General features: G+C 40.2%; 1 protein-coding gene across 2 annotated transcripts; it reads left to right on the top strand.

Moving 5' to 3' along the window:
* Positions 1–15,072: 15,072 nt before the first annotated feature.
* LOC104901128 (uncharacterized) lies at positions 15,073–47,601 on the top strand. 2 transcript variants are annotated; one of them, XM_010688675.3, is made up of 28 exons: positions 15,075–15,570; positions 16,299–16,371; positions 17,229–17,304; positions 17,907–17,971; positions 18,060–18,104; positions 18,190–18,290; positions 18,402–18,543; positions 19,428–19,489; positions 19,563–19,636; positions 19,724–19,794; positions 21,692–21,779; positions 21,860–21,932; positions 22,019–22,114; positions 23,232–23,328; positions 23,737–23,830; positions 23,931–24,014; positions 24,089–24,245; positions 24,437–24,630; positions 38,787–38,831; positions 39,003–39,031; positions 39,117–39,238; positions 42,879–42,926; positions 43,880–44,004; positions 44,102–44,433; positions 45,399–46,329; positions 46,609–46,665; positions 46,934–47,053; positions 47,137–47,601. In XM_010688675.3, the coding sequence occupies exons 1-28, from the start codon at positions 15,225–15,227 to the stop codon at positions 47,173–47,175; spliced, it is 3,786 nt and encodes a 1,261-aa protein (XP_010686977.1). In that variant the 5' UTR covers positions 15,075–15,224; the 3' UTR covers positions 47,176–47,601. The 2 variants fall into 2 exon arrangements, with proteins under 2 accessions (XP_057248585.1, XP_010686977.1); XM_057392602.1 differs by lacking the exon at positions 47,137–47,601 and having other exon boundaries at positions 15,073–15,570; positions 45,399–46,324.
* Positions 47,602–72,089: the final 24,488 nt, after the last annotated feature.

Raw genomic sequence — 72,089 nt, 5'->3', positions numbered from 1 at the left:
GAGCAGGAGGTCAGAGCCGTCAGCCTCAGTAGAGCCCATAGAGTTCAACAAAGATCAATATTCTATTCTCATGGAAATTAAAGATCAGCATGAATTGAAGGCGTCGGCAGAGATGAAAACACCCTACAGAAATAGGGACAAAAGTAAGTACTGTCATTTCCACCATGATTGTGGTCATGAGACGAATGAGTGCAAGCATCTCAAGAGAGTGTTGGAGGATTTGGCCCGAAAGGGAAAAATGAACTCTTATTTACCTTCGTCAGGAAGGAAATTCCAGAAAAAAGATAATCGTCAAGGAAGAAAGAAAGATGACGAAAGTACTGATGAAGATGTTGTAATGGTAATATCTAGGGGATTCGCGGCCGGAGGACCAACAACTCGTGGCCATAAAAACTATCTGAGGGAACTCAGCCAGGTGATGCTCACCAATTAGTCAGAGGCTGATCCTTTCCCCAAGATAGTGGTCAGTGAGCAGGATATGGGAAAGATAAGAACCCCTCATGAGGACCCGCTGGTGGTGGAAATGAAGATTGCTAATCTAAGGGTGCGACGGATCCTGATTGACACAGGAAGTTCCACCGACATCATTAGCGCGGATTGTCTTTCAAGATTAAGGTTTGATGAAAAATAATTGGTTCCGGTAAATCATCCGATCATTGGTTTCGGGAGGGGGGGGGTAATTCATCCTATGGGGACGGTTACCCTACCCGTCAGAGTTGGAGACAAAGAAGCTGCAAGAACGCTTTTTGTGAAGTTCCTGGTAGTATGAGATCTGACGGCATACAATGTCATTCTCGGACGACCTACCTTAAATCAGATCAAAGTTGTCATTGTTACTCACTTGATGCTCATGAAATTTGCGTGTGATAACGGGAAAATTGGGTCCTTGTATGGAAACCAGCAAGCGGCAAGAGAATGCTACCTTACTACATTAAAACCATCGTCCTGGAAGGAGAAAGCAGAGTGGCCAAAGGCCACAAAGGAAGAGTCGGCCGAGAAAGTGAAAGGCCAGATAACTGAGTTGAAGCATGAGGTACAGAAAGCATAGGCAAAGCCTCTCCAAGAGGGCAAGCCGTCAATGCTCTTACCCAGCAAGAAGGAGGTGTTTGGCTATTAAAGGGAAAAGAATTCATCCGAGAGTTATGGCAATTATGAGCTTGGGACTAGAACGTCCAGAGCCAGTAGAAAGCCCAGTGGAAATCTGCTTAAGACCAGAACGTCCGGAGAGGACATTGAAGATTGGGTCCGTCCTGAGTTCTGAAATCAAGGAAGCCTTGGTCGCGCTGCTCAAAGAATTTGAAGATGTTTTCGCCTATACTGTGGAGGAAATGTCAGGGATAGATCCTGAAGTTGCAGTGCATAAGCTGAACATTGAGCCGGGGCAGAAGCAAGTCCGGCAAAAGAAGAGGCATCTTGGGCCGGCCAGGAATCAGGCCGTTGACCAAGAGGTCCAGAAGCTGCTCAAATCTAAGTTTATCCATGAAACCTATTCCAGATTGGGTGGCAAATGTGGTAATGGTTCCCAAGCCGAATGGTACTTGGAGGATGTGTGTTGATTATACGGATTTGAACAAGGCTTGCCCTAAAGACAGCTTTCCACTGCCTGAGATTGACCGGCTGGTTGATTCTACAGCTGGACATGCACTGCTTAGTTTCATGGATGCCTACTCAGGTTTCCACCAGATTCCCATGTGGCCGGACGATCAGGATAAAAACCTCTTTCATTACTGAAAAAGGGTTATATGGCTGGCTTCGGATGCCCTTCGGCCTGAGGAATGCACCGGCCACCTTTCAAAGGCTCATCAACACTGTTTTTCAGCCGCAGCTTGGCAAAAATATGGAGGCTTATATTGACGATATGATCGTCAAAAGCCGAGAAGAAAAGGATCACTTAGAAGATTTAAGAGAAACCTTCATCACTTTGAGGAAGTACAAGTTAAAGCTCAACCCACAGAAATGCGTATTTGGCGTAGTGGCCGGGAAGTTTCTAGGGTTTTTGGTCGATCAACGAGGGATTGAGGCCAACCCTGACAAGATTCAAGCAATTCTAGATATGACCTCGCCGTCCAAGGTCAAGGAGGTTCAGCTTTGAGGGATGTCTGGCTGCCTTGGACGGTTTCTTTCAAAATCAGGAGACAAGTGTCATCACTTCTTTGCGACTATAAAAAAGAATGCAAAGTTTGAATGGACGGAGGAAGCTGAGAAAGCACTTCAGCAAGTTAAAGACCATCTTTGGCAATTACCTAGGCTAATCAGCCCGGCCGAGGGAGAAAAACTGTATGTTTACCTGGCCGTGTCCCCATTCGCGGTAAGTGTGTTCTCCTCGCTGAGAGAGATTCAGTACAAATACTCGTTTATTTTGTTAGCCATGTGCTAAAGGACGCAGAAGGCAGGTATTCGTCCATTGAGAAGTTCGGCCTGGCGCTGTTAATGGCCAGCCGGAAGTTAAGGCCTTATTTTCTTGCTCACAGTATTCTTGTTTATACAGATCAGTCGTTAAGGTAAGTATTGCATAAGATGGACGCATCCGGCCGAATGTTGAAGTGGGCAGTTAAGCTCAATATGTTTGATCTGACGTTTGAGCCCCGAAAAGGAATCAAGGGGCAAGCTCTAGCGGACTTTATTGTAGAGCTCACTCGACCAACAGTGGAAAACGTCAAGGACCCAACAGAGGGAAAGAGGCATTGGACTCTAATGGTGGACCGACCATCCACTGCTAATGGATGTGGAGCCGGGATCATTTTCCAGTCGCCAAAAGGGGATAAGTTTGAGTATGCAATGAAGTTCCAATTCCAGGCTTCAAATAATGAAGCAGAGTATGAAGCTCTCTTAGCCGGCATTAGAATGTGCAAAGCGGTTGGAGCCCTGGAAATTGAAGCTAAAACTGATTCTCTGCTGGTAGTCAGCCAAGTGAATGGAGACTTCGAATGCAAGGAGGCGTCCATGAGTAAGTATATGAACTGATAAAAGAGGAGATCAAGTCTTTCAAACGATTTGTCCTAGATCAAGTGCCAAGATCTGAAAACCATCAGGCTGATGCCCTGTCCAAGCTAGCCAGTTCGGCTGAGGGGGATGTACCTAGAACAGTTTTCTGGGAGGTCAAGGCGGCCAAGAGCATTGATGCCAAAGAAGTTATGTTCCTCAACCGAGAAGACAAGTGGATGAGCCCCATTATTGAATACAAGAAGACAGGTCGGTTACCCCTTGATCCTTTAGAAGCTAAATATGTGAAGGCTCGGGACAAGTGGTTCGAGTTGTGGAATGAAACTCTGTACAAAAAATCCTCCAACCGACCTCTTCTCAAGTGCATCAGTAGGAAGGATGGCTTGGACGTTTTGAAAGAGTTGCATGAAGGAGCCTGTGCTTCCCACATGGGGGGAGGGCGTTAGGAGAAAAAGCTCTAAGGACTGGCTATTTTTTGCCGACCTTGAAGGAGGACGCCTTGCTTTACGTGAAGAAATGTGATAGTTGTCAAAAGCATGGCAACATCTATCAGAAGCCGTCCAATTACTTAACTCCAATCCTTTTTCCTCTACCCTTTGCTAAATGGGGAATGGACATTCTTGGCCCTTTTCCTATTGCTGCCGGCCAGAAGAAGTTTGTAATAGTAGCCGTCGACTACTTTACAAAATGAGTGGAGGCTGAAGCACTGAGAGGCATTACCACCAACGACATCAAAGGTTCATCTGAAAGAACCTCATCACAAGGTTTGGTATGCCCCAGTCTATTGTCTTTGACAATGGACCACAATTTGAAACACCCAAGCTTCGTCAATGGCTGGCCGATCAAGGAATCAAGGCTCACTTTGCTGAGTGGCTCATTCACAAGCTAATGGGCAGGTCGAGCTTTTAATAAGTTCTTGTCGGCCGGAATCAAAAAGAAGTTAGATAATGCAAAAGGATTATGGGTTGAAGAATTGCAGTTGGTCTTGTGGTCAATAAGAACAACGACCAAGAACTCAACTGGAGAAACCCCATTCATGCTGGTATATGGCTCAGAGGTCGTCCTTCCCATTGAAGTTGAGGAACCAACACTGCGAGTGATGATGTATTCAGAAGATGCCAATTGGGCTGCTCTTCGGACGGCTTTAGATCTAGTTCCTGAAGTCAATGGCAATGCACTTCTGAGAATGCAACTCTACAAGCTAAGAATGGCTAGAGAATTTAACAAAAGAGTTGCAAGGCGGCCACTGAAGCAGGAGACCTCGTCCTGAGGAAGATGGAAGCGATCGACCGAGCTAAGAGCTAGGAAAGCTCACTCCAAATTGGGAGGGACCCTACAAAATCATCGAAGTAGTTCAGAATGGCACCTTTCGTCAGGAAAACATGGACGGACGTTCTATTCCTAGCACGTGGAATTCTGATACTTTGAAAAAATACTATGTTTAAGATATCTCAAGAAAGTGTAATGAAAAAAGTAGAAATGTATACATGTACCTTGGCTCTTCGTCAAGCAAAATTCATATAATACAGTTCTACTTCCCTCATATGACTGTCTTTCTGTTTGATTTACTTGCTTAAGTTACATACCATCGTCCAAAGCTAACTAATAAAACAGAACAGCAAGTAAAAGCACCTTCTATTAGGAGATCGGCCAACATGTTATCATCCTAATATGGATAAATACATAAAATCGGACGGCCGTCTGTTTACTTGAAGAGTTAAACATCTCCTAAACAAGGTCGGCTGGAATTAGGACGCCTTAGTAAAGGTATCCTACTTTCCGTCCAAAAGCCAAACTTAGAAATAACAACCTTAGTAAAGGAACAAGTTATTTCACAATTTAACAAACATGGGCGGGTTGCAATCACCTTCATAAAATGTCCAAGTTATTTAAGCAAATTATGGTCTTTTTCCTTCTTGAAGCAAAGGAAGGTTACCAGGAACCTCCTCGTCCAAGAAGGGGGGGCATATAGGGACATAATTTATTAAAAATAACTAAGTCTTTGTTCAATGACGAATAATTACCAAAATTTAGGTTGGACAAGTTATTAACTTAACAGTTTTTTAACTCAAAAGTTTTTAACTTAGACAACTGATAAACGTCTTGGTATGTTCTGCCAAAAAGAGCCCTTGGATCAGATGGAAAGTGATAGAACGAATTGCTTTTCTACTTGGGCATAAATCTTTGATCATAAAACAAGGCGTCCATTGCATGAAAGTATAAAGCATGGGAAATCGAAAAAGATAACTCTTTTATAGATAAAAGAAAAGATTACAAGCTAATCTAAAAATTACAAAAGCAAAACTAAAAAACTACAAGTACAAAAAGGCCTGCGGCCGAGAGGGGGAATGGGAAAAGTTAAGCCTCTGGAGGAGTGTTGTTCTCTTCGTCTTGGGCTTCAGCTTCGTCTTCCTCTTCATCTTCAGAGGATTCTTGGAAGACGGGAGGTTCCTCCCCTTTAATGTTAGCCTTGTGCAGACTCTCTTGAAATTCTAGCCGGCGAACATACCTAGGGATGTCGTCCTCCTCGGCCAGCATTTCAAAGGCCTGCACAGCTCAAGCCTTCGAAGTATTAATCACTTCGTTCATAGCCTCCTTGGCCGCCTCCTCGGTTGCCGAAAGTTCCAGCTTCAGCATATGGCCCTTCCCTCGGAGATAGCGGTTCGCTCTTCTGAGTTCCGCCGTGGCCAGCAAGGCCACATTCCTCTCGTCCTGGAGAGCATCCCTCTCGTCCAGAAGACTGGTTAGCCGGAGGAGATAGTTTTTAATTTGGTCTTTTCCCATGCCACCTTTGACTGCTGATGCAGTACCTCTTGCTCGGCCATGGAAAACTGGGAATGGTTGGCAGCTTTAGTAACGTCGACAACGAGTTTTTTGTTCTCTTTCCTCAGCTGCCTTGCCCAGTCTTCGGCCATAAAGCTGCGAGCAAAGAGCTGTCAAAGGAAAGACGAAAAGTGTTAGGACGGATGCAAAATTGAAGAAATATATCAAGTATAAATTCAAAGCGTCCAAAGAAAAAGTTACCTCTGCAGCCAGTTGAGACAGTAGCCACATGCCCTGATGAGGCTCCCCTCAAACCCTTGGTGTAAGGTTCAGGGAAGCATTTGAAAGGCTCCTGCTTGAGCTTCTCTCTGTCAGCCGAGTTCATCTTTGAGAAAGCGGCCGAAGACTCGTCGACAGAAAGAGTTGGAGAGCCGGCCGGAGCTTCTTCAGCTATGCCCTTTCCCTTATCTGAAAGAGGTGACTCGTCAGTATTTCTGACGGGTATAACGACAGTCTGACGGTTGGAGGGACTCATTGGCCGCCCGCCAACGCGCAGGGTTCTAACTATGTTAGAGTAGTAAGACTCACCAGAGGATCGGGAGGCCGTCCGAAATGCCTCCGGCATCTGGGAAACCAGTTTGGCAACTGGCCCAGAATAGGCAAACCCGTCCGCAGCCGCATCCGGCATGGAAGGTTGGGTCCTGCCCGCTCCAAATACATCCGCGTCCGGATGCTCAGTGGCCAGTGGGCCGACAGGGCCCCTATAGGTGACCAAGGCCAGTTCCTCGACCTTGGGAGGGTCGTCCTCAGTAGGAATACTAATCACGACCTTGGGAGTAGGCCGTGATGGCTTCTTCTTCTTCGTTGTGAACCCCTTTGATTTCTTTGGAGGAGGGGCATCACTGGTATTGGCCGGTCTTTTCTTTGAGGCCGCCTTCTCCGCCAACGCCTTGGACGTTGGGGCATTTTTTCGAAAAAAGTTAAGTAAAAATGATTAGTCTAAAAGAAAGTTTGGAAGAAAAAAGGAAACCGTCCAAATGAGCTCAGGAAGTCCTATCCTTTGAATAAGGAAGACGTCCAGAAACAGCTTTGGACATTCTGCTCCGTAAAGAGGGAGCTCGTCCAAGTCATCCCAAGACGTTTTGTCCTTCGAAAAAGGAAGACGTCCAGAGACAACTTTGGACGTTCTGCTCCACAGAGAGGGAGCTCGTCCAAAGTTACTCCAGGACATTATGGTCATCAAAGGTGAAGATCGTCCGAAGTTAACTATAGACGTTCGGCTCCACGGAGAAGGAGCTCGTCCAGAATCTTTAGGACGTTCTGGTCATCAAAAGGGAAGACCGTCCGGTATTAACCTTGGACGTTCTGCCCTTTACAGGAGGAGGCCGTCCAGAGTCAATTCAGGACGCTTTGCTCTTCAAAGATGAGACTCGTCAGAAATATATATATATATATATATATATATATATATATATATATATTTCATACCAGGGTGTCCGTCCTTTTTTCAGCACTAGTTTTGCTGAACTCCTTCCAGAGAGAGTCTGTGAACTTGGACGAACTCATATCTCCCCTCCAAGATTTTCTGAGTTTCGCCTTGGCCGAGTCTGCATAAGAAAAGAAAACATGGTTAAGATCCTAAAAATAGGACGAGGGCATTTACTTAGAGATTATTGCAGGGTATACCTCCATCCTCGGCCCGCCGCAAACCGGCCGCGACCAAGAAATCGTCGTTGTAAAACATCTCCTTGAAAGGGATCCAGTTGGACGGACCCTTGAAGGAGACTTCGTTGATGGAATACTCTGAGATTCTAAAGTATTCCACCAACTCCTCAGCCGAGCTGTTTTCCAGCTCCAGAAAGGACGTTGTTCGTCCAGCGTTGGTAGCAGCCCGGCTAGTATAGCGATATCGTCTGGCCACCGCCTCGTTGGGAGCTTGGACGAACAGGATCTCGGCCTTCCAAGCTTGCATCTTGGACGTCTTATCCCAGGACGTCATGAATCCTTGACGGTTACAAACACTAAACTAGGCCCCATCAACAGTTTTGGGAACCTTGGAGACGTAGTGCATTTGTGAGAAGGCCGCCATGGACGGATCGATGCCCTTAAATTCACAGACGACTATGAAGGTCAGGATGTTTTACACTACGTATTACAAGTGTGATACACTACGTATTATAAGTGTGATACATGCACCAATTTCAGATGGTGCAAAGGAAGTGTGGAGCACAATCTGAGCAACCAACATGAATCTCCATTGTGTAGAGAAGAAGGATAAAGTTCAGAGAAGAAGATAATGAAGGAAGAGATTAAGCACTTGAAGAAAAAACTGAAGTAACAACAGAAACTAGTAAATGCAACAATAAGAGTAGGAGTACTCATGTTTGTAGTTGTAATATTTGTAATATTTAAGTGAAATATCGTAATTGGTGCAAAAGACCAAATGTAATATTGTTTACCACAAATTAGCATGTGTTAACTGCTGTAGCATCAACTTAAAACCTAATGTAGCAAAAAATCACCATTTGAAGCACATCCTAATGTAGGATCAACAAAATGATAGGCCCTAAACAATCACAAAAAACAAAATAATCTAAGCCATCCTAAAACAGTTGAAGCTTTCTTGTTCTTGGTCTTTGTCTTCTTAGGTTGAGGTTGACTGGTTGAGGCACTGTTAGCATATCTTTCTTTCCTTTTTCTTCCTCTCTTCTCAGTCCCTGTTGCAGCTGATGTAGACCCTTTCTCCTTCTTGGTCTGAGTAGTTGGTCCACCTCCACAGGTCCTTGCATTGTGGCACACTTCTTTACATTTGCTGCACTTAACAATGTTGTGCCTTTTGCCCTTCTTGGCTTCATTTGGACCTCTCTTCCTTTGCTTTTGGGGTCTCCCAACACCTCTCTTAACATCAGGGGGAGAAATGAGGGGTAGGTCATGGTCAGGCCAGTGAGATGGATCAGCCATGGGGTGAATGTGCTCCCCATAGGTTACCTTGTAAGTTGTCCCCTTAAAATAAGGTGATACAAAATCAGAAGCCTCCAATCTCTCGTCAAAAATTACTCTTAGTGCATGTTTGGAAGGTATATTATAACCTTGTCATTTTCCACATCCACACCTACCATCAACTAACCTAATGGGGAAACTCACATTCCCATCTCTAACCTCAAATTCACCCCCCCACATGAAGTAGCATATCAAAACCTTGATTCATCACTCCTAGTTTGTAGGACCTTCTTTGCATAATCAGTGAGCATTTTAACATCCATGTCAACTGCCTTATCAAACCTTGGCCCAATTCTCTTCATGGACTAGTTTCTTATGGCTGCACAGAGAAGGAAACATGCTAACATCTAAGCAATCGAAGCAAGCACAAAGAAGGAATAATTTAGTTTACTTACCCTCAAGCAAAGTGAAAACAGGAAGGTCCCTGTATGGTTTTGTGCAGGCATTGAAGCTCTCCACAATTGTTGTGTTATGATCACAACAAACTAGTGGATCAAAGACATGCCTGGACCATTGCTCTATGCATGAGTCCAAATAAGTCGCAGCCTCAGGGTTGTATGCATGAATCTTCTGCATTGACTTCTAGAAGACAAACTCATTGTATGCATCAACACCTGTCCAAAAGAGCTTGTGGAAGGTTGTCCCACTGTACCCTGCATTTTTGCAGTTCATGTACAAGTGTTGACAACAAACCCTCCTTGTTGCTCTTGGGAACACCTCATGGACTGCACTGTTAACACCATAACCAAGAGAATAAGAAATTAAATTAGTACTGTAAAAATAACAGGAAATTATGAAAATTAGTCTATAAGAAATGTCCAGAACTTACCCTCATTCTATCACTGATGAATGTCCAATCATCTCTCTTGCATCATTCTTTCTCAAATCAGATCCTTAACTTTCTGAAGAAGTATCCCCAGCTAGGTGTACTCTCAGTGTCAACAATGCCATATCCAATGAGAAAAATCTCACTGTTGCCATCAATGTCTAGGGCTGAAAGGAGTATCCCCTTGTAGTTGCCACTATGGTGAGCCCCATCAATGCCTATGAGAGGTATGCACCCACTTATGAACCCCCTGACATTAGCAACAAAGGCAAAGAAGCATGCCTTGAATTTGGGAACCACAACCTCTGTGTTCCCTGTCCATGTAACCAAGGCATATGATCCTGGTTTAGTTGTCTTGATCATTTCAGCATACCTTGGAAGAAGACCATATGACTCATTAAACCCTCCATGTATCTCCCTTTTAGCCATGGTCTTTACCTTGTACAACAGCCTCTTCTTGACCTTGATCCTAAACCTTTCCATGGCCACCTTCTGTAGTGCTTCAACTGGCACCTCTTGGTTTGCAACAATCTCCTCAGAGAGATTCTTGCATAACCACTTAGAGTACACCATGAGATTATCTTCTAACCTCCCACAAGTTTTGTGTTCTCCCTTCAAAGTCTTAATAGCCCAACTGACCTTATTTGCTAACCTTGCAGCATGTATCCTCCACTCACACCTCTCAATTACAGCAGGCTGTAAACCTCAAACTGTCAGCTTTCTCAACAATTATTGCAAACCCCTCTTGTATACAGAATTTCTTAAGGACATCCATGAACTCCTCTTTGCTGGTAGAAATCAACTAAGGCTCTAATCTTATGGATCCATATGAAACTTCATTCCATATTTTCCCATTTTTGTAGATCTTATCCTTCTTAGAACCACCATCTAGGCAACCCTCGAACTTAGGCTGATAAAGCTCATCAACATATGACTTAATGTGTTCCTCAACAACAAAATCAGAATTGAAGATTGCATCTTCATCTACTCACTCTCACTTTCATCATCCTCAAAATCTTCATCTGATTCACTCCCTTCCTCATCCCCTCTTCCCTCATCAAGAGGCAGTGCTACCCCTTGACCTGGTGCTACTCATACCCCAAGAATATGTGCCCCTCTCTTTAGGCACATATGTCCCTAATTTTTTTTGCAGTGCTCTTAGGAACTTTAAACCCAACTGGTCTTGTTCTTAGTGGTCTTAGAGGTTTGGTTATTGTGGAAGTTTGTGTTGGGGTTTGGCTTGGGGTTTGGGTTGGTTGTAGAGGGGTTGGTGTGGGCTCCCTTGGTTGATCAGTGGGTGGTGTGGGTTCCCTTGGTTGATCAGTTGTTGGTGTGGGTTCCCTTGGTGATGCAGTGGATGTGGGGGTGGTGAGACAGTGGATGTTGGGGATGGTGAGACAGTGGATGTAGGTGGTGGTGAAGTAGGGGATGTAGGGGGTGAAGGGTCCCTCACAGGTGATGGAGGGGATGTAGGTGGTGGTGAAGGGTCCCTCACAGGTGAGGGAGGGGATGTAGGTGGTGGTGAAGGGTCCCTCACAGGTGAGAGAGGGGATGTAGGTGGTGGAGTAGTGTCCCAAAATGGTGAGGCAGGGGGTGGTTGTTGTTGGTTAGGGGGATTAGGTTAGGAATCTCCAGGGATAACCTCTTCTTGTGATTGATACACTCTCATGTACTCACAAATTGTAATGTCATCCACTGAGAGTACAGGTACCTCAACTGAAACTAGGTACCTCCTAGCCTCCTCAACTTCCCTCTCCTCTTCTTCTTCTTTCCTTAGTCTCTCCTCTTCCTCTTTCTATCTCCTTTCTTCTTCTTCCCTTGTAATCCCCCACAATTTTAAAGAATTTTTATAAATATATTCAGGTATTTATATAGTTATATTTAAATCCAAATGAGTTTGGAAAATGATTTGACTATTTAAAAAGGGCTGACTATTTTTAAAGTCAAATGGAATTATTGTTCATAGCTTAATAAAATTAGAAATATTTTAATTAAGCATGTTTTAATAAAGGTTTTAAATATTAAAGTATATTGAAAAAGAAGTTTAATGGAATCGAAAATCTTAAAAGGATATAAAGGGAAAGAGTCATGTTGATGACTAAAGTCTTAAATTGTCCATCTTATTAGTCATCAAGTTTCATTAAACATTATCTCTTTTCCTAAGCCCATAAAGGGAAGCCTTTATATAAATATTCTAAAACCCAATTATTTTACCGTACACAATTATTTTTCTCAAAATCACGTCATTCACCTTTTCTTCCTTCCTTCGACTTTTTCTCTCTCCTCTTCGTGCGCCATTCTCATCTCTCTCTCAAATTTCGTTTCTTCTTCTACAAGTAACGTTTCTTGTTGAACAAGAAACGTTACAAACCCTTCTCGAAAATCCGAAATTGTCGCTGCTGTGTTGTTGTCGTGTGTTGTGCTGGCCGGCGCTACCTTTCCTCCACTGTTGTCGGTTGTTTTCTTTCTTCCTTCCTAAGATTCCATTAAAAGACTAGGTTTTTATGTTATTTTATTATTATTTATCATGTTTACTAATTACATTACTATTTCTTTTATATATATATTTTCGGCTATCATAGCTTATATTATAATAAATTTCAGATTTGTTATATTGAGTTTATTTTTAGTTTTAATCATGGAAATAAGAGTTTTTAGGATTTTTATTTGCTAGAAACTAAAGAAATATATTATGAACTATGAGATTTGTTTAGTACGTAATTTTAAATACGTTGTACAAATTTTCAGAAGAGTTATTAGATTTTAAAAGTGTTGTAATTTCAGAAAAGAAGTATTTATGGAGTTTTTAAGGATTTGTAATTGCTAGAATAGTAGTACTATACTAGGAATTAAAAATAACTTAAGTTTGACACTTAAAAACGATTTTAAAACGTGTTTTTAAGGGGTTTTAATCTATTTAAAGCTGCTGTAATTTTTGGTTCAAGTTATTAATTTTAGTTACTTTATTTTCTAGGCGGAGAATACGTTGTAGGAGACTTTTAACGATTTAAAAGTGGCCTACAGGCTAGTATATACGAGGTACGTACATTATTTACGTGCTATGTGGCTTAGTACCATGTTTAAGGAAGGTTTAAATTTTTAGTATCATGTATAGGAACCTGATTGTTCATATATGTGATTTCAAGAGTTATTTTACATGTTATATGCCTGTGTGCAACATGTGATCTAGAATTGATGATGATTATCAAATTATAATGTTTGTATGGAATGATTGATGCAAGCATGTTAAGTTAGTTTATTTATTAATTTATATAAGAATTAGTATATGTTAAAGTGAATCATGTAATGCATGTATTCTTGAGAAGTATCATTTTATTATCTTATGATGGTCGTGGACCTTATTTGGTAAGTTACAAGTTATACCTATATAAAGGTAAGTTTATTGTTGGCTAGGTTCAACAAGTAAGTGAGTAAAGAATAAAAAGGAATTAAGTAGTCTTGGATTGTAAGTTGTGATCACTTGTTAATCCAAAGATAAAAGAAGTTCTGTTATGACAGTTTGATTTTTAATTATGTGTTACTTGTCTGTGTGTATCAACACAAGTAATAAGATGTAATTAACGTAAAGTGTAACGAGAATAAGTTATAGACTTTAGACTTGTGCATGTCTAGAGTTGGACATAAGGGTTGGGGTTATGGTGAGCGCGCCATAGCTTTTCTAGGAATGGATTGATCACCATCCCTCTTTTATTTCAAAGGTTCCTCGATATCGCAGGTCTCTCTTAAATGCGGAGTCGCGCCCGCATTTCACATTAGTAGGCAAGACAACTCGTCCCAATAACTATTCCATTTAAGTATTAAAAAGATGTTTTGAGTTTAGTTCAGTAAAAGTTGCCTGCAGTTTATTATATGATTATTTATTATTTATTCATATACGTTATTGTTTAGTATCATGTTTAGGAATAATTATATTTGATATGTAGTACTCAGCTTTGCTGATTACGTGCTTTACTTGTGTGTGTGATCATGGCTTTGCCTATTGATCCTGTGATGATCCTTTTGGTGAGCAGAGTCGATATTGCATTGACATTACAGGTTCGCAGATGTGCATCGCATTGGGAATCTGGAGTGGAGAGACTATATATCTAGCGTAGTTTAACTTATGCTTTCGTAGGAACATATTTATTTCAGATTGTGGTTTATTTAAGTTAAAGTTTTCAAACACTTGTCATTTATTTAGTAAGTTTTAATAAAGTTGGTTATTAGTAAATTGTTTTCCGCTGCAAAATTCTGAATAAGCCGATACGTTATTACACGGGCGATAACGCCTGGGTAATTCTCTAAGTTTTATATTATAAAGTTATTTCTGAAAAAGAGAGAATTATCGGGGTGTTACATCCCTCTCTTTCCTCAGTATCTCTTGTACCCTCTTAATGTTTTCAACCTTCTTTCACTCAGCCTGATCCCTTAGATGTACATATGCCCTAAACACTTTTCTTGGGTTGTCTGTTTCCTCAACCCACATCTTTATGGTGTCAGTTCCCCTCCCAAAGCTCCACACCTTCCCTAAATCAGCATTAGTACTTATTTCCATCTTCCTATTAGTTCTAGGGTTATGCACCAATATTCCAAAGGCTTTGGGGAGATACACATTCTATTTTTCAGATTCCACAAACAAGTCTTCATATAATCCCATTAAGTGGCACAAGTCTGTGTCTTCCACCCTTACATCAAAATCATGCCCATTAAAATAGACAAGCAACCAAATTGAGGCCATCCTAAAATAAACAACCAAAAACAAAAAATTTCAAAAAACTAAGTACTTCAACTACCTTATTGCACAAAAACAAGAAATTTCAAATTTTTCTCATGATAAAAAATACGTAATTCGCAAAATCAACCCTAAACCATGCAAATAACTAACCCTAACAGAACACAATTGCAGTTCAAAAAATAGTTTTTTGACACAGAAACACTAAATGAAATTACTTACCTTCAAAGGGAGTAGAGATGATTTTGCGTTCCAACCCTCTTTGTGAAATTTCGAAATCGTCTTTTTTTAGTCCTTTGAAGAACACCCACTTCGCAAATTGTGCAGTTCTCTTTGTCTTCCAAAATCGCAGCTTTTTGTTAAGAAATCTTCAATGCAGTTGATTTTTAGGGCTCCTTTGTTTGAAAACGCATGAACAACAGGGCAAGAGGGGGAGTTGAAAGGGCGTGGATTTTTTTCGCATAACTTTTATGTCAGGTTAGCAATGCAATATAACCATAATGGCACCACAAAATAAAGGCAAACTTGTAAATACAGGCTAACGGAGCACTGATGTCCGTTAATACTAAGGGTATCTGGTGAATTTTGTTAAAAGTCAGGGGTATATGGTGAATTTTGAAAAAAGTTGGGGTATTTGGTGAATAAATTTTTTTGTCAGGGGTATTTGGTGAAAAAATCGTTTAAATTTTGTTCGTATTAAATTGGATTAGTCCCTAATCCAAACCGTACATTGAACTTTTACCCTATTCCGTTAAAAAAAAAATACCAAACAAAATGTCAAGTCTTTTACAACATGCCCATGTTTCAATAGTTCATTACAAGGAACCCGTCCTCACGTTTTCCGCCCAGAATTTCCAATTTCAACTCCTTCCCGCCAATTCATCTCTCCTCTTCTCCCTCCCTTCCGCCCCCCTCTCACTCAGTCACTCCCACACATTCAAGTTCACCAAACAAACAAAAATGGAACCCAATGAAACCTCAGAAAACCCTAAAAATGTCTACCACATCGGAGGAATTCCCGTGGAATTCCCTTACAAACCCTATGGATCTCAGCTTGCATTCATGGGTCGCGTCATTTCTACGCTTGATCGCGCTCAAAAGGATGGCCATTGCCATGCGCTCCTCGAATCTCCTACTGGAACTGGCAAGTCTCTCTCTCTCCTCTGCTCTACCCTTGCATGGCAGCGCCATCGTCGTAAAATTTGCTCCAATCTTCAGCAGCAGCCGCAGTCCAAACCCGATCCTAGAGCTTCTTCTGATCCTCTTAATCATGGTGGCGGTTTCGTCCTTGATTCTCAGCTCTCCGGTTTGTTCTTTTTTTCTTTTTCTGTTCGTGTATTGTTGTTGATTTTGATTTTATTTAGTTCATTGTTTTAGGGGGGAATTTTCTGAATTTATTTGTAGATTTTGGGGTATTGATAATCGTGTGTTTTGATTTATTTGGAAGATTTCATGTCTCTTACGAAGTATCGGTGACAGATTTTGTTTTACTTGAGCTTCAAAACTGATAAGATGGAAACTGAAAGAAGTAAATTTGTGGCAAGAACATAGTAATTGATTAGGGGTAATCAAAATAGAATCTAAAAATGTGGATTAGGGTTATGGGCCTTATGGCTAATCTTTCTTTTGGTTGAAATTCAAAGCAAGGGTTCAGAAGAATGGTAAACCAAAACTAACCTAGGCTTAAATGTAAACACAAGAAGCTGTAAGTGGCAATTAAAAGATGGTAGTCTCAGTTCTAGTTAACAGCTTTGTCCTCATAATCACTCCAATGACTATGAAATTAGAATTTGCGTAGGTGGCGGACCTTGCTGCTAAGTGATGATTGAAATTTCTAATCTTGATGATATTCAATGGTTCAAGTTATGATTGTTTACGGTTCATTGGTGGTGAAGATGCTTCCTCTAGAGTCTAGACACGCCATTAATGGGAATATATATGGGATACTTGTTTGATTGGAGATGATATGTTTACATTCTCCAATCAAGTATGTTTGGTAATTTTTATTTTGTTGATAAATCAATCTTTCTCCAGAGACTTCAACACCAGAGGCAGCTCCACTTGCAACGAAAAACAAGAAATCAGTGCCCACCATATTCTATGCCACGTAAGTGTGCACTTAAGGTTCCTTGTGAACTTAATTAGCGTCTAAGTGCATGCTCATATGTTTTTCTTTTCTCTTTTAATTCTCTGATTCCATACTTGACCTTTTCCTTCTTCCATGTAAACAAATTGGTCAGTCACTATAAGGCACACAAACCTCTCAAGTTTGAAGTGGTGTGAGATTTATTTATCTTTGTTGGGGGGTTTGCATGCGGGCTTAGCAGTAAAAGATAAGACCCTCCATTTTTCAAAGTTGACTAGTATTTCTTTACATATCTTTACTTGTTGTCATCCCTCTGCTATGTATTTGTTAAGGAACAACAGAGTATACAGGGTGATGTGACTGATTCATATCATTACGGACAGTGTTTGGGTTGAGATCTTAACTTCTTAATCGATAGCTGGATGCCAATTTATTAGATGTAAAACTGTATTTTTGTAATCGATGCCTCATGACTAAAGAAGCTATAACCAATTCTATTAGATGCTTGCACATATAGGAAGAAGTGATAATTAATGGAATTAGGATCAATTAGTTTTAGATATAAAACACGTGTATAGGTTAGATAGAAACTAGAAACACAAGATAACATGGAGGCTTACCTTTTCACAACCTTTCTCATATGTATAAAAAAAAGACGAGTCAATGAATCTCACTAATATGCAATGTGATGAAACGGAATATTAATCCTGTTATCGGCTCTTGACATCTGGGTGGGAGACTATGGCTGACTCTCACCCATCTGTTTGCATTTGAAAATTCAAGAATGAATACGCTAAATTTGGGTAGCGAATAGAGAGCCAATGCATGTTTTTTTTCTTGCCCAAGTCATATATGCTCGTTATTTGTAATTTTGGTAGGAGAACTCATTCTCAAATCTCTCAAGTTATCCGTGAATACCGCAAGACTACTTACAGGGTCCCGATGGCTGTTTTGGTAAGCCTCTTTTTTCTTTTTCTATATTTTTTTTGGAAAGTAACTTAATCAAAAGTTTAAGCTGATGGTTGGAGCCTTAAGATTGGTTTTATATTCTATCATTCCCCCTCACATGAGAGCTCATTGTGCTTGATGTGTGGCTGGGACATAGGCAGCTTGTACCCAATGCTAAATATTCCACTTCGGAAAGAAGGGGGTGAATGAGAATTGAACTTGGGACCTTCTTGTCATGTTGGCTTCGGTATCTTGTCAGAAGACCAACTCAACCTAAAGCTTAAGCTGATGGTTGAATCCCCAAAATTGGTTTTATATTCTATCAAAAATTGTGGTACTTTTTTTATGTATAATATAGTCTTGACGTGATTTGATGGAAGCAATTATCCTTCCAATTTGTTTATTGGGTCTAATGGTTGTTGGATATGCTAAATCCTCAGCAATTGGATCTTTAGGGATCTTTATTAATTTTGCACAATTTGGAAAATGGAAGGTTTGGTGATTTTGCATGATTTGACGAATTTGACTACAAACTAAAATCACTGCATGTTCATCTGATGGAGAGTGCACTATTATATTCTTTTTTCCCAATTTCACATTCTTCCCAGGCATCAAGGAAACATTATTGCACTAACGCAAGGGTACGTAATGGAGATAACCTCGATGAGGAATGGTGACACTTCTTAAACCTAATGCTCTGGTGAATATTATTTTCTTTCTTAACTTCATGTATTAACAAGGATATATGTAAATTTTTTCAGCAAGTTACTTCTTAAGGACAAGGAAACTGGGTGTACACAGTTCAAGTTAGTAATTTTCATACTTTAAACATTTGTTCTGTCTTATTTTACAGTTTATGTTTTTCTTAATGTGTGTGCTTTGTGTCTTCAGAAATGCTCATAGAGTTAAAAGCCACCCATCCCTCCAGAAAGGTGGCTGTCATGAGGCTCATGATATTGAAGATCTTGTCAAAGTTGGAAAAACAGTAAAAGGTTTGTTCATTCCATGCTTCTGTCTTCATATTGTCTCCATTGCAGTCTATATTTTCCTAGTGAGCCCTATTAATTTCTCTTGCTAAAATAAGAACAAATGTCCATTTGCAGGTTGCTCATATTTTGCAGCGCGTTCATTGGCTGATGATGCAAATATCGTTTTTTGCCCGTATAGTTATATTATCAATCCAATTACCCGGAGAGCAATGGAAGTTGATATCAAGGGAGCTATCCTTGTTCTTGATGAAGCCCAGTATGCCTATAATTCTCTAATCAACTGCTAATTCTCTTTTCCCAAAACAGTTATGAGCATTAGTTCTTGATAGGAGTCTTAGTGTTTTTTTCTTTTCATGATGGTAACAAGGCCAATTATTGCCATACTACAGTCTAAATTCATTAGCGGACTAGTAAATTTGCTTATGAGTTTGTGTACATTGCCTCCATTATGTCTAGATTACGAGGGAATCAAGAGAAATTATTATTTTTATACACCTCAACCTTCAACTAGAATGTGTGGTAGTATTACTATGTCTTCTCCCTAAACTCTCTCTCTCTGAAAGGTGAAGGCTTAATCACGGTGACTTGATCTCGGATGACGCCACATTTAACTCTATATTAAGCCTTTCATGCATTAGCAGAATCTGATTTTTATGGCTGTAATTGCAACTTAAAATAGTGTGATAATGCATGACTGAATTCCCAAGGCACTTTACATCGACTCCAATAATGGATCTGAATTATGTCATTTTTAATGATTGGGTTGTTCACAACCTCTGACATTATACTTCATTTGCAGTTTCTTTGATAATACAGAGTATAGAATACATCCTGTATCTTGCCATATAGGCCATGAAGTGAGTTTCATTAGGTATTAAGTCTATCAACCATATTGTAGGACTCTGATTTCATGATTTCCTGTGGACAACAAAAGCTGGTTCGTTTTTGGATTTTTGATGTGATTTTATACAGATGTTCGTCTGGGAGATTGCCTTATAAAATATTCTGACCCACTAATATACTGAGGAAGGATAATCATAATCCTGTGTGGTTACATAGGACTAAGTTATGTAATATTTCACTAGTACTACTGTATTTTTGGAGTAACCTCTGAATTTATTACTTGTTGAAACTTGACAGTAATATAGAGGACATATCTCGTGACGCTGGTAGTGTGGATGTTGATGAGGATGCTTTGCAAAGTAAGTGCACCTCTTACAATATCTGGTTCTTGTCATGATCATTTGTTACTAATGCTTGCATACTTTATGAAAGAATTGCAGATGGAGCTAGGTCAACTCTGTGCAGGTGACACGTTGACTTATCAGCCCCTGTATGAAATGGTCCAGGTGCATTTTCATCTAGCATTTATATCATATTTTTAGATCACCTGTTTTATTTTTCTCTAATCATTCATATTGGCTGGGACTTTGTAGGACGTCTTAAGCTGGATGGAGCGTCGAAAAGGAGCCTTAGAAAAGCGTGAGTTTCAGCGCTATGTTTCATGGTAAGTCAGTTGTTGTCTCTCTGCCTCTATCTTTCAAGCTTTAGTTAGTTGAAGAAAAAGAGAAGACAATTAATGTGACACAATTCTCTCTTATTTTGATTTTGACTGAATATTCTTGACATGTGACTTTTGAAATGTTTCTCCCATCCTAGGTGTGATTTTCCTGCTTTCTATTTTGGTATATCCAAACTGTGTACTAACCATGCTAATCAGCTCCCCGAACCATCCTAGGGCTTTGTACTCAACTACTCATATATTGGCAATTTTTACCTTAATTTTCTCGTTAATCAAATGCAAGAAAAGTTCTTTATGACAATTTGTTCAACAAGAGGGAGTAAAATTTTACTTACAACAAGGGGGGGGGGGGACTGTCTTAAATGCTAGAGCTTGTTCTTCTTAACCATCTTACTCTGATTTTTTTTGCTTTAACTAGTATTCTTGTTGCTATTCCACTTTGACTTTATCATGGTGGGGAATTGAACTTGGTAAACCATAAACTTTCTCCCATTGTTGTCTATTTTTCGTAGAAAGGTTTTTCATATTTGTTATCTTTTTTTCTAGTTTGGTTTCATTTGTAAGGATGCCTCTTGTCCTAGGCTGTATGCTTTACATCCTTCATTGTTGAATGCGAAGATGAAGACCTTTAAAGGGATTCAATGGGCTTGTTTGGAGTATCAGCAACGCCTTTATGTATCAGCAAGTCAAGTATGGGAAATAAGGGTTGAAGTCTCTTTTAGCTGTTTGCCACTTTGTGAATTTCCTATTTCTTGTCCTTGGTGTTTAGGGTCTTTACTAAGGCTCTCTTTGACTGTATATAAACTGGATTTACCTTTTTCAACTTTCTAAGAAGACTTGATCCTCTGCTAACATTCATTATTTGCAATAATATGACTACAATTGTTTTTCTAGATAGAAACTTCAAATAAAGGGTGTCATCACAAATAGTGCCATATTTGATCAAAGCAAGTATAGGATTTTGTAGCTCTTTTTCTTATATTTGTGTTCCTCTAAAGATATTTTATATGGCTTTCTTTTATCGAAATACAATGTAGATGGAACATAATTAATTATCTCAATCTTCTAAGAGGACCCCTATTCTATGCTGAAATGGTTCAAATTCTAAGTTTGGCACAAAATTTCTTTTTCTAGGAAGATCCTTTCACATTTAGGAATCATCGCAAACTTTTCATGTGCCTTATCAGGTTGAAGCCAAAATAGGGCCCTTAATGTCTCGTTTATTCATGGTTGTTGTAGCAAACTTCGTGACAATATTCTCCCATTGTTTATTGTGCAAACTAAAAAGCTATGACCTATCTAATTTTGGTTTAAAAAGGGAATATCCTTTTGTAGCACTCTCATACTCTTATCTTTGTTGGCCCGAATCTTTTTCAGCTGTATGCATAATGTTGCATCCTTCTACTAGAAGCTGATTCTATCAGCCTACTGTGAATCTGTGATAGTATAGGCAATACCAACCCAGGTATTAGTGACGATAATTACTTATTTCATCGCTATAATAAGTAAGATATTTGTGCATTTACTATTTAGCTCTAAATTTTTGTAAATGGTTACTCAGAAATCCTGTTAAGTTGTGCAAAATATGGTGTAAGTTACACTTTTTATCGATCAATGATCGTTTCTGTCACTAACCTTTTGGTCTAAAAAGTTTTCTATGCTTTCTTCTTCTTTGTGTTATCTTACATTTTGACTTTTGAGTTTGTGTTGCTTTTCTAGTCATAATTAATGCTCCCCTATCCAAAAGAAAAAACTGTCATCACTTTTAGTATGAGTGCTAAGGGGTGGCCACATCGCATAATTGTTACGAGGAAGTTTAGTTTGGATGCATGGAGTTTTGCCATGTGTATTAAACTATGTTTCCAATGTATTCTACTTGCAGTTGGACAGGAGATAAGGCTCGAATGGAGCTCCAGGAGGCAAACATCTCGCAACAGTGCTTTCTAATCTTGAAAGAGTGTGCTACGAAGGTAGATATATATAGTGATAATTGGGGGGTTGTTGATAACAAAGCTGCTGCTTTTCTAATGTGTACAATCTTCTTTTCAAGGCTATTAAAGCCGCTTCAGACAGTGAATCAGGCTTAGCTCATTTAAGTGGTATTTCAGCAATTACATTGGAAGGCAAGTGCTTCAGTTCTAATGCTTCTACTTCTTTTCTGAAGGACTGATCAAATTCCTTCTAATATGTTATGCTGTTATCAATGCAGGTCTTTTTTGTTCACTTGCATACTTTTTTCAGGGAGATGGGATTCACATGAATGATTACCAACTTGTTGTACAACGACTTATTAAGAAAGATACCGGTGAGGTTTTTAGATGCTATTTTTGTAAACATGTAACACCTATAAATGAAGGTTTTTAGATACTATTTGTGAACATGTAATACCTATAAGTGGAGGTTTTTGTTATATTGCAGAAGGAAGAGAGCTTATATATGTGGATTTGCATGGTCATTTTCTGTGCTGTTGTTTAGCTGGCTATACACCATTGGCTTACTGATTTTCTTTATTCTTCCAAAGATCTGAAGGCTCACCTTAGGCTCCGTTTGGTAGGGTGTAAAATATTTTCCATGAAAACGAGTTTTCCGTTTCCTTTCATTTTCCGTTGTTTGGTTTGATAAGGGGCGTAAAACAAGATTTCCATCAAGGGAGCTTTAGGTGAAAATCAGTTTCCTTTCAAAAAGAAGGGAAAACACATTTTCCTCCATCTTCCTTAGCAACCTTTTACTATCCTCTTATCCATCCTCTCTCTTCCCCTTCCAATTTTCTCTTTTCAATAACTTTTTTTTACATTGAACCAAACAAAGGAAAATTAGCTTTGCATTTGAATTTTCCATTGTAAAATGTTTTACATGAAAAATCATTTTACATTGAAAATGTTTATTACATCCAACCAAACGGAGCCTTAATGTCTGCAGGTTTTACTTGTGACAAATGTTATCTATAGCGTCTAAACTATGGGATTAAGGCTAGCCTTAATGTTAGAATTAATCAGACAATTAGTATTAGTTCTTTCCTTGTTATATATGTCTTCGAAGTGTGAGACTAAGCCATGAGTTCAAACCACAAACCCGTCTTCTTTTTCAAAGCTTGTGAGTTTCACTTTCTTTTTCTAGTTGTTGATGGGGGTAGGCTGTAGGTGTGGGGGTCAGGATCTCAGACTTTTCGAAGGTTTACTAATCTGGAGTTTAGGCATTTTTTAAGATCTGGCTAGTAATTTAACTTCAGCTATGTGAATTTCTGGCGTCTTCTCAAGTAGCAAGCTGCTATCCATCTTATGAATTAGAATTTTGTCCCTATTTATTTAATTACATATATATGTTTTTATTTATCTTTTCTCCACAACTTCTTTCTACATTACAGTTTTCAATTATTTTGTCAAAATCTATATTATATTGCTTTGCTGCTGCGCACTTTTCAGGTAGCTGGACACTTACTTTCAGTTTGTGGTGCTTGAACCCAGCTGTTGTATTCAGAGAGATTTCTGATCTTTCGTTATCAGTGATTTTAACATCTGGGTAGGTTTATGTTTATTTTGTAATCAGTTGCGGTTGATCTTACTACTTTATTCATTTTCCCTAAGATCATGACCAGTCTAATAGCAACCACCCTATAAGTTACACGGGGACGTTGCTCTTGAGTTCCTGTTGCTGCTTGTTGTATACTCCAAATTTGATTCTTTTGGTTGGTCATATTCTCTGTGTCCTGTGGGCTGGACTCACTCAAATTTGAAATCTGCTGATGTTCAAGGACTCTGCCTTTATGAATCATTGGAATGCCGGTTCAATGCTGATAATGGCAGCCGCAGTGAAAGCCTTAATATTTTTGTCTGTTATTTGGAGCTTCTTATGGTTGTTTTGTAACTAGTTCTGTCATGTTCTTATGTTTCATGATATGCCTGCTTTTCTATTTTTGGGTAATATTAGGACTCTATCACCAATGAATTCATTTTCATCTGAACTTGGGATCCCATTTGATACTCTTCTAGAGGCACCACATGTGATTGACGTTGAATCTCAGGTTAGTTGGTGAACACTATTTTCATTAAACCAACTGTGTTGCTTTATCTCTGTTCACTATCTCGTGTTTAATTTTGGTTATTATTCTTCGTTTGCCACAGGTTTGGGCTTCTATAATTTCTACTGGTCCACATGATTATCGTTTAAATGCAAGCTATAAGACAGCTGATGGATATGCCTTTCAGGTACTCACAGATTTTTTTTAATTTTTTTCCCTCCATTGCTAAGGTTCTAGGTCAATAACATGTATCTTGTGAAGGATGCTGTTGGTAAAGCCCTGGAGGAGCTGTTCAAGGTTGTTCCCGGTGGTTCACTCGTGTTCTTCCCAAGCTATAAGTTAATGGATAAGCTTTGTAAAAGGTGGACTGAAACAGGCCAGTGGTCTCGGATGAATGCTAGAAAACCTGTCTTTGTTGGTAAGTAACCCTGCTCTGCAAGGGGAAACAGAAAAGGTTCAATGTTTATATAAGAGATCCAGGGTACCAGGAGGACCTCTTGTTCTTGGATTTTAATTTGGATGTTTATTTTGGACGAAAGCATATTAAGTGAAATTATGTTTTAGGAGCATGATTTACAAGATAATTACCTAATAACCTTTGACATGCAGAGCCCAGAGGAGGAAGCCAGGAGGAGTTAGAAACTGTTCTGAGAGGTTATTACAGTGCAATTCATCAAGACACAAAGCCAGCTCTTGGAAAAAGGAGAAAGGCTAAGAAAGTTAACTCTGATGGTTTTGCTGCAGCTAAGTCAGTTGAAGACTGTAAGGAGGGGGCTGCATTTCTCGCTGTTTGCCGAGGAAAGGTGTGCAATTATTCTTATAATTATTTTTGATTGTTCAGTCCTTAGTCTGACATATATTTGTCATGTAAGACTGTTTTACTTCTGTTACCAATTATCGAGTTTTATGACTATTTAACCTGAAGTCTAGGTCCACCATTTTTTTTGAGGGGATTAAAGTCTAGGTCCACCATTTACTGGCGGACTTTGGGAGTGAAAGTTTCTTAAAGCGTACACATGAACGGATATGTAGGCACACACACATTACTAGTCGCAGACATAATCACTATCAATACAACAACAACAACAACAACTAAGCCTTATTCCCAAGGTGATTTGGGGTCGGCTAACATGAATTGTCAACTGGAATCGTGACCAGAGGAGATGGCATCGTCAAGAGTGATAAATTTTTTTTTTTTTTTTTTTTTTTTTTGAAAACAAGGTTTACACCAAAAAGTGTTTAGAAGAGGTTTTCAGCAAAAGGTTTTAATACCAACACATTTGAGAAAAACAAATAAATGCAGTAATCAGACCCCTTCCTCCACATAGATACTGCCCCTCCACCCACTTCTATCCAACGTCATGCTCTCCTCAATCCCAAGTAACCTCATATCATTTTCAATTACCCTCACCCAAGTCATCTTAGGTCTTCCCCTACCCTTTACAATTTGATTACTCCTTCACTCTTCAATTCTTCTCACTGGTGCATCTCCTGATCTCCTTTTCACATGACCAAACCATCTTAACCGATTCTCCCTCATCTTTTCTTCAATGGATGCAACTCCAACTTTTTCCCGGATCACTTCATTTCTTAATCGGTCTTCCTTGTGTGGCCACACATCCACCACAACATACGCATCTCCGCCACGGTCATCTTATGAACGTGGCATTGTTTCACCGCCCAACATTCGGTGCCATATAACAAAGCAGGCCTAATTACAGTGCGGTAGAACTTTCCCTTCAATCTTTGGGGAATGCCAGAATCACAAAGGAATCCGGTGGCGCTTTTCCACTTTAACCAACCCGCGTTAATTCTATGCGCCACGTCTCCATCCAGTTCTCCATCCTTTTGGTGATGTGAAATTGAAGGCTATACTTAAGTTCTTGATTTAAAGATAGGTTCTTTATGGTTTCTTTAATGAATCTTGAATGAAAGAATGTATTTTTTTTTGTTTCTTGATTGATTCTTTAACCAAGAAAGTGAATCTTGAATGTTAATTCAAGAGTTAGATTCGAAAATCCTATGCCTCACGCACAAGAAGTTCAAGGATATGAAATTACCAACTCCTAACCAAGGGTGATAATAACTGGGTTTGCATTCACTGCTTAAACTTGGATTCACTCCTAAAACTTCAATTCCACAAGGAATAGGTTAAACTCAAAACATCAACTCTCCTTTATTCAAATGGCCGAAAATCCTATTTATATTACAAGATTTTCCTAAACCTACTAGAACTAGGAAAGCTTAAAGATAAAAGATATCTTCCTAATAAAGATAACTTAAGCACACGCCTAAACCTAAGATAATTACTACTTAATCACACGTCTAATGCAAAATAAAGACTAAGTATTAAGACTCAATGATAAGGAATTAGACTCCTACTCATAATAGGATCCTTTATCATTTAAACATTTACTTAAAATAAACCCTAAATTACATAGAATTCTAACAGAACTAAAATACAACATAATATTATTACTCTATCATATCATACTCCCCCTGTAGAAAAAAAACTTGTCTCAAGCTTTAATCTGGAAAGCATGGTACCAATTCACATGAAGGCAATGCTGCACATATGCCACCTCCTAGCAACACCTTGAATGTTTCATAGCCTACTTTCTCAACAATTTCAAATGGACCTTCATCCATAGGCTCGTCATTTTTGTGATTCACATGGAGTCTTTGAGCTGCAAGGGACAACCACACCTTATCTCCTAACTCCAACTTAGAACCTTGACGCAATTGTAGCACTTGTTGCCTCTTTTCCTTCTTATTGCTTGCGGTTTTCAAGACTTCTTCATGGCACAAACTCACGCACATATGAGCTCCCTCTTGCTTCCCTTTCTCCTTTCCTTGCGTGGCAGCATGCTTCTTTGGAGGCAAAGGCTCAAGTAGTAAGCGCCTATTACCCATAAGAACCGAATACTCATTTGTTTTGCCATTGTGAAGAACAAACCTATCACTTTGCCATGGCCTACCAAGTAACAATGAACAAGCTGTCATAGGAATAGCATCACACCATAACTCATCATGATACTCACCTACTTTGAAGCTAACCAACGCTTGTTTTCTTACCCACACACCACCTTCATCATTCAACCAACTAAGTTTATAAGAGTTAGGGTGTTTTCTTGTAAGTAATTGTAGCTTTTCCACCATAGTTAGAGAACAAGCATTAGTACATGATCCACTATCAATGATAAAAGAGCAAGCTTGATCATCTTGCAATTCAGCCAACAAAGATCTCCTTACTACCAACACTTCATGCGCCTCCTCTGGACTACACTTGGCTTGCTTGGTCCAAAACTCTTCACTAGTCATATCCCCTATGTCGTGTGGTTCCTCATGTTGTGGCTCACTCTCTTCCATCCTACTTTGGATCAAAAAACTATAGTAATCCTCCCTTGTCACCATGGTACGATTTGGACAGTTTCGGGCTACATGTCCCAACCCTTGACACTTAAAGCACACCATCTTCTTCACAGCCGACTCCTTAGATGCACCAAGAGGAAGAGTTCCCTTCATAGCCTCCACAACCTCTTGTGTAGTTATCTTGGCACTCACGGCCTCCTTGGCTGCACTACTCATCTCCATCTCACCTTTACCTTGCTTGAACATCACCTTTATGTTGTCTCTCAAGCTTACATGCCAAGGAACATACTTCATCAAACGTTGTGAGTGGTTGCAACTCCACATAGTTGCGTAAATTTCTATTCAATCCAAGCACAAATTTGGCGATTTTTTGTTCTTCTTGATCCCTACAATCACAAGCTATGTAAAGACGCTCAAATTCTTTGATGTATTTTTCGACAGTCATGGTTCCTTGTGTGAGTGAATTCAGCCTTAATAACAAATCTTGTTTGTGGTTTCGTGGCACAAACCTTTTCTTCATCTTATTCTTCAATTCGGCCCATGAGTCAAGTGGTTCCTTTCCTTCAGATTCACGCCTAGCTTGAAGTGAATCAAACCATAGTGATGCATATTTTGTAAGCTTTAACGTGGCATATGAGAAACGAGAGTGTTCCTCCAATTGTTTGTGGTTGAAGAGACGTTCCAATCTCCTTTCCCAATCCAAATAGGCCTCGGCATCTTCATCACCATCAAAGGAAGGCAAGTCCGAAAGTTTGAGCTCATCCTCCCTCCTTCGATTTCCTATACTAGGTGGAGAGGCATCCCTTCTATTACTACTTAAATCTACCACATCACGCCTTACCTCAGCCATATCTGCGTGCACCATGGCATTCATCTCCATAAGGTCCGCAATCTGCTTAGCTAGGGACGCAAGAGTGATCGTAGGTTCAGTCATCTTGCGCAATCTATAACCATCCAATTCCAATGAAGCACCTTTAAGATCCCAGCAGCCACACCAATTGATGTGAAATTGAAGGCTATACTTAAGTTCTTGATTTAAAGATAGGTTCTTTATGGTTTCTTTAATGAATCTTGAATGAAAGAATGTATTTTTTTTTGTTTTTTGATTGATTCTTTAACCAAGAAAGTGAATCTCGAATGTTAATTCAAGAGTTAGGTTCGAAAATCCTATGCCTCACGCACAAGAAGTTCAAGGATATGAAATTACCAACTCCTAAGGGTGATAATAATTGGGTTTGCATTCACTGCTTAAACTTGGATTCACTCCTAAAACTTTAATTCCACAAGGAATAGGTTAAACTCAAAACATCAACTCTCCTTTATTCAAATGGCCGAAAATCTCATTTATATTACAAGATTTTCCTAAACCTACTAGAACTAGGAAAGCTTAAAGATAAAAGATATCTTCCTAATAAAGATAACTTAAGCACACGCCTAAACCTAAGATAATTACTACTTAATCACACGCCTAATGCAAAATAAAGACTAAGTATTAAGACTCAATGATAAGGAATTAGACTCCTACTCATAATAGGATCCTTTATAATTTAAACATTTACTTAAAATAAACCCTAAATTACATAGAATTCTAACAGAACTAGAATACTACATAATATTATTACTCTATCATATCATTTGGAGAATGGATCCTAGGTAACGGAAGACGTTCAATCCTTGAACCACCTTGCTATCCAAAGTGACCGCCCTCGCCTCGCTGCTTGTAACCCCACTGAACTTGCACTTCATATACTCCGTCTTACTTCTGCTCAATCTAAAATCACGGGCTTCTAATGTATGCCTCCACAATTCCAACTTACTCTCACCACCTTCCTTTGTCTCATCAATCAACACAATATCATCCGCAAACATCATGCACCATGGTATATCATCTTGAACTGACCTCGTTAGTTCGTCCATGACTAGAGCAAAGAGAAAGGGACTAAGTGCAGAACCTTGATGCACTCCGATCGTAATAGGAAACTCTTCTGTCCTCCCCACCGTAGTCCGCACACTCGTAGTTGCCCCTCATACATATCCTTGATGATATCTATATATTTCAGTGGAACACCTTTCCTTGCCAATGCCCACCAAAGTATTTCTCTTGGTACTCTATCATATGCCTTCTCCAAATCAATGAAAACAATATGTAGATCCTTCTTCCTATCACGGTAATGTTCCATTGTTTGTCTTATGAGGTGGATGGCCTCTATAGTCGATCTTCCAGGCATAAATCCAAATTGGTTCTCCGATATCTTTACATGTTTCCTAAGTCGTTAGAGTTTCATAATATGACTCATTATTTGATTCCTCGGTAGTTGGTACAATCTTGTACATCGCCTTTGTTCTTATACAAAGGAATCAAAGTACTCTTCCTCCACTCTAATGGCATTTTGTTGTGTCTCCAAATCATGTTGAAAAATGTTGTCAGCCATTCGATTCCTCTCCCCCCTAAACACCTCCAAACTTCTATAGGTATGCCATCTGGCCCCGTAGCTTTCTTCAATTTCATCTTTTTTAATGCTGCAACGACTTCTCCCTTTTGAATCCTCATAAACTCACGATTTAACATACTTGGCGTGATGTGTACATCCCCAATGGCTTGTGCTTTATCACCGTTGAACAAGGTATCAAAGTACGATCTCCATCTATCCTTTATCTCCTCATCCTCCACAAGCACTCTTTGGTCCACACCCTTGACGCATTTTACCTTTCTTATGTCTCTTGTCTTCCTGTCCCTCATACGCGCAATTCTATAAATGTCTTTTTCACCTTCTTTCGTATCCAATCTTGCATAAAGCTCTTTGTTTACCTGTGCTTTAGCTTCTCGTACTGCCCTTCTTGGCTTCTTTTCTAGCCTCTTTGTATTTCTCATAATTCACATCGCTGCTATCTTTTCCCAAAAGTTTATAACTTTCTCGTTTGTTTTTTATCGCTTGTCTCACCGCCTCGTTCCACCAAGATGTGTCCTTACTTGGTGGTACAGTTCCTTTAGATTCTCCAAGGACCTCTTTCACCACTTCCTTTATACTGAGTTCTATCTTTGTCCATGTCGAATCTACATCCATTTCCGTGTTACAAGGCCAGATATCTTTACTAGCCATCTTAGCTAAGAAGTTCTACATAATCACTATCAATATATTCTTATATATGTATCAGTGTATGCATGTGTATATGTTATATTTTGAAAGCTATATTAGGAGACCCTCACGAGGGACAATTTAATAAATCTGCGTACGATCAATTACAATTAAATCTATTTATACACACACACATAAATATGTATATACATTATGTGAAACACATTAACTAATATAAGGTTTAGAGTGGTGTATACTGTAGATTGTTAAAATGCTATAAGAAACTTGCCTCGAATTCATATAAGTTGTTTTGCCTAAAAGCTTATGTTGCCATGATTGCAATGTTAATCTACCGTGTTTGGTAGGACATAATACTCTCTAGAATAATGAAGTGCCAAGTATAGAGTATACTGTGGAGTTTATAAAATTAAATATACATTTTTCCGGCGTATCCGTCCCGTCCCCGTCCCCGTCCCCGGTACGGGAAACAACACTCCAGGGAAGTACCCGTGCTTCATGGATAGGAGGAGCCACAAGGTAAAGACTGGTTGTATTAATTGTATAGCATGTAGCTATGCGTGTTCCATGAGTTGTTTTGGCTCTTGCTTCTTGCTAGAGCCTGCTTCTGTTCAGGAATTCTGGTCTATTAGGGTCCTTAGAAGGTTTACCTTAAGCCATTAATCTTTGGGTGTAATTGCTGTATTTTTCGCAACAAAAGTTCCTTACTGCTTACCAAGAGAAAAACTATAGGATTTGTGCCTTTGTGGTCATAATGGGTCTCCAAACATTAGACCCAGGCCAAAGTCTGATTTTAAACGTGTAAACTCAGATTAGGCTTGTATCTAATGTGTCTTCAGAAAACGGATCTAGACCTTACTGGGGTTTCGCGTCTAGAGTCCATGCCCATTCCTACCTTCAATAAACCGCACTACACTAAATCTTGGTGTAAGTGTAGCCCAAGTCATGGCATTGCAAAACTTTACCATTAACTAGAGGAATTTGTGGAAAAGATAGACAACAGATGTTCCATTGGCTGACCATTGCCATGCTGCCATGCGTACTCTAAGAAGATGTTCACATCATTAAGTTCGATAGTATTTACTACTAGGGGTGAGCAGAAATTCTGAATACCTAGACCCAGACCCGGTCCCGGTCCAATTGGGTTCGGGTCTGGGTACAAAAAATTGGACCCAGTTGCATCCGGTTCCAATTCTGGGTAGAATTTTTTCGGACCCAGTACCTGGTGGGTACCCAGTTTGACCGGTTCCAACTCTGGGTACCCGGTTGGAGCGGGTCTAGGTCCGGGTACCCGATACTTAGAATTGGTTTTTTTCATAGACTCATATAGAATTGGTAATAGGATAATAGATGTTAAGTAAAAAGTTAGTACTTAGTAGGCCTTTAGGCCCATTTATTTTTTTTATAAAATTTTATAGCTTAATTGGCCCATCTTAGTATGTTGTTAAACTTAAAACTGGGTACCCAGTTCTGGACCTGGTACCCACCGGGTCCGGGTCTGGGTCCAAAAATTTAGGACCCGGTTTGACCAATTCCAATTCCAATTCCAGATTCTTAATACCCACTGGGTCCGGGTCTGGGTCCGGGTCTATGAAATTCTACTGGGTACCCGGTTGTGCTCACCCCTATCTACTACATCTGTTCCTTAATGTTTGCCCAATTCTTTTTTGGTTACTTTTTCAAGATTTGTATTAAGTAGGTAGGTATTTTTGTATTTTGTGAGTGAGGTAGGAGAAAAGGTAGAGAGAGATCATGAGTACATTTCACATAGAAGGAAATAGAGCAATCTTTGAGGAACAGACCAAAAATAAAAGTGGATCTATCTTTCAGGTACGTAGGGATTAGTGGTTAAAGCTTGATTGATTTGTTCTTCAATCTCCTTATATTGCTTAATGGTGAAGTAACGCTGCTAACATAGGTTGTTTTCTTATGTATATTATTCCAAGAATTAAATCCTTTAGTACTCCTTTAGACATATCAACATGCTCGAGGGTTTGTAAGCAACATGAGTCAAGGTCTACATTAAGTATTTACTTGAAAGTTCTATAGTTGAAGCGCGATTGCCATTATAGGCTCTAAATGAGATCCAGCTGGTGCTTAATGTGCTAAAATGAGTTCCCATATCAGGCATATTGAGCACAACCAATGACCTTTATATTATATTTTCGAATTCAGTTACTCCCTCCGATTTTTAATGTTCTGTGCAATTTCCTCATATGGACGATTTTTAATGTTCTATGCATTGTGTTTTATTCTATGTTTGGACACTCTCTCTCCAATCTATTTTTGCTTTTTGACCCCACTTTCTCTCCAATCTATATTTGTTTTTTTTTTGACCCCACTTACATTATAATAAATTATTCCTAGTTTTTTCCCCCAAATAGTAAATGCAGAAAACATTACAAATCGGAGGGAGTAATCTTTTTGGGGTTGAAGCAAGAAAAAGTGTTCAGATAATTTTTAAAGAGTCTATTTGACTACAATTACAAAGTATTATTCTGAATAGGGGGGGTAATCCTAAAAGTCTAAACCCTAAACGCAACTTGGTGAATCTTGTGGTTGAAGAAACACAGTAAATTCTTTGGTTCAATACATCTCACTCCTTGCTTTTCCTCTTCTAGAGAGAAAGACATTTTTGTAAAATACTATAGTTTCTTTCTGGACATGGGAAAAATTTACTGAGGAGATAAGATGGTTATACGCCACCAAGAATCTGGTTTAAAAAGGGAGAATAATGAAGGAAACACTATTAGAAAAGTGGAGGAACCAAAATACAAGTACTTTATACTTCAATAAATCATAAATCGGCAACTGACCATCTAATGGAGTTATGGAGGACCTTGCTTCATCCTGCATTTATGAAAGGGAGACAATCTTTCAATCATCCTCAGGGTGTTAGAACCCGTGGAATCCACACTTTATTCAGAATTTCCTCTTCTTTGTGATTGTCTTTGCATGAAGCTGACTTCTTATTTTGTGTTACAATTGATGGCTACATAGTTACCTGGACTCGGCTAGGAGTGTCGGATATGGGTACGGATCCGAGTGTCGGGTACGGCAATTCCAAAAAATCAGGACACGGGGACTCTGTCCGAAATTTGGACACGGGTATGGGTACGCGAAAATAATATTTTATAATATAAAATTTAATAATTAATTAGGTAATTTATATTTTATAATTGTCTATTTATAATATATTAATAAAATTAAGGTATTGTTGAGAAGAAAAAAAATATTTTAATAAAAGAAAGTAGAACAGAAGAAGGAAAGGAGAGAAAGAAAATAAAAAAGAAAAAAGAAAAAAGAAAAGAGAAAAGAAAAGGACAAGTCACGCACTCACGTGCACTTTGTGACAAAAAGAAAAAGAAAAAGAAAAAGAAAAAGAAAAGATGAAGAGACAGAACAACTAAACAAGATCGAAGAGAGAGAAGAAGAGAAGAGAGAAGGAAGAGAAGTGAAGACTGAAGAGACAAAACACTTACCGGCGAGTTCGAAGTTTTGCCGGCGAGTTTGAAGCTCCGGTCGGCGAGTCAAGGTGAGTTATCGGCTTTTCCTCTTCTTTTCTTCTCTTCTCCTCTTCGAATTCTAGGGTTTGAGAATCTAGGGTTTAGAGCCGCCGTGTCCGAGTGAACTTTGCCGGATCCGACATGTATTTCGTACCGGTGTCGGTGTCGTGTCGTACCGACACCGGTATATGGCAAAATTTGCCGAGTCCGGGTAACAGAGGATGCCTACAACCCTACACTTAAATGCTCATAACACTTTACCTCATGGTCCATAATACTGATTGACCAGCTCAGAGAGCTCATGATATTGATCTTAGGGGATAGTTCTTTCCCCGTAAATGACCAAAGTGAAGTATAAATTCAGCTGCAGCTAGTTAATTTTGTTCTATGCTTTCGTCCTTGGCTCCTGATGGAAGCAAACTAGTAAAGTTGGTGGGATGGATTTTATTCGTCATTGTAGGTTGGTCTCATACTCATGTTTGCATCTGCAAACGGTTCTTGTGAGGATGGATCTTTTTTGTTGTGTGCAAAATGCGGTTCTTTCAGAGTCTGTACTCTGTATGCTTGTTGGTGGCGTTCTTATTCAGAACAACTTGCCTCGGTGGCTAATTGTTTTCTTTTGGGGTGACTCATTGTAAGTAAGCTGCTACAGAGCAGCATCTGGCAGTTAGCTTAGGAAATTATAAGTTAGTTTGTTAAGTCTGTTAGCAAGTTAATTATAAAGCTTGCAGCATACACTTCTTGTTGGTTGTATATATACTCCTCTCTCTTAGTTTGTAAGATCAAAGGTTCATAATATCAAGAGATTCTAATTTCTCTCTCTCAAATTCTCTCTGATAATATCATCTATATCTTCTACATTTCATCTTAAATCAACTCTAGGAGGTTGATTTCACATGGTATTAGAGCCGAAAGGTTCTTGAATTCAATTAGTGTTCTTATTGAAGATAATCTTGTCTGTTGGTAAGCTTTTAGATGAACGTAATCTGCTTGCCAAATTCACTTCTACATCATGTGTGTTTGAGGACCCTTGTAACTAGCACAATCAAGGCACTGCTGTGAGACCAGCCGACTAGATTCTTCTTATGTTTCTTCTCTAAGTACTACTTTACATGTTAGTACTCTACCTTCATATGAGATTTTTCATTCTAGACTTGGACATTCTTCTGATCACAAGATGAATAAGCTGTCTAGTTTGTTTACTTTCAAAATAAATTCAGATTTGGATTGTGAATTTTGTATATATGCCAAAATGCATAAATCCCCTTTCCCTTCTTCTACTTCTCATGCATATGAATCTTTTGCATTGCTTCATGTGGATCTCTAGGGACCTTATAGGGACCACAGTAGAGTCACTTGGACTCGTTTAGTTCACTCTAAAACACAAGTTCCACTATTTTATCTCGATTCCTAGCTTATATTAAAACACAGTTTGGTTTACAATCAAAACATATCAGGAGTGATTATGGAAGTGGGATTATACAGAGTTATTGTACTCAACTTTTTGCTCAAAAAGGCATCATACATCAAAGAAGTCTTCCTAATACTCCCAACAAAATGGGAGAGTAGGAAGGAAACATAGACGTCTTTTTAGAAACTGCTAGAGCACTAAGACTTCATGCTCATTTACCTATAAAATTTTGGGGAGATTGCTTATTAGCAGCTACCTATCTAATTAATCTAATGCCTAGTACCATATTGGTTTGGAAAACACCTTTTGAAATTCTAATGAAAAAACCACCTACCTATGATCATTTGAGGACAATTGGATGCTTGTGTTATGTTGAACACAAAATTTCTGACTAGTTTGCTCCAAGAGCCACCAAGTGCATCTTCCCTTGTTATCCCTTTGCTAAAAAAGGCTATAATTGCTATGATCTAACTATACACAAGATGACAAGATCATCCTCAGTAAGAATGTCAAGTTTCAGGAACACATATTTCCTTTTGCTTCATCTTTATCTAACTCACCTCCTACTCCTTCTATAAAAATTGCACCCAACTTACGCAACCCTGCTATTATGATCCTAGAGATCTTATACCTTCTCATTCTTCTCCAATTGTCATACCACCTTTTCCTAATAACCCTTCTTCTTCCAGTTCATTTATACCTACACATTTCTCTACTTCTTCTCCTTCACTTGATACTTTTAATTCTACTTATATCTCTTCTTCTCATCAACCTTCTCTTACATCTTCTCCTGTATTTCACTCTACTACTCTTCTTGTCATTACTAGAAAATCTTCTAGACTTATTCAGCCTCCTGCCAAACTAGCAGATTTTATTGTTGATTTACCTAAAGTACATCATTCTTCTCCATCCAAGGATACTTCACTTCTCAAAGTTTTAATGTTTCTACTTGTCCTATTTTTTCCACCTATAGCCAAGAACATTTAGCTAGCTTTGCCAATGTTCTTTCTACTATTGAACCTGCTACTTACAAGCAAGCTAGTCAAGACAATAGGTGGATTGAGGCTATGAACAAAGAACTTTCAGCCCTAGAACAAAACCAGACCTGGGATCTTGTTGCTGTGCCTCCACGGCATAAAGCTGTTGGTTGTAAATGGGTTTATAAGACCAAGTTCAACCCAGATGGTAGTGTTGAAAGATGCAAAGCCAGATTAGTGGCTAGAGGAGATAGACAGATTGAAGGCAAAAAATTTAAGCACATATTCAGTGCAGTTGCAAAATTCACAGTTAGAATTCTTATGGCATTAGCTGCTGCTTGTAACCTTTAGCTTAATCAGTGAGATATTAACAACGCTTTTCTTCATGGCTATTTTGAAGAAGAGTCGTATATGCAACCACCTCAAGGATACACTAAAGCTTCCCCAGGGTAATTTTACAAGTTAAAAAGATCTTTATATGGCTTAAGACAAGCCTCCAGACAATGGAATTTAGAGTTAACCAAATTCCTGCTTGCCTATGGTTTTACTCAATCAAAATTGGACTATTCTATGTTTACTATGAAAAATGGTTTCGATTTTCTTGTGGTTGTTGCTTATGTAGATGATCTATTGGTGGCTAGTACCAATTTGTCTACTATTACACACCTCAAAGCACAGTTGCATCAAGCTTTCACTATAAAAGATCTTGGAGAATTAAGATATTTTCTTGGCATAAAGGTAAAAAGAGATACATCTGCATGCTTTTGAATCGAAGGAAATATATCCTTGATTTGCTTAAAAATTGTTCAATGTAAACTTGCTCTCTTGCTGCTTTCCTCTTCCTAAAGGTCTTAAACTGAGCATTTATGATGGGGATAAACTACCTGATCCATGGAAAATTGCTATGCTTGAACATGACTAGACCTGACATATACTGTTCAGCAACTTAGTCAGTTTCTATCTGATCCAAGAATGCCTCATTTTTTAGCAGCTCAACATGTTCTTAAATATTTGAAAGGCACATCACACCATAGTCATTCTCTTCAACATGCTGCCTATTGTGATGTAGACTGGGGTAGTTGTCATTATTCAGGAAGATCTCTTACTGGTTATTGTGTCTTTCTTGGCTCTTCTCTTATCTCCGGGAAGACTAAGAAACAAAAGGTTGTTTCTAAAAGCTCCACTAAAGCAGAATATAGAAGTATGAGTCATAGTACAAATGAGCTCGTCTTGTTAGTTAGTCTTCTTAATGACCTCAACATACATCCTACTCTACCTATTTCCTTATTCTGTGACAATATTGCTGCTCAACACTTTACAACCAGTCCTGTGTTTCATGACAAAACCAAGCATTTGAAGATTGATTGTCATTATGTTAGAGAAAGTGTCCAATCTGGTTTCATTGCTACACACCACGCTAGCTCTCATATGCAAATAGCTGATATTATGACCAAAGCTCTTGGTGCTGTTCAACACAAGTTTCTCACTGTCAAGCTTGGAATGATTCTCTCTGAATGACTCACATTCCAGCTTGAGGAGGGGGTGTAAGTAAGCTGCTGCTGATGCAGCTGATTACTCTTAGCATCTCTCAGCTAACCAACTGGCAGTTAGCTTAGTAAATTATAAGTTAGTTTGGTAAGTTTGTTAGCAAGTTAGTTATAAAGCTTGAAGCATACACTTCTTGTTAGTTGTGTATATACTCCTCTCTCTTAGTTTGTAAGAGCATAAGTTCATAATATCAAGAGATTCTAATTTCTCTGTCTCAAATTCTCTCTGATAATATCATCTACATCTTCTACATTTCATCTTAAATCAACTCTAGGAGGTTGATTTCACACTCATCGTAAAGAAAATGGAACTTTGGGAATCCTTGTATGGATTTTGGTAGTATATTTACTATTCTTCATTTCAATGGCATCGAAAAAGTAACTATTCTTTGGATTTTTGACTTTGATAGACTGACTGTTTGATTAACAAGGAAAAGTGTAAGATATAAAACCAAAAAGTAGTTTGGTTCATAAAAGTGTGGGATTACGATTTTCTGGGAAGTTCTGATTAACAAGTTTGTGGGAAGTTGCATATTTATCTTGCTATCCTCCCCATGTAAGTGAAACATCATGTAGAAAGTCGAACCTAGCAATTTATAGCAGTTATGGGAAGTCTAAGCTTTTGCATCCAACGAAATGAGCAGTAAAGTAGGCGACCCATTCGATTCTCTTTGCTTCTTGTTTATTGTGATGCAGCAGGGGATTGTTGCACTTAATATCAGGGGTTATATCAAAAAACAGCTTCTGTTTCAGCAGAGGGGTATAACCGATAAGGCTGTGTACCTTTGACCCTCCCCATTCTGCAATGGGTGGAGCCTCACTAAGGGAACCCCAGTGATCTCTATGTTGGTTGCACATTTCTCTAGTAATATATTTCTTTTTCTTTTTGCTTGAAGTACTTATTTATCCATTATAGTTTTTGCTCGCTCCCCCCTAAGATGGCATTATCTCGCCGAGTTCTAGATGACAATGTTTATTGCTGATTCAAAGGAACAAAATGATCCTTTCAATTTAATGAATTTTGTGTTTTGGCCATTGTCAATGAGCACAGGTCTCTGAAGGAATTGACTTTTCAGATGAAAATGCTCGTGCTGTTGTATCCTTTCTGGAGTATTAAGTCTTAAATAGTATATTGATAACATATAATAGCACATTTTATGCCCCAATTAGCTCAATGTAATTAGGTTGAACTGCCTTTCTTTTATACAGGAAGAAATCATTTTCTTCGCCTTTTTTGTGTTGAGATGTAATTTCTTAACTCCTTCAGATAATTATCGGTATTCCTTTTCCAAATATGTAAGAATTCTTTGCTCCTGTTTAAACTGGAATTCTTTTTGGCTTTTGTACCCAGTTGGGATCATCAATCTCGAAGTCTTTGCAGATATGATGTCCAAGTTGCAGAAAAGAAGAAGTATAATGACACATATAAAAGCTCCAAGAATCTTCTGAGTGGTAGCGACTGGTACTGCCAGCAAGCCTTCAGAGCACTAAATCAGGCTGCAGGTATGCTGGGTATTCTGGAGGATGAGTGTCATATATATATATATAGGGTTGGGTTCTAATGAGAACCCTCTTATGGTGAGAACTGTGAGAACCACTTAAAATGAGCAAAAAAAAGTAACAAATGAGCATAAACATAAAATGAGTAGAAAACATTAAATTATCAAAAACGTAAAATGAACAAAAATGTAAAAGAAGGAAAACGTAAAATGAGCATAAAAAAGTTCAATGAGAAAAAGTAAAATGAGCAAAACATAGAATGAGCAAAAACGTTGATAGATGAGCATAAAATTGTTGAATGAGCAAAACCATAAAATAAGTGAAACAAAAAATGAGCAAAAATATTATGAAATGATCAAAATCTTCGTAAAATGAGTGGTTCTCACTGTTCTCACCATAAGGGTGGTTCTCATATGAACTTAAACCTATATATATATATATATATATATATATATATATATATAATATATATTATTGGTAGCTATTATCCTAGTGATTCCATGTCATTGAAGACTTTGATAATTCCCAGGCTAGCAGCCAGTGTACCCATACACTTGTCAGAAAACACAAAAAAAAATTGATTCTTTTTCTCTGATCTTTTCTTTCAAAAAATGAGCTCTTCCTTTTTTAAAGTGAAAGATTCAGGCTTAAATGTGAATTGTGTTGAAAGTGTGGAATATTGATTATATTAAAGCTGAGTTATACATTCTTTAAAATGAATTGTCGTAAATAAAAAGTGAGACATAAGACCTTAAAACAAAATTCATAGAAATGAAGAGTAAAGAGTAAAAATAATGTAGGAAATAGTAAAAAGTTACAAAAACATTAAGTCCAAAAAAGAAACAAAATAGAAAGATTCTTATACATGAAGAAGTCAAGAAACTGAGTAAAAAGGTGAGAAGGCTTACAAAAATATTACGTCCAAAAAAGAAAGGAAGAGAAGAAACTCAATGTTTACTTTTAGGCCTTCGTCTCGCTTAAACATTCAGATCTCACTTATATATATATAGGTGTGTTTGTGTATTCCCTTGGCTATAAGTAATGATAAGGAACTTTTACTTTTCTTGATGATACAGACAATCCAGTATTAATTGTACACATCACTATGTGTTTGTAAATAACAACATTAGTCGGGGTATAGAATCCTTTCCGAAAGAAATGGTTAAATGTGCTATATATCTGTTGAAAAAGCTCCAGAAGCCCTCATTTACAAGGAATCTAAGACCATCCAAATTCTAATCTCATGTGCAATTTTAGACACGCCGCTTTTTGGTCATTATGTTCTCCTTTCTACTTACAATTTTACAAAACACCAGGCAATTGCCAGCCAATTTGATTTTGTATAGAACATGGTATGAATAAGCATTTTAGTGATGTTTCAAGACTCAAAAATCTTGAAGAATATGGACCCTCATGGAAAAAAACATTTTATTTTTATATCAGACTTGAGATCTATCTGAGTGTTGGATTTTGGTGAAATACAATATATAATTTCATTGGTCAATCGTTTAACTTAAACAGTTACAACAATTACTATAATCCTGTGAATGATGCCTGATTGCACGTGCTGCTTTGAATGGACTCGAGACCTGAAATATCTAAGTTTGCCAGTTTGAGTCTTGCTACAGTTAATCAGATTCTTGTAATTTGTGTCACTTTTCTCACTATGTGACATGTGAAGATCCTCTTTGAAGTTCTGTTTTGCTATATGATTGCATGTCATCCAAATGATGAGCTTCATTGGTTTTATCTCACATAGAGAAATGCAGGCAATATATTGGTAGTAAATCATTGATTGTTCGTACCTTATACAATAATCACCTCATACTTCATTGAAATGGTGTTCAATGCCTTGTAAAGTTGGTTGCCAAAGTCTCTGAAGCCTTCCTTCTCTACCTAAGTGTCGGTGTACAGGGATCTGACCCTCAGAGCAATATATGTTGATTTAGTTTGCATTCAGCCAAGCAAAGGCGTATGTGTTTAGTGTTCAAGTTCACGTATGAGCAAAGTTATTAAAATCGCGATTCAAATTTTAAAATCTTACGATTCAAAATATGGTAGATGATTCGATTCACGATTCTAGACGATTTTATACATTTTTGTTGACTAGCGAAAACCTCCCAAATCTAAATCATGCTAACAAAGCAAATAATTGATACATATTGTTAGTTATTGCCAATATAGTGGGTAAACAACTATTTTTTCCAATTTTTAGGTCTTTGGACTCTCTGTTACCCGGACTCGGCAAATTTTGCCATATACCGGTGTCGGTACGACACGACACCGACACTGGTACGAAATACGTGTCGGATCCGACAAAGTTCACTCGGACACGGCGGCTCTAAACCCTAGATTCACAAACCCTAGAGTTCGAAGAGGAGAAGAGAAGAAAAGAAGAAGAGGAGAAAAGGAAAAGGCGATAACTCACCTTGACTCGACGACCGGAGTTTCAAACTCGTCGGTCTTCACTTCTCTTCCTTCTCTCTCTTCAAACTCGTGTTCTGTACTTCTGTCCTTTGGTTTCCATCTTTTCTCTTTCTTTTTCTTTTTCTTTTTCTCACAAGTCCACGTGACTTTACTTTGTGCCTTTTCTTTTTTTCTTTTTTATTTTCCTTCTCTCCTTTCCTTCTTCTGTTCTACTACTTTCTTTTCTTAAAACATTGTTTTTTTCTTCTTAACCTATGGCTAAGTTGTTCTATTTATAATATATTAATAATATAAATTAGCTAATTAATTATTAAATTTTATATTATAAAATATTATTTTCGCGTACCCGTACCCGTGTCCAAATTTCGGACAGAGTCCGTGTCCTGATTTTTTGGAATTGCCGTCCGAACTCGATCCGTACCCATATCGGACACTCCTAGCCGAGTCCAGGTAACATAGTTTGGACTTATAATTTTAGCATATTCAATGAAGATTGAGTGCAATATCTTGATTATAGGTGTTTGTAGAATCTTACAATTCTACGATTCTATTTTACGATTCTATTTTAAAGGTCGTTCATGATTCAAACTAGAATCTCGATTTTAACAACTTTGCGTATGAGAAATAGAAACGCAAAGACCGGCTTACTGATGTTTTATAGTGATCAATAAAATCGTCTTAGTTACTTCCACAGGCACAAAGGATAATGATTACTATGAAGGATAGAGAATACAGATTATATAATTTGACTATAATACTAAGGGATTTTCTGCAAGCAGTTTATACTACTCACCACAATAAAGATACAACAAGCAGAAAATAAAATTAATTTAGGCCGAGAAGCTGATATATGTGTCAGTTTGCGTATGTGAATTGTCTTCTATATATACCATCATCCCCAAATAAGGTGCGTTACCCCCTGGATCCATGATGCTGATTGGCTAACAAAGCTTATGTGCAGGGTCAGTTGTAGCATTTATATATTCATGGGCTGACAGATAGGTTTGCAGATACAGGGATTTGCAGCATATCATGTTCCTAAGATGTGCTTTCTTTTCAAGCCATCATATCTTTTGCATCGTCATGTGATTTTTTTTAAACATCTATTCTATTGTCTTCATCAAGTGTTGGCTTATATCTTGCTCACGGTACTATTCGTTTATCTTATACCAAGGCTTTAGGATTCATTCTTACTCTTTGCTTTTCTTGATGACAGGCAGATGTATACGGCACAGGCATGATTATGGGGCTATAATCTTCTTAGGTAATTCTTGTTTTCTTCTATCTGTTCTATGTTGCTTTCATATTTTTGAATGGTTTTCCTAGCTGGGCTTAATCCTATGTCGAACTGAGATCAACAAATGAGTGTCCAAATAGGCAAGGTCTGATTCGGAACGTGATGAAGCAGTATCTTTTTTTGTCAGAAAAGGCAAGGTCAGGTGTGGAGGTCAGTGGATGAGACCGTATTAAGTTGTTTTGACAATAGCACAGTGTCACTGTACCTCCAGTCAAAGACTTTCTTAACAAAGAACATATTGAAAAGATTTTATTGAATCTCTTAACATTTTTCTTGCTAGCTATTATATTGTTACGTTTACTTTTATATAAATCAGAGCTTTGTGAAGTTGGCATATGAAATCCACTCCATCCACCAAAATCAGTACAATCAATCCTGTCGTGCGCCATCATTACATCGCATGCGTGAGCATTGTTCAGTGATTGAATATACTAAATTTTATTTGATTTATGTTTGAGATGAAATCCAGACTTACTGCATGACTATTTTCTGAAAGTACACTATAATTTTACCTCATAATCAAGTTTATCTCAAAATTTAATATTTCTTTTTTTAAAAGGTTTACTTTTCCTTGCTTTCACTTCTCTCATCAATTGAAGTGAATCCCACGTCTTGCTTTTCTCTGCTTAACGCCTTGAGGTTTTTGTTTTGATATTGTCATATTGATCCTTGTCCATATGATTCACAGTGTCAAAAGGAGTTTGTTGCAATACAGTACATGGCATTAAAAGCAAGGTGTCACTTAAGAATTGTTCTTGAGTCTTGACAATTTTGAATGTTCAAAGTGAATATTTAGTTCTTGTGTTCTGCTACTGTTTCCTTGTTATAATTCCTTCCTAATTCGTATCTTAGCAAGTTTTGGTAGTGTATTTCTGCTTTATACAACTTTTGGTAAAGGCTCTTCACTTAATGTGCTGCAGATGAGAGATTCAGTGAGGAAAGAAATACAATCTACATCTCAAAGTGGCTGAGGAAATCAATCAGAACATATGAGAACTTTGAAACATCAGTTGATAGATTGAAATCCTTCTTCTGTAACACTAAGGTCAAACAAGACGCTCCATGTTGATGTTTTTATTTCTCGTCCTTGCCACAGTTAAGTATTTCCTTCTCTTAAAGATCTAATTTCTTCTCATCCACAGGAGAGGATTGGCAATTCTAGTAAGGTACAAGATCCTGTTGCTGATTTAGAAAATATTCCTCCTGATGATTCTGTTAAAAAACCCATCGCAAAGAAAAGCCAGGCATTGACCAAATCACAAGTCAGCGAAAAGAGATTTGTTTCTGGCAGCATGAAGATGCCATCTGCTAGACGTTCTCATTGTCTATCAGGCTCAGCTGACACAGGCTCTGGTTATATGTCAGTGAGATCTCAAAGCAATGATGGAATTCAAGAGTCTGCACCAGTAAATGAGGAAGATATTGACAACCAGAAAGAGATTGACATTGATTGCCATAGTGGGGAGGTTCTGAGGTGAAGCTTGTGTGCTCTATAATCTATATACTACTACTGATACTGAAAGCTTTAAGAAATATTCTGTTTTGTGGAACCTCAAATTAAGAAATATTTTTTGACACTTTCTAGAACCTGATATTATCTTTACAGTTCATAAATTCTAAGTACACCCTTAATTTTCTGATAGTTGCAAAATTGGGGGGGGGGGGGGGGAGCGGAGGGGAGTAAAGTTTTTAGGAGTTCTGATGATAGAGTAAAGTTTTTTCACTTGTTCTCCGTATCAAAAAAAAGAAAAGATAGAGGAGAGAGATGGAGTGTAATATCCCGATATATAAGCCTACGGCACATTACTTGGAGAGAGTTGGGAATTGTGCTTATGTGATGAGGAGAGATATAGAGAGAAATCCCTTTCCAAATAATATAATGGTGTAAATGTGTAACTAATTTAAATCTTCCTAAAAAGGAAAGTGTTGCAACTACTAAAATATAGAGAAGCATTTTCTAATCTTCTTCCACTGGTTATTTGGTCATGGTCAATGTGAATCACGGGCTCAAAGAATCTTTTGGCTAGAATGGTTTGATGTAACTCGTTCTTTACAGTAATCAAAATCTTTTTTCAATTACCTCCAACTGAATTTGTTATTTTCTATGGAAAATAGTTTAGGTAGTGAAGGAGGAGCTAAGTCTCTAACTAGCCCCTCACTAACCCTTGATCCGGTGTTATTACTCAGAGACAATACCCTAGCTCAAAGACAATTTAGTACCTTTCCTGCTGTGTTGCTGAAATTGTAGTTGAGTTGAGCTCATCCTTCAATGTATATCGTAAATTGTGCAATGTGCATCTTCCTGTTTCTGCTTGAATATTTCATGCAAATCTTATTTTTGTGCTACGGTTTCTTTGCATGTGAATTACTTTCTCAATCTTAGTACTCACTGATAACGGTTTCTCAGGATAGTATTGTCATGGTTTCCTTCATTTTCAGGTGCTGGGGAAATCCGTGCGCAGCAAATATTGAAGAAAGGCTAGAAGTTTCTTTCGTTAAGGAGACTCCTACAAGTGGAAACTACACTGTAGCTAGTCCTGAAGGAACCATGAATGAGGACAATTCTCATTCCACTGTAATCCAGATCTTTGATGAGTTTGATCAAGCAAGTCACGTGTCTTTAACAGACTCTGCTCAATTTCCTTCAAAAGTGATGTGTGCTGAAGTCACTCCAGAGAGAAGTGGCATAGAAAACACCAAAGGGTTAACTCAGAAAATAGAATCATCCGCAAATTTGAGTGTTAATTCTCATGCCCATAAAAGGCGGATGTTGCTTAATTCACAGCAGATGAACTCGATTCAGAAGATGAAGTTTGACATGGTGACTGTAGAAAATACCGAGGACTTAAGCATGACTGATTATTCCGTGTTAACTGACAATGAAAATCAAAGAACAAGAAATTCGGAGGTTAATTTCTCAGCATGTGAACTTAAGCCTAGCATTCAATTTTCCATGGCGAATGAGGGTGATCTATTTTCCAAAAGTGGCAGTCTCAGTCTGGATCAAAGATTACAAATATTTTGTTCACTCTGCAGAAACCCACTAGGACTTCCTGGAAACAGCTCATATGTCACATGTTTCTTGACATCACTATCAAAAATTGTCTTGACTAGTTTATTCAAAGGAAATGAGCAAGGATCTCGACAGACTTCACCATCTCTTGTGCCAGTTCTGATAGTGGATATTTTGTCAGTTGATCAGAGACTTTATAACAGGAATAACAAAGATATCCCAAGACAGGGTATCTGGTGCCAGGAAGATGGATGTGTATACAAATCCATATTCTGCCCTTTCTGCATTTCTCCCAACCATTGTCTAGGAGTGCACATCATGGCTGCTGATGCGTCCAACATCCAGTTGATTGGTAAGGTAAGGACTATCGACAAGTTGCCTGCTTAAAATTTAGATAGTTGGCAGGGCCTTTCTATATTATTTTTATCTTTCCTTTTTTTCTTTGAAAAGTATTACTATATTTCAACACTTCTAGGAATTGCCTTAATTTTCTACCTTTTTCCCTCCTTTCTCCCCCCTTTCTCTCTTCAATATCTCCTTCTCTTTTGCTGCTTTATTGGGGTGGGGATGTGAGCGCCTCAGAACTAGTTTCTTCATTGCTATCCTATTATTCCAGTATTCTGTTCTTTTGTGCAGGTACTCTTTTACTATGATCGTCTGGACGTTAAGAGTTGCCCAGGATTAGAGAGCAAGGTATTTTGCTGGTTACTTTAGTTCTGTGGTATGTACTAAGCAGCAATGCAATGATCTTATGTGCAGCCATGGTGTATAGTGTCCTCATTTTGAGGGCAAGATACTTTCAAAAAACTAATTTTTTCCATCTCTCTGTTAATTATGATTACAAAGTACTGTCAACATATGAGCTCAGAAAAGAATGAATATAGGTTCAGATCTTGTCTTAAATGTGCTATCTTAGATCATTCTGTAATATAGGAACTAACCATACCTGATATGCTTGTAGGAATCTTTGATCGATAACATAATATGTCCAGATCAAACAGTTGATATAAATTCCATTAGAAAATATGAATATCGGTCTCAGCAAAACAGTCCAGGGAGCTGGAGAACGACAAAAGTAAAGGTATGAATTGCATTTCAAATGTTCAATTTAGTTAGTTCCTGTTGTAAGCTTGTTTGAACTTACCCCCTCTTTAAATCATTCAGTCAAGACTTGTCAAGAGGAGCCCCATGTCACAGTTCTAGACAAAGTTTCTTAATCATTGTGGAATCAGGAATGAAGTACTGGGTCTAGTAAAGCTAGACTACTGGGTCTAGTAAAGCTAGACTCTGTGCAGCTCTTGTATAACACTTCAATGTAACATTCATTATGGTTTTCATGGTCAAGGACACGAAATTGATTGATAGGTTGACTTGAGCTATAACACCCTTTGGCAGCGGGTTGATAGATGTGCTTCTTATATGTAAAGTTAAAAGTTCTGAACAAAATCTCAGTGGAGATGGTAACATTTCCATAAGATTTTTGGCATAGGAATGTATAGTTAGTTGAGTGGAAATTAGTAATGTACAAATTGGTTGAAGTTATAGTGCCCTCTTGAGCGTTAGCTTTGTAAATTATTGATACTGCTAATTGCAGGTGCTCATAGCAACATGCATTATATTCTTAGATCATTTTTGCACGTGCTGTCATAAAAGTTTGTTTAGTTTCTTGCTTGCTGTGACAAGATAGAAATTGTAGAACGATTTTCCTGAATAACGTTGGGAAATTCCGTATTGATTCAAGAATTACTAGCATCATATTCACGTACAAGTAAAAATTTTGTGGGAGCTACAAGTTGCTGGGAAAGCTTTTCTATATGAAGGTTCAGAGTGTGCTCTCATCAACTCTCATGAGGGAACTCCTACCACAATGGGGCTTATTACAGACGCATTTTCCTGCTTGAAGCACCATTTCCTAGCCAAATCAGAGCTGTCTTTGGCTCACACACCAAAACAAGTCTATCTGTTCAATGAAAACTGTTATGTACCCATCCACTACGGATTCACTGCAGCTACTGTTGCCCTGGGTGATACCAGCAGCTGCTACATTATTGCAGGTCCTAAGGAATTGTTCCCAACAACTGGCCTTATTCACGAGACATTTTGCCTTGCACAAACTGTTGAGTAACTTTGGACTAAGGGAATTCTTTTTACAAAAAGAATAGCTATGTAGTATATGGGATGAGTAAATAAGTTATCATTTCTCTATCTTTTGCAGGCTACTCATGGCTTTACGTGAATCCGAGAAGGAATTGTTTAATATCTATAGAGAAGAACTCATGCCTAGGGTTTATGTTTTTTGTGATACAGAACAAAAGATCAATTAGCTAGATGACTACAAAACTGAACACCTATTTACCGCATTGGTTTAAACTTAGTTTTCATGTAATAAATAAGTATAAACTTGGCTTTACATAACAAAAAAGTACACCATATAAGTTAGCAACTTGCAATATTTAACCATATTTTATAGTTTGAAATCATGTTGTACAATCATGTACATTCTTCATTGTTGTTAATTATGATTAAAAACTTATCTAATTCTAAACATTTAGGTAAATAAGTTTGTAAATTTAGAAAATTCATACTTTAGGTAATCAAGCATTTGTTCCACTCCCTTGTTCATTCTATTTTGGTAAATTGTGATTCCTCTTTTTTTTTCCCTTCCTATATTTTAGTTTCAGGGTATATCGTGAAGGTATTGTAACATTTCATGAGCCAATTATCTTTTTCTATTAAAAAACCCATCTTCACTCTATTTCCATGATTATAGTATGGTAAAAGGTGATGGTCAAAATGTACAAGCAACACAGTACTATAAGACTAGAAAGTCTACCGGCCTATTACCTCCAACTATTGTTGTTGTAGCCTAAAGATCAACGGCTCTAAAAGAACACGTGGGTTCATCTAGCCCGTACACGTGTCCCATCTATGTTAATAAAAGTACAGGGTCCAAAAGAAGGATAACTAAAGTACAATTTCCAAAATTGGAGAAGTACAAGCCCATTTTTTTTGGCTTGATTTGTACTTAGGTACAGGGTCTCAAAAGAGCATTTGCATAAAGTTGGATGATGTGTACTCTCCAATAAACGCCTGCCATGTGTAATGATTTCATTGCTTAGCCAATCAAGTGCCCCCAAATTAGGGTGACCTCAGGGTACAACAATTATCTCAGACACTATAAATAGTCCTTGAAATCAGGAGAAATGTACATTTTTCAGAGCAGTATACTGTTACTCTGTTATAATTCTCTATCTCTCTCTAAAAGTTTCCTTTACTACTCCTGATACCTGACTTAAGCTTTGGAGGGGGAAATACCACCCAAACCTCCAGGGTGGGTCCCTTTTTGCAGGTCCGGAAGGCGGAGCTTAGGTTTGGGTTATTTTGGTCAAGATATTGTTGCACAAGTCTTCTTTTGAAGAACCTGTTGCGGGAATAAGAGTATTTTACGAGTTCAGCACTACGTAACATTTGGCGTCGTCTTTGAGGAGACGCAACAATGACTGATTGTCACTCATTTAACGTTGCTAGAAACATGAGTTTTGAAATCCGATTAGAAGATACGATGAACGATGAAAGGCCACCGAGAGGAAGAGATAGGCCCCCGGCTGTTGTCAATCTCGCTGGACGAAGTAGGGAGCCTGTCATCTAGGAAAATCTTGAGCACCCAGTGACAGCTGGCCATCTGGAGAACGTCTTGAATGATTTTCAGAATAAGATGGCTACCGTTGTTCAGGAGCAAATCAAGAATAACATGCTGTTTTTTCAGGTCAATCAAGACCCAACTGCAGTAAATCCGCCAAAGGGACATTCCCAAGAGGGTTGGACAGGTCCAACTGGGCCTCCTCGTCAGGAAGTGTCTAAACGACCATCCAAAGGAAAGCATCCGGCGCTAAGTGAGCACCGAAGGAAGATGGTCTGGAAGTTGGTAGTCCGAACTCAAGACAACATGCATCCAAGCGGTCACATAATGCAGACAGATGTGAGGGAGTATTTAGAAGCAAAGAATGCCGCAACTCTGCAGCGCTCAGCATTATGATCTACCCCTTATTTGAGAGATCCTCCATTAAGGTTGCCGTCCTAAACTGAAGGAAGGAGTCTAGGACCATCTGCTATTCAGCCAAGGCAAGAGAAAACCGTGTTGCAGCCTATGGTGTATAGGCGTCTAGGCCTTGCTAACACCTCTTCTAATCCTGTATTAAAAGAATATCGTCGGGAGCACATACCCATTGAGGGATTGTCGGGGGCTCTCAAGATTAACTGGCCGACTCCATTCTCGGGCAGAATCATGGAGGCACCCCTTTTCCCAAAGGTTAAACTGCCTACGATAGAAGCCTTTGATGGGACAACTAATCCAGACGACCATCTGTCCGCATGCAAGCATCAGATGTACGTTCAGGCGGTAGATGATGCTACTTGGTGTAAGAATTTCCCGACCACTTTGAAAGGTGTGGCTCAGAAGTGGTTCAACAACCTCCCTCCTAACTCAGTGAATAATTTCACTGAGCTTAGCTATCTATTCACCAGTCATTTCGTAGCAAATCGGCAGGAATAAAAAATTAGTATGCACTTGGGTAAGATCATCCAAGGATCAACATAGGCTTAAGAAGTTTTGTCAAAAGATTCAATTTATAAGCATTGCAGATTCAAGATCTGAGTGCAGGGGTGGCCTTTGACGCCTTTATCAGGGGTTTGAGGCCGGGTGGTTTCAAGTTTGATCTAGTAAAGAAAAAGATCATCACTCTAGCTGAAGCGTTCATCCATGCAACATAAGTATGTGCAGAGGCAAAGCACCCAGAAGCAAAAAAGGCCGAAAAAGCTGTTAAGCCAAACAAGAACAATCCCAAGAAGGCAGAGACTTGGGCATTGACTTCTATGATGACCTCGTCTAGGAGAAGTAAAAGAAGAGGACCAGAAACTTCGGTGGAACCTATAGAGTTCAGTAAAGATCAATACTCCATTCTTATGGAGATAAAAGATCAACATAAATTAAAGGCTCCGGCTGAAATGAAGACTCCCTATAGAAATAGGGATAAGAGTAAGTATTGTCACTTCCATAAGGACTGTGGCCATAAAAAAAATGAATGTAAACATCTGAAGAGAGCTTTGGAAGATCTGGCTCGGAAAAGGAAGATGAATTCATATTTGCCCTAAGGGGGAAGAAAGTTTCAGAAAAGAGATGACCGTCAAAGCAAGAGAAAAGAAAGTGGAAGTACCGACGAGGATGTGGTACTTGTCATATCCGAAGGTTTTACAGCCGGAGGACCAACCAACCGGGGACATAAAAATTACCTAAGGGAACTTGGCCAGATCATGCTTACCAATCAAGCAGAGACTGACCCATTTCCTTAGGTAGTTGTTAGTTGGTGGATCGTGGGAAATTTAGAACCCCTCATGACGATCCCTTGGTTGTGGAAATGAAGACAACCTCAATATGTATAATTTTTCGATTTTAGGGTATAGAGGCATGCCTTGATTTCAAAGTTTGGAATGGCATTGTAAAAGATCTGTTGTTGTGTTACCATGGGCTACATTCATGTATGTTGTAGGGTGTGAAATGAGACATGATGATATTGTATATTAGGAATTGGATGTGTTATGTGTTCGGAAATTGTTGTTGAATGACATTTATTTTATATAATTATGTCAAGCAATCTGATTGCTACAGAGTTGTGGCAATGAGTACTTGTGTTAGATTTCGGTACGTGATCATGACGTCAATATTGTATAACAATACATGGGCCGAAGAGAACAAGTGAAAAAACCGAGGCGTTATGCTGGATCCCCTATTTGCAAGAATGACCATTCGTGCTTCTATTTTATTGATTAATATTTATGCTTCTCCCTATCAAATAATTGGTTCTTTGGTTTTGAATTTCACATATACAGGCTAAAGTGTTGAGTGGGTCTAAGGATGACATTTGTTGCTTGGTGGCATGATACAGGAAATGTTTCAAAAGCTTATCTATTTCTAGGATATGTGTGGTAAGTTTAGTTTTAACATTATTTATAACCTTTTATTTTGAGATCAATTAAATGGTTGATTAGTTGCCTACTAACAAATATCACATGTGTAGATTTTCATACCGATCCTTATGAATGACCATCAGCCGAAGAGAACAAGTGAAAAAGTCGAGGCGTTATGCTGGATCCCCTATTTGCGAGAATGACCATTCGTGCTTCTATTTTATTGATTAATATTTAGGCTTCTCCCTATCAAATAATTGGTTCTTTGGTTTTGAATTTCACATATACAGGCTAAAGTGTTGAGTAGGTCTAAGGATGACATTTGTTGCTTGGTGGCACGACACAGGAAATGTTTCAAAAGCTTATCTATTTCCAGGATATGTGTGGTAAGTTTAGTTTTAACATTATTTATAACCTTTTTTTTAGATCAATTAAATGGTTGATTAGTTGCCTACTAACAAATATCACATGTGTAGATTTTCATACCAGTCCTTATGAATGACCATCAGTGGTGCCTCGCATCTACTCTAATTGACAAAGGTGCTTGGTTCATCGATAACATGTTCAAAGACCCTGCCATTAGGCACGTTGATGCATATGCAAAATTGGTAAACATAGTTAATGTTCACATGTTTATCCTCTATTGTGTTTAGGTGAAAGTTCATGTAGTGTTTAGTGTGCATTGGCAAGACAATACATTATCAGGTTGTTGCTAATTTCTCCTCTTTTTAGTAAGGGAATTCTCCTTACAAAAAGAATATCTATGTAGTATATGGAATGAGTCAATAAGTTATCGTTCTCTATCTTTTTCAGGCCACTCATGATGTACATGAATCTAAAGAGAACTTGTTTATTATCTATAGAGAAGAGCTTATACCTAGGGATTATGTTTTTTATGATACAAAACAAGGAACCACTTAGCTAGATGACTATAAAACTGAACATTTATTTACCACACTGGTATAAACTTAGTTTTGATGTAAGAAATGAATATAAACTTAGCTTTGGTTAACAAGCAAGTACTCCACATAAGTTAGCAACTTGCAATATTTAACCATTTTTGTATAGATTCAAATCATATTGTAGGATCATGTCCATTCTTCATTTTTGTTAATCACTGTTAAAGACTTACCTAATTTTTTGACATTCGGGTAATCAAGTTTGTAAATTTAGAAAATTTATACTTTAACTAATCAAGGATTTGTTCCACTCCCGTGTTCATTCTATTTTGGTAAATTGTGATTCCTCCTCATTTTTTTTTCTTTACTTTTAGTTTCGGAATATGTTGTGAAGGTATTGTCACATTTATAACCCAATAATGTTTTTCTTTTCAAAAAATCCATCTCCGTTCTATTTCCTTGGTTATAATCTGGTAAAAATTGATGGTCAAAATTTACAAGCAACACATTACTGCAACAGCGGGAAGTCTACAAGCCTATTACCTTTCACTATTGCATATATCATGGTTTTGTGGAAATAAGTGCCGATCGTTTAGTACCTAATTTGAAAGCATCAATTTATATACTTCCTTCGTTTTATTTTAAATGCAATAAATGAATATTTTATATCTCACAAAAAATACCTCTTTGTTTCATTTAAAACGAAACTGAGGAAGTAGTAATATTCATTAGTATAAATAGGTAAGTTTTGACAGCTTCAATAGGTGTATCATAGTGAGATACCAAAATGGACTCACACATGGACATATATGCGTTTTCGCATATTAAAGACAAAGGAAAGAATAATCGAAGCTCACGTGCAAAATTGGAAAAATAAGACAGTGAATTTTGTTATTTTCCCCAAAAACTCATAATTCTCTCTCATTCTCCCTACATTTCCCTTAGCGTTGATTGCATTTGAGGCATTTGGAATTGTCATACAAGTTTGTGGTGAAGGTATTTGGGTGTGGAATTATGGCATTCACCACAGCGTGCTCTTTTTTTCGCGAATGGAAACGAGGTAAGTTCAAAGATTTGAGTAAGACTTTGTTGTGGCAAGTAAATAAATTGCAAAATTGTGTAAGTAGCAGTTTCTATTTTAGTAAAAAAGCTTGAATATCTAATATTTGTTTTTTGATTTTAGGGTTTGGAAGCATTCCTTGACTTCAGAGTTTGGAATGACACTATAAAACATTTGGTTGTTGTGTACCCATGGGCTATATTCATGTATGATGTAGTGTATGAATTGAAGTATGATGATGTTGTATGTTTGGAATTGAATGTTGTGTATTCGGAATTGGGTGTGTAGGTCTGAATTAAAGTCATGGTCACTAGAGGAAAAAAGCCTAAGGGCTGCGTTTTTTGACCTGACAAATAAAACCAAAATCACTATAATATGTGAACCTGAGGGTGTAGCGGCGAGGGGAGCAGGGGTGCTGGGGTGTTGATGCTGTTGGGTAGTGGGGGGGACGGGGAGGCTGTAGGGCTGATGGGTGTAGCAAGGGGCTGTAACACCCTGATCATTCTCTCTTTTTCAAAAATACTTTCCAAATATAAAATGAGAGAAACATCAAAGCATTCGTGCGATAATGTATCAGCTTATTCAGAATTTTGGTGCGGAAAAACATATAACTAACTTTAGAATTGAAATATCATAAATAACAAAGTAACTTTAAAACCAAACAATAATAAATATAAATGTATCAACTATTAAACAGTAAATAAATCAACATGCTACACAAGCTCTGCATTCTCGAAACCCCATGATGCATCATCTGCACACCTGTAGATGTCAATGCACTAGAGAAACTATTCACCAATAATGGATCATCACATGATCAATAAGGCAAAGCCATGATCAACACATATCAACAAAGCATGTAGTCAGCAAAGCTGAGTACTAAATAATAGTAAATAATTTCTAATATGATACAAATAAATATTAAGCAGGGATAAATAACAACATAACAATATGCATATAACTTTTACTAAACTAAACTTTAACAACCTTATTATTACTTTAATGGAATAGTTATTGGACCGAGTTGTCTAACTAAAAACAAGCCTTCCCTTTGGAAGACGAAATACTGGCGCGACTCCGTATTCCCATGACCTACGATATCAAGGAACCTTTTAAATAAACATAGGAACGATGATCAATCTGAACCCAGAAAAAGCCATGGCTTGCTCACCATGTACCCCAACTCCTAATTGTCCAACTTCAGACGTGCACTAGTCTAAAGTTTATTACTATCCAAGTTTCACTTTACATGATTTACCAATTATTACTTGTTATGACACATAAGCAATACAAATAAAATATAATCAAACATTGACAACTTTATTTTTATATTAGGATTAAATAAGTGATCATACAACTTACAACCTAAGATTAATTCCTTCTTTAATACAATCCTTCTTATTTGTTGAACTTAGCCAACAACCAACTTACCTTTCAAGGTATAAATTATAAACTTACCAATTAAAGCCCACAGTCCTCATAGAGTAGTGAAAATAATAATAAAAGGGAACACATGATTCAATCATGATCCAAACGATTAAATATTTTAATTCTCCCATGTGAATTAATAAATAAAGTTCCCAACCAACATGCTTGCATCAATCTTCCATACAAACAAGATATAAATCTCATACTTAACATGTTCGCACATAGGCATAAAACATATAAGATCTAACATAATAGCAATCATATATGAACTCACAAAGTTCCTATACATGGTACTTGTTTGGGCCCAATATTGCCCAGTGGGCCACCACATGCTCCAAAGCTCCTCGCCAGCGTGGCAGTCCTCCAGTGGGACCCACTTGCCTTAAATTATGTGCCAGCATGGCATAGACATTCTTTACACATTTCAACACCTATAAATACTGAGCAGATCCCCATTTATTAAGGTAATAACTTCTCGACAAAATACTTCACGTATTCTAATTAATACACATCAGCTGACTTGATCGTCGGAGGGGGATCCCGGATCCACCCCGGGGTAGTCTAACTCTCGTCTTGTGCAGGTCCTCCAGCCATCTTCGAGCATCCGACCCCCATCAACCTTAATCTCGATTGATCCCGCATAATACAAGTTTTTACCCGAAACAGGTTGGCGCCGTTCGTGGGGACCATCGAACTAAAAGTCATGGCCGTCACTCGGAGAAATCGGAGGCGACAAAGGACTCCCGTCCCCTCTCATCACTCGAGAGCACCGTCCCCCGAGGTAGCCGACGAGACAGCGGAGGACCCTCGGCAGGCTCCTGTTCTCTCGGCCCACAACCAACACATCCTCGAAGAGATTAACCCTCGAGAGGCTGCGAGTGCAGTTAACCTTGGGGCACCTCGAGTTAGGACAGCTCCAACCCCGGCGGACCCCCCGCAATATGAGCAGACCAGTCCTAACCCGGTCACCTAACAAGACCTTCAATAGCTAGCCGACCGCCTCAGTGACTATTTTGAGTGTGGTCTCCGAGTTCTGATATTAAACTTCCAGGTAGGAGGAGAAGGGACATCGAACAGGCCCCCTCTGCCTCCCATGCCTCGACTGGTGATTGACCGCAATCGAGTAGGAAACCTCGATCAACCCCAGGTCATAGCCCTCGATCCGCCGAACTCACCGCGAGTGTCTCGGCGGGCAGCTCAGACCGCCCCAGCAAGGGGGACGCACGACATGTGATCAATGAGCGCCACCTAAGAAATGGTAGCCGTGACCCTCGAGAAGTCTTGAACGAAAAGAGAGCACGGTCTTGGGCAAGGAATACGCCCCCAGCCCTAACCGGGAACAGAGGGAACCGGGGGAGAGGGAACCTCGAGAGAGGGAACCCTGAGAAAGAGAACCTCGAGAGAGGGAGCCTCGGGAGAAGGAGCCCCAAGGGCAGAGAGAACCTCGTAAAGAGAAGGAGCCTCGGCATCGGTGGGGCCATCGAGCACGATCGTCCAGTAGCTCTGAGTCCAGCCATGAGTGGGGAGCCCAGATGGATAATCTAGGGTTCGTAATTCCCTTCGGAGAGAATATCATGAGGGCCATCACGCCTCGCAAATTCAAGGTTCCCCCCATCGACCACTATGATGGAACAACAAACCCCATCGACCATCTGGCCGCATTTAAGGCACAGATGAGTGTGCAAACTAGCAGCGAGGCTGCATGGTGTAAGTTTTTCCCAACCACTTTGAAGGGGTTAACCCTTACCTGACATTTTGATAAGAGGCTTTTATTGTGTCGTTAGGGCACTAAGAACCGCTTTCCAAAAAATATTTATAGTCCTAACAAGCAATTACTAAGGGAATAGTATGGGCAAGTCAAGGGTCGATCCACAGGGAAATAGGGATTGGTTAAAGTCTATCATGTCTAGACTACCTAATTGAAGGGTATTTGGGGGTTTGAAAGAGTTGGTATCTATTAAGTCTAACTAATAGCACGAACAAGCAAATAACACGAGTTTAAATATCAGATAAAAGACACTAGAGTTAAGGTTACTAGTATGAATAAGAACGGATAATGATTGTTAATGCGATTGTGAAGCAAAAAGACGATTATGCAAGGTTTAGTTTTCCTCTAAAGTACTCGAGTCCTCTCTCGAATGGTCCTCAAGAGTAATCACTTAATCAATCAACTAAATCCTGTCTCGAATGGTCTTTAGTTAATCAATTAAGAGATTCAATAAGTTCGGAAAACCCTTAATGAAGGATCCCCTTAATTTCTACCCAATATCTTGGCCTAGATATTAAGTTGATTCTTGGGGATGATAAAAGAGTACAAAATTCGATTTAAGAACATTTGAAATCAAAATACCAAAGTATAAATGTGATCAATATCTATCCTAAGGTTTCAAAACACCAAGATCAATGCATAAGCTTCTTTAAACATCACAATCACATCAACAATACACTTAAAACCCTAATTCATACTTTCACCCTAACTCTAGATATGAGACTACTCACTAATCATCGAGTTAAAGCAATTAAACAATAAATCTATGACTAATCTAAGGCTAAACATGATTAATAAATGATCAAACTAATAGAAATCGCAATTATTAAACTAAGAGAATGAAGATCTAAAATAATATAAGAACATAAACAAACACCAAGAGAATGAATTAAAAACTAAAACTTTGAATTAAGATGAACGAAAAGTACCTTGAATGTCAATGGAATCACAAACTATGATCACTAATCTCAATTATCAATGGAAACTAAAGTGTTTTCTCTCTAATACAAAACCCTAGAATGTTGTGTAAAAAGCTAGAATAAAACGTTTGTTAAAATAAAACTAAACTATCGTTTAATAATGAAGGCTCGGATTTTTCTTTTCCGGAAACGAAGGGTGCGGGCGCACCACAAGGAGGTGCGGCCGCACCAAGATGAGGTGCGGGTGCACCTCACCCTTCTGCCTCAAAACCAAAATCAGTCGTCGGACGGTATGGGCGCACCAAAATAAGGTGCGGGCGCACCAAAACCAGGTGCGGGCGCACCTTTCTTTATGATCTAATCGGACAGTTCAACTTAAAACGAGCATAACTTCTTCGTTTTATATCCAAATCAAGCTTATGATTAGTCGTTGGAAAGATATCGAAACAAGCTTTCACCTCCAACTGGAATTACCTTCATCCGATTTTTGGTTTGAAAGTTATGTTCATTTGAAGTTCTCTGCTCAAGATTTTATTGTGCAATGTGCTTCTTTGTGCGAGCGGACATGGGGAATGGTACAAGCGCACCATTTCTCAATGTGTGCTTTGTTTTCATTGCTACCTTTTCCAACTTTACAAATCGTAGCTATCTTAGTAGTTCCACCGATATCAAGAACATAGCAAAACAAGGTGAAAGCAAATGTACTAGAAATTCGGTCAAAAATGACTAAAAATCTAGCAAAAATGTCACTATGATCAAGTGAATGAAATAGAAGGGAAAAGTGAGGAGAAAGAGGGAAGAAAGGGGAAAAGGGGAACGAAAACAAGCCAAAGGAGGTCATAAAGTGCGTTAGAAATGCACTTATCAAACTCCCCCAAGCTTAGCGTTTTGCTTGTCCACAAGCAAACCAAGAGTGAGAATGAAGGAAAGAATAAGAAAAAGAGAATAAAAAGAAAAGGGAAACATGCAACAAACTAACCTATATGCTCTAAATGCAAGGTTCAAACATGACATGCAAGCTAAATGAGTTCATAGCAAGATTTAGGAGACCAACCAAACACAAGAGGGAAGATGATTAGGAAGCACAAGAGTGATCTAAGGTCTCAATCCACCGATCAACCGAGTCTTTTTGAAAGAAAGCTTTCCAAGAATGATTTCTCACTCTTCTCCACTTCCAAGACCCAAGTTTGACTCCTCCCTAGGGATGCTCAACCATAATTGCTCGCCTCTACCACGTTTTGATGACCCTCATCATGACTTGCACAAAATCTCTCCCGCCACTACTAAATAGATCAAGTCCAATCTAGAAGTCAAAAGGGACTTTGTTAAGGTTGTAACGGGCTAGGTTAGGGGTGATTATATTCTAGGAATGTGGTGCAAAAAGGGTAAGTGGAGTACAAACTAGGGGTAAATACTCCCCCAAGCTAGTCCTAACACATTCTCAATAAAGAAATCTCACACATAACCTTGAATTTTACTTGTTCTTTTTCACTTTGTGAACTTTTTCATTTTTCTCATCAATTTGATCTTTCTTTCTTTTCATTTTCAATAATAAACCAAATCAAACAATAAGAACTTTCTTTCTTTTATTTCTTTTGTCTTTCTTTTTCACAAATTTTTTTCAACTTTTGCTATCATACAAGCACATTAACTCACTTTCAACCAAGACTTAATATCAAAACAACTTAACTCAACACAAACTACACATGCACTCCACTTTGGGGAAAGTTTGGCCATGACTCATTATGTGGGTTAAGCAAAAATAGGATAGAAAGGCTCAGATGGGTTGAGAAGCGAATATTATGCAGGTATTCAAGCTTTTGGTTTGTAGCTCCTATTACTAGCAAAAGAAACGCCCTAAATCATTCTCCTAGAGGCTCGTTCTTATGTAATCTTGGGGAGCTAAAATGCAAGTCACAAGTTAGGCGATCAATGGTGAGGGTTGTGAGTGAGTCTTACGAGGTTCTTGGCCCTCCTTCGGGATTCGTCGCACAAGGGGCAAGGCAATCCATTCATCCAACTCGCCTAATTTCAAAGAGACTCTACCAAAAGTTATCGTTTTAGAGACGCTAAAGTCACAACAGGGCTTCCAAAATCATCAAGTCTAATATAAGGAAGGTCTTCCAATCAAGTCATGAACACTTTTGCCACAAATCATGCATGCAACCAAGCTATCCTAAATGCAGAAAAAAGAAGAAAAAGAATAAAAGAGGAAAATTTTTTTTTTTTTTTTTTTTTTTTTTTAATATGCAAAGCAAAACAAAACTACCAAAGCAAAGCTGTACAGGTGAAGAGAAGTCAGCAGGGGTGGGGGAAGTCAAAACCAACAGACAGGAACAATCACCAACTGGTACCGAAAACCAATGAGACCCCTAAATTCTAACCATCAATGACCCCAAAACTCCCAAAGATATAGACATACATGCAAGTCCCCCAAGCTTAAGCAAAACTCCGCGCTCGGAGTTGCAAAAGGAGGAGAGGGAGGGGGTATGAAAAGCTCCTAATAATTCCCACCATTACCCTCATCGAGGGGGGTAAGGAGAGAAATACCCACCAGAGTACCCATCAGGATAGTAAGATGGGTAGTGGGGATAAGGACTAAAAGAAGGCTCCTCAAACGACCCTTCTTGAGGGTCAAAAGAAGGAGGATAGTGGGGATGGTTAGGGAAGGGAGGCTCATGTCCGGAACGAACATTGGCGAGGTGAGAGCGCCAGGCCACCCTAGACACATGGTCAAGGTCGGTGCGGATACCAGCAAGAGTAGCAGTAACGCACGGTGATTGGCCTTCTGAGAGGCCTGCATCTGGGCTATGGCCGCCATGACGGAGCCCATGTCGAAAGATTGAGAGGAGGAAGCTTCGGCCACCTCACTCTCAGGAATGCGGTGGTCGGGCCTCAGACCTCTCGAAACGCGTGGAAATGCGCTCCGTAGGGATGGGCTCAGGGACAGCCCGTGGGATGTCATGGGAAGGGGGAACCCGCCAACGGTTTTCACAGTTAGCGGGGAGGTCCCAGATGAAGTCGGGCCCTATAAAATAGTGAGGTCGCCCCCCACAAGCCAGATGCAGTTTTCCTTCTTATAATTGCGCAGAAATTTCATCTGTTGCAGACTCGCACCATCCAATCTGTTGGACTGACCAACCGTAGGCACGCTAGCTTCCAAGCGAGCCAGGCCATCGTCCAACTCGAGGTAGGACGCTAGCTGGGTGACCATTCCACCACAAAGGATCTCCCCAGTCACCATAGTGCCCCCCCCGAATCTCCTGCAGTTGGTGAAGGAGGAGCGCAGCAAAGTTAATTCGGGCTCTATGGTGGGCCCCGTCAGTGGCCAACCAAAGAACCAGCAGCTCGTCCTTCCTCAACTGTCCTACTTCGTGTTTAGGAAAGATGGTGTAAACCAACATCCTATGGAAGTAACGGAGAGCAAGATGGATGATCTCCGACGCTTTGGACGAATTCGTCCGAAACGGAGTCGTGCCGTTGGTGATCTTAGCCCACCATTCTTGCTCATTGTATCCCTATCAGATGGTGCCCAAAGGGGCATCACAGGGAGCTCGAGAATCCATCCTGAATGCCTCACAGAATTCGTCGAAGGAGAGTGCTCTAGCTTGATTAAACATACGAAATTACCCGACATTAGTAGGTGTATGTTCAACGTACTCAAGAATTCGAGAGTGAGTTGATCATAAGTAGGTGCATGGACGTCAAGAAAGTCCGATAACCCGACATTACCTGTCATCTCCCTTATCATCGATTCGATGTTAAGGTAGTTGCAAGTAGAGTAGTCATAGAACTTTGTGGGACGAAATGTGCGCTAAGAAAGTTGTTGAAAAATTTGTTTATGAGCGGCATTGGAAAGTTTCACAGCATAGAGGGGAGGGGGATTAGAGCTGGATGAGGGTCCTTGTGAAGAGGACCCGGTCTTTGCTCTCTTAGACCTAGAGGAGCCTTCACCACTACTTCTTCCCATGGTGGTAAAAATTTTGTTTTGCAAAAAGGGAAGGATGAGTGATGATCGGCTGCAATGACACACCACAAAACGGACTTTTGACACAAAGAAACACACAAAAAGAAAAATCAAACCACACAAAGAAACACACAAAAAGGGAAAATCAAACCACACAAAGAAACACACAAAAAAGAAAACAAAGGAAAGAAAAAAAACTAATCCTAGAATCTACCAGCTAGCCAATCCACAATTAGTAGCAACCAAGTTGCTAACAAGCAAGAATATCACCACACAAAGAGACTTTCAAGACAATTTCACCAAACCAACTACAATTATGCACAAGAATCAATAACACCTAGAAATTCATGCAATGCAGTTCTCAAAAAGTCAGAATATTATGAATTTATCACAAACCACATAAAATTGCACTTGTTCACCACATCATCAAACACACATATGAGCAAAGTTCATGAATAATCAAAAAAATTAAGGAAAACAAGCATGCAATCTAAAAGAAAACACACTAGAAGTCCAATTTACTAGATTATTGATGAAAAAAAACAAGGGTAAAAGAGAGTTACCAACATGGAGATGAAAATCCCAATTTAATAGAAATCAAATCCTTGCAAAACCCCAATTTTTGTGCTCTTGAATGTTGTAGAGAAGAAGGTGATGAAGCCAGTGATAAAAGTTGTCGGAAGTCGCCGGAAAAGTGTCGTGGTAGCCGGATCTAGAGAGGAGGAAGAGAGAGAAAGTGAGTGAGTGTGAGATATTTCGAAAATTATGAGGAGAAGAGGAGAAGTGAGGCCCGAAAAAAATACTAAGGAAACGCGAGATTTTGCCCAGCCGGGTTTGGTGCGGGCGCACCTCCTTCAGGTGCGGGCGCACCACTCGCAAAAAGAATTTCAGAATTCGTTTGGTGCGGGCGCACCACGAAGAGGTGCGGGCGCACCACGAAGAGGTGCGGGCGCACCACGAAGAGGTGCGGGCGCACCACGAAGAGGTGCGGGCGCACCACGAAGAGGTGCGGGCGCACCAGACCCTTCTGTTTTTTTCTAAAAAATTCCGAAGGAGATGGTGCGGGCGCACTAATCGCAAAAAAAAAATTTCTGAACGCGTTTGGTGCGGGCGCACCTATACGAGGTGCGGGCGCACGAAAGTCTTCTGTTTTTTCACAAAAACTCCGGAGGATTTGGTGCGGGCGCACCTGGTAGAGGTGCGGGCGCACCATAGTTTTTTTTTCTCAAAAATTTTCTGTAGGTGCGGGTGCACCTTGAGGATGTGCGGGAGCACCAAACCTTCTTTTTTTTTTGCAAAAATGAATTAGAACAAGATGCGGGCGCATCTACAAGATGTGCGGGCGCACCAGTCGAAATTTTCGAAAAATTTTTAGGCTGGTGCGGGCGCACTTGTATAAGGTGCGGGAGCACCTGACCCGTCTGTTTTTGTACATCTTTCTTTTCCAAACCACTCATTTCACTCAACTTTTCATAAAAACTCAGATATCCCAATGTAGCTCTCATGGCTAACTGATAAATCAAAAGTCTAACTAACAAATAAAAGAAAAATAAAAGAAAGGGAAGAAAAGAAACGGGTTGCCTCCCGTGTGGCGCTTGTTTTAAGTCATTAGCTTGACTAAAAAAGATACGTCCATCATAAGAGTGGCGCTTGTTTGTGCGAGCGGACATGGGGAATGGTACAAGCGCACCATTTCTCAATGTGCTTTGTTTTCATTGCTACCTTTTCCAACTTTACAAATCGTAGCTATCTTAGTAGTTCCACCTATATCAAGAACATAGCAAAACAAGGTGAAAGCAAATGTACTAGAAATTCGGTCAAAAATGGTGCGTTATGATCAAGTATGTCACTATGATCAAGTATGATCAAGTATGATCAAGTGAATGAAATAGAAGGGAAAAGTGAGGAGAAAGAGGGAAGAAAGGGGAAAAGGGGAACGAAAACAAGCCAAAGGAGGTCATAAAGTGCGTTAGAAATGCACTTATCACTGGTTCACGGAGCTCCCCTCCAGGAGTATATCGAGCTTTGCGGCTCTTGAAATAGCCTTCAAGCAGAATTTCATCGCCGGTAGAAGACATCGGAAAACCAGCATCCATCTCATGTCGATCAGACATCGGAGAGATGAAGAGCTAGCCGGTTACATCAAAAGGTTAAATGAAGAGTCGCTAAAGGCTCCGACCTCCAGGATAGCGTCGCATTCACCGCACTCATGTCCGGATTATAACCCTCGAGCAGATTCAAGCTTAAGCTCGCGGAGAGCGAAGCCTCATCCTTCTCAGAAGCCATGAACCTTGCTTAGAAATTCATTCAAGCCTCCGATATCTGCAAGAATCATGAGGAGCCTAGCTCTGGGAAAAGAAAGCACGAGTACACCCCTCGAGCGGATGAACCTAGGGATATCCCTCAAAAGGAGAAAGACAAAAAGCCCCGATCGAAAAACAATCGGAACGACCCCCGTATAACTTGAACCAGAGAGAGATTTATCTTGATATCAAAGGGAAGTATCCCCTGCCGAAGCCTAATCCCATCCGGACGTTTGTCAACAAGCGGGATAAAAAGCTCTGGTGTGAGTTCCATCACGACTGTGGTCACACCACACGTGACTGTCAAGAATTGAAGAGAGCACTAGACAAGTTAGCAGACGAAGGAAAGTTGAATCGATACTTGAAAGATCCTGAGGAGAATAAAGTCGAACCCCGCCAAGAAAATCAGACCTAGAGTAACGAGACTGCGGGGTATGTCAACGTCATCGCAGGAGGATTCGCCTCGGGTGGCTTAACCAGCCACTCTCGAAAGAAACACCTCTATACCCTGAAACACGGGAGCAACTTGACATCCCCGACCGTCTGCCCGACTATGACCTTCAAAGATAGCCATCGACCCATATAAACCCCGCATGATGACCCTTTGGTCGTCGAGATGAAAATAGCCAATCTGCGGGTAGGTCGAGTACTGATAGATAGCGAGAGCTCTGCGGATATCATCACTATGGATTGTCTAAGGAAGCTGAAATACGACGAAAACGACCTCACCCCTATCGACTAGCCATTAGTGGGATTTGGTGGACAACCTGTCCACCCCCTCGGCTCGGTCAAGCTCCCCACTCGAATGGAGGCAAAGGGGGCAGGTCGGAATGTTATCATCGACTATCTAGTGGTCGACACCAGCCTTCCTTACAATGTGATCATAGGGTGACCAACGCTCAACAAAGTTAAAGCCGTCATCTCTACGTACCAACTGCTCCTGCAGTTCGAGGGGGACGACAGAAAGGTCGCTCGACTGTTTGGCGACCAGAAGTCCGCCCGAGAGTGTTATGTCAATAGCTTGAAAAACGAGAACGAAGAAGTATCACGAAAGAGAAAGTGCCCCGAGCCTCAGGAACCCCTCCTCGAGATAGGACTCTACATGGCTGAGAACCCGAAGCAGTACGAAAGACCTCGTCCCGCAGATAGGGATGAAGAGGTATGCATCGATATTAAGCGAGGTCGCATGGTCCGAATTGGAAAGCAAGTCCCCGAGGACATAAAGACTCAAATCATTGAGGTCATTAGAGAGTTCTAAGACGTCTTCGCCTACACTGTCGACGAGATGCCCGAAATTGGCCCTAAGCTTTGGTCCATCGACTCAACATCCGGGAGGGATACAAGCTGATCAAACAAAAACTCAGGCACCAGGGGGCCGAAAGGAATGCAGCAGCCTCCGAAGAGGTTCAAAAGTTGTTAACGGCCAGTTTCATTCGAGAATGTCAATAGACTGAGTGGTTGGCTAATGTGGTCTTGGTTCGAAAGCAAACTGGGGCCTGGAGGATGTGCGTCGACTTCAAAGACCTGAATAAGGCCTGCCCAAAGGATGACTTCCCTCTACCGAAGATTGACAGGCTGGTAGACTCGATAGCCGACCATGCCCTCCTTAGCTTCATGGACGCGAATGCAGGATATCATCAGATCCTGATGGCTGCAGAAGACCAGGTCCACACTGCTTTCACCACAAACTCAGGGGTTTATTGCTACAAAGTGATGCCTTTCAGCTTTAAGAACGCCGGGGCTACCTACCAGCGTTTCGTGAACAAGATGTTCGAGAAACAGATCGGACGGAATGTCGAGGTCTATGTCGACGACATGATCGTCAAAAGCAAGAAGGAGGGAGACCACGTCTCCGACCTCAGGGAGACACTCTCCACTCTTCGCACCTACAACATGAAGTTAAATCCAAAGAAGTGCGTCTTTAGTGTAACGGGAGGAAAATGCCTCGGGTTCTTAGTCGACGAACGAGGGATCGAAGCTAACCCTGACAAGATTCAGGCCATTATCGAGATGAAAAGTCCTCGAACTGTTAAAGAAGTCCAGCGCCTAATCGGCTGCATGGCGGCCTTAGGGCGATTTCTCTCTCGATCCGCCGATAAGAGTCTCCATTTCTTTCGAGCTTTAAAACAGTCAACATTCGAATGGGATACTTCAGTAGAAGAAGCATTCCAGCAACTCAAGAACCATCTAGCAAGTCTTCCCAAGTTAGTCTCACCTTTACCAGGGGAGACACTCTTCGTTTACCTTGCGGTATCCGAGCACGCTCTTAGTGCGGTCCTCGTAGCTGAGCGCGAGAAGAACCAACATCCGGTATACTTCGTGAGTCACGCCTTCCGAGGCGCAGAATTCAAGTACCCCCCGATCGAGAAAATGATTTTTGCCCTAGTTCTTGCAACTCGGAAGCTTAAGCCTTACTTCCAGGCTCACCCTATCAAAGTTCTCACAAGCCAACCTATATGAAAGGTGATCGAAGGGAAGAATCAGTCGAGCAGGGTAACAGATTGGTCCAACCAAATATCGAACTTTGGCATAGAATTCGAGCCCCGACGCGCTCAAGCCCTCGCTGATTTCATAGCAGAGTGCACCTCCCGGCCCGAGCCCATGGAAGAAGGATCCTGGAACCTGTTCGTCGATGGGTCGTCATCCAAGGCCGGATGCGACGCTGGGCTCCTATTCCTCGATCCGCAGGCCAACAGAACTGAGTATGCAATTAAGTTCGATTTCGCTGCCTCGAATAACGAGGCCGAATATGAAGCACTGCTCCTTGGCATCCAGCTTTGCAAAATTGCAGGTGCTCGAAAACTCAAAGCCTACTCTGACTCTCAGCTCATCGTTGGTCAGGTGACGGGGGAGTTCGAGGCGAAGGAATATAGCATGAAGATGTACCTAAGGAAGGTCAAGGAAGAAATTTCCAGCCTCACACTTTTCATCATAACTCACATCCCTCGATCAGAGAATTAATAAGCAGACGCCCTGTCGAGACTAGCAAGCTCGGTTGAGGACCTCTCGCCTCAACCCATCATGTGGGAAGTTCTAAAAGCACCAAGTATTAACAGGGGGATAACCACTCTCGATAGAAGTCCGACCTGGATGGACAAAATCATAACATTCATTCGAGATGGCATCCTCCCTGAAGATGAACTCGAGGCAGAGAAAGTCCGGAGGCGAGCTCGATGGTTTGCGTATCACGAAGGGCAATTGTACAAAAAATCTTTCACTCATCCCCTCCTCCGCTGCCTTACTCCCCAAGAAGGGGACTACATCCTTCGAGAGGTGCATCATGGGGCATGCGAGAGCCACCAAGGGGCTCGAACCATAGCAGCCAAAGCTCTTCGAGCAGGGTACTATTGGTGCGGAGGATGCCTCAACCATGGTGCGGAAAGGCAAAGAATGCCAAATGCATGCCAACTTGCCTCATCAAGCTGCCAGCACCTTAACTACTATCCAATCCCCCTTGCCATTCGACATGTGGGGCATGGACCTCCTGCTGGTCGGGGCAGCGGAGATTCCTGCTGGTCGCTGTCGATTACTTCACCAAGTGGGTCGAGGCGGCACCTCTGGCTTTCATTACTAATAAACAAGTTCAACAATTCATTTGGCAACACTTGATCACCAGGTTTGGGGTCTCTCGAGTCCTTATATCAAACAACGGCTGATAGTTCAACAGTGGCCCCACTCGCGCCTATTGTTCGAAATTTGGGATTGAAACTAGATTTTCCGCCGTTAGTCGACCTCAGACTAATGGGCAGGCAGAAGTGGCCAACAAGGTGGTCTTAAAAGGGCTCAAAACAATGCTCGAGGGGGGAAAAAGGCTCGTCGATCGATGATCTACCTGGAATCCTTTGGTCCACTAGGACAACTGTTCGAGAAGCAACAGGTCACTCACCCTTCAACATAGTGTACAAAAGCGAAACCGTCCTATTTGTCGAGTTGGGCATTCCATCACCTCGGATCACGTTCTATGATCATGACATCAACGACGAAGAAAAGAAGATAAACTTCGATCTCCTTCCTGAGACTCGAGGAACAGCCCTCCTCAAAGCCATCTCCTATAAGTTCAAGCTCACTCGATTGTTCAATCGCCGAGTCAAGTAGGACCTTTTCAGGTCCATGACTGGGTGCTCCGAAAGTTTGAGTCCATGGGACAGCAACCTAGCTTGGGAAAACTACAACCCAACTAGGAAGGACCATATCGCGTGACCTTGATAGTCCGCCCAGGCACCTATCGCCTCGAACACCAAGAAGGGCGTCCCCTCCCTCGTCCTTGGAACGCGGACAACCTTCAAAAGTTTTATGTCTAAAAGTTTGTCCCTCGAGCTTGGGGGCATACCATCTAGGCACTCTTGTAATCATTTTGTAAGGCACTAAAAAGCATGTCGATTTTTGTGAACATCGCAAGTCACTTGCCTGTCTTTTTGGACATTATTTATAACAGTTGCCTCTGTGAATTACTTGTTATGTAAAGAGCTTCGAACTCACTCAACCAGTATACAGCAAGGCATAAACTAAAAAGGGCCTCGAGATTACTCGGCACAACATTAATTCTAGAATTAAAATATAAGGCGTATAAGCTCGAAGGGACAAACAAACAAACATTTCAAATAATCGAGTTTTCTTCCATGAATCATAGTACAAGCTATCGAAGTCGCTACAGAAAAAACTGAGATCAAACAAGAAAGCCTAAGGGTCCAATGTTAACCCTAGTAGGAGACATAAGAAATGACTGGAAAGAAGACAAGGAAAAAGGAAGGACGTGAAGAGGAGGAGAAGAGCCACGGTTCACCCCTCGAATTGCGAGAAGCCGTGAAGAAAAGGAGAGGAACCACGTTTCACCCCTCGAGGTTGGTGGGGGGGGGGAACTTGGTCCTCAGCCTGGCCTGCCTCAACAACCCCTTCCTCCTGGGAAAGTGCCTTGACACCTTCCTTGACTTCGGCCCAGGAAAGACCGGGGGTAAGCCTCTCAAGGACCAACCACACCTTGCGGAGAGCCTCGGTCTGACCTATCTCAGAGGCTTTCAGAGAGAAGTCCTCGAGGAAGGTCCTCCCCTCATCGAAGTCCTTCCAGTCCTTGACCACTGCCTCCCGACACTCTCGGGCTCTAGCAATGGCCTCCTCTGCACTCTTTCAAGCCTTCTCGACTCGCTGATCAGCCTTCTTGCAGTCCTTGGCAGCCGCCCTATGCCTTTTGCTGGCGGAGTCCCTTTACGAAATGGCAACCTCGACAGCCTGCTCGAGCTCCTCCTTCTTCTCTTCGAAGGCCTTAAGGGACTTGGCCATCGAGTCCTGGGTCTCAGAAAGTCGCATCTCGGCCAGGCGTAGCCGATTGACGAGGGTCTGCCTCTCGTCCCAAGACATCTCCCCTGAGATAGCCCCAGAGGCTATCCTAGGCTTAGACCTTTGAGCCAGGGCCAACACCCTGATCGATAGCTGAAACAAGAAAGGCGTTAGTAAGCATCGAAAGCTAAAAAACGTTCTATGTAACGTAAAGTAAAAATCACCATACCTCGGTCATGACTCATGGTCGCCTTAACAGCCTCGACCTCCTGCCCATCGGGCGTCAGACACGCCCTTTCATTCAGCACTGTCATCAGATGCTCCGAGGCCTTATCAAACCTCGCAGCCATCTCGGTCCTCGAGAGGGCCTAGAAGGGTAGCCTCATAACCTCCTTAGGCCAAGGCTTCTTCTTCGAAGCCGTCGCAACCGCGACAGCATTCAAGGTAGTAAGCGCTGAAGTAGCCGGGGGGGGGGGGTTCGACTTTAACCGGCGCCAAGGCCTCGGCCTTAACGCCCTCTGGCTCAAGCTTGGGAACCAGGACAAGAAGAATTTATTTCCCCTCTTCGATGGAAGGATCAGTCTCGATTTTCACCGAGGACCCCATGACAGCCTTCGAGGCCGAGGACGACCCGGAGCCGGCCTTGGTCAGCTTTCGACGCTTGGCCGCTCGAAGGGCCTCGGCAGTTATCAAAGGTTGAGACATGTTGGTCGAGGTTAAGAAAGAGGTTGAAAGTCAAGCTTGAAGAGAGAAGATAAGAAGATGGAGTTGTGAAATCTGCAGGGCTAATTGTCCGTACTTATAGGTAAGACTGATTGCAATTTCCCAAAAAGGCATTAATTACTTCCCCCTAATGGGTTCCCATGTGTCACGGCCCAGAAGAAGGCCTCACGCGCCCCACGCTCGCGTTATTCATTGGCCTTCTGGTCCAAACATGAAGGCTTTTAAGTCTCGACATGCATAAGATATCGAACGACAAACATAGAAAAACGAGAGCATAAGATGGGCAAAAAATGAATCTTCATTTTCATTAAGGGAATAGTACATCCTAAAAGCCAATCAGGTCTTAGCTAAAAATGAATCTTCATTTTCATTAAAAAAAAGCATAGCATCCTAAGGGCCACGTAGGGCCCAACTAAGTACAATCAAAGCAAAAGAAGCAAAAGGCTACTTGATACAAGAAGCTAAGAAGAGCTGCTCGAGGAGCTACTGTCTGAGGTCTCAGACACTGCCTCCTCGTCGTCACTTTCAGAAGAGGAGCCGTCGCTCGAGCTTTCTTGGTCTCCCGAGTTCTCCTCGTTCGCCTCCTCTTCTCGAGCAAGGGATGTCCCGGCAGCTGAAGGGTCTTCGATCTGTAGGTTGTCCCCTCCAAGGAGATCCCTTATGTCGATGGCATCATCCACCTGAAGCTCGGGATCGGAGTCATTGCCTTCGTGAAATGCGGCATTGACAACCGCCTTATATTCCGCCTCGACCGCCTGCCAGTTAGCTTGGGGATATACCTTCCTGAAGGCCTCTTGAAGCTTCCCACGGCCTCTCGAGCAGTGACCTCAGTAGCCTCTAGGCCCATGTCCGCCGCAAACTCTAGACCAGCCTTCGAGGTCTTCCATTCCTCGATAATTTGATATCGATTGCGCACGACACTGTCCCGTTGGCTCACCAGATCCCGGATCCTCTGCTCCAGAGTGGCCTTCTCCTGGCATAGAGTTTCTTCTCCTCCTCGAGGCGTTTATTGAGCTTCTCGATCTCCTTGCCTCGCTCGGAGGCCAGCTCTGTCTGTTGGTTCAACCCCGTTCGAAGCTTGCGAAAGCCAGCGGTATGACGATGGCTCATTACCATCATACGAATCGAGTGCTGAAAGAAAGAGAATGTTAGTGATATCACAGCATAACAAATAACCAGAAGAAGAAGCTAACTTACATCGATCCAAGAGGAGTGAAGGTGTTCAACTTCCTCTTCCTCGGTGAGCTCCCGGATCACCTTCAGGTCCAGCTTTGAGATAAACCTCTTGACCACCGAGTCGAAAAGGTCGGCCTTCTCAAGGGTGGTTTTTTGCGTGAAGTCCCGAGTATCAACCTCGGGCCCCGATGCCTTCCTCCTCTTCGAGACAGGGAACTCTTTTACTTGAGTTAAGGAGACGTCCCCTATCTCTATTACCTCAACTGACTTCCCCTTAGATTTCGGGGTATCCCCTATCGGTCGAGGAGGGTCCTCCGCGACCACATCCCTCCTATCGTCCTCCCCTTGAGGGTTAACGATAGCAGACTTGGTAAGGGGGCGGACCTTCAGCCTCTTCGAGGGGACCTGAAAAAAGGGAAGGAGTTAGAAGGAATTAAGTATACAAGACATGACCGCTTATGGAAGTAAAATTTACCTTTGGGGCTCGAGGGACCTTGGTATCGCCTTTCGATACCTTCAACTTGAGCTGTTCCTGGACCCTCTGGTTGGCAGTTAATCTCTTCTGCATCTCGTCACTTAGCTCTCGACGGGCTACAACTGCAAAACAACACAAGCACAGTTAGAATCATTTCAAA

This window comes from Beta vulgaris, chromosome 1 (genome assembly GCF_026745355.1).
Source record: "Beta vulgaris subsp. vulgaris cultivar EL10 chromosome 1, EL10.2, whole genome shotgun sequence".
Classification (NCBI taxonomy): domain Eukaryota; kingdom Viridiplantae; phylum Streptophyta; class Magnoliopsida; order Caryophyllales; family Amaranthaceae; genus Beta; species Beta vulgaris.
This window is presented reverse-complemented; position numbering and strand designations above follow the sequence as displayed.

Bases quoted from the DNA above. Each gene is read 5' to 3' on its own strand.
- LOC104901128 (XM_010688675.3), top strand. From the start codon at position 15,225: ATGGAACCCAATGAAACCTCAGAAAACCCTAAAAATGTCTACCACATC. The intron at 18,105-18,189 runs GTTAGTAATTTT...TTGTGTCTTCAG, and splicing joins ACTGGGTGTACACAGTTCAA to AAATGCTCATAGAGTTAAAA. The intron at 21,933-22,018 runs GCAAGTGCTTCA...TTATCAATGCAG, and splicing joins TTCAGCAATTACATTGGAAG to GTCTTTTTTGTTCACTTGCA.